Source organism: Pecten maximus, chromosome 18 (genome assembly GCF_902652985.1).
Source record: "Pecten maximus chromosome 18, xPecMax1.1, whole genome shotgun sequence".
Taxonomy (NCBI): Eukaryota; Metazoa; Mollusca; class Bivalvia; order Pectinida; family Pectinidae; genus Pecten; species Pecten maximus.
The window spans coordinates 19330361-19393294 of record NC_047032.1 but is presented as its reverse complement, the minus strand read 5'-3'; the positions used below and the strand labels follow the sequence as shown (position 1 = coordinate 19393294).

The 62934-nt window shown below is 37.9% G+C and overlaps 1 protein-coding gene across 1 annotated transcript; it reads right to left on the bottom strand.

The window, feature by feature from the left end:
- Positions 1–6314: 6314 nt before the first annotated feature.
- On the bottom strand, positions 6315–27955 carry LOC117316655 (MFS-type transporter SLC18B1-like; the record flags this gene model as incomplete). Its single annotated transcript, XM_033871357.1, is given in 4 exon segments — positions 6315–6410; positions 7846–8879; positions 11392–11445; positions 27849–27955. Coding segments are annotated over 2 exon segments (1089 nt in total), but the record flags the coding sequence as incomplete, so codon positions are not given.
- Between the last annotated feature and the right edge of the window lie 34979 nt (positions 27956–62934).

Here is a 62934-nt window from a genome sequence, read left to right as displayed (position 1 = left end):
CCTTCAAAAAAAAGGTTTAGTTTTTTTTTTTAAAAAACCCTTTCAAAAGTTTTGGGGTTAAGGCTCCCCCTTACTATAAATCTGTCGGGTTTAAGGCTCCCCCCCTTTACTATAAAGTCTGTAAAGGGCCCCTCCCCCCAAATTTTTTAGTTTTTTTTTTCCCCCCCTTATAAAAGTTTTTGGGGGGTTGGGCCTCCCCCTTCATAAAGTTTTCAGGTTAAGGTCTCCCCCCCCTTCTAAAAAATCTTTAGGGGGGGTTCCCCCCTTTCCCAAACTTTTAAAGGCCCTCCCCCTTACTTTTAAAGGCCCTCCCCCCTTACAAAATCGGGGAAAGCCCCCCCCCACTTAAAGCCCTGGGAAGGCCTCCCCCCCAAATAAAGTCTGTTTCCCCCCCCTCTTTCTTATTAAGGTCTTTTAAAAATTTTATTTTCCTTTTAAAAAACCGTAGGTTAAGGCCCCCCCTTCAAAATCTTATTTACCCTCCTCCCCAAAAAAACCCTTGGGTTTCCCCCCTCCCCTTTAAAAAATTTTGGGGGTTTCCCCCCCCTTCTATAAAGCCGTCGGGTTAAGCTCCTCCCCTTAAAATAAACCCTGTCGGAGGCCCCCCCTTCTTATAAAGTCTGTGGGTTTAAGGCCCCTCCCTTACTTTTAATTTTTTCCCCCCCTTTAAAAATTCCGGGTTTTCCCTTCCCCTTCTTAAAGGGGGTTTATCCTCCCCTTACTATAAATTTCGCATTTAAAGGCCCCCCCCTTCTATAAAGTTTTAGGTTAAGGTCTCCTCCCCTTACATAAAGCTTATTGGGCCCTCCCCTTCAAACTTGGGTTTAATCCCCCTCCCTAAAAGGTTTTAAGGCCCCTCCCCCTTACTATAAAGTCGTGGTTAAGGCCCTCCCCTTAAAATAAAGCCCGGGTTGGGTCTCCTCCCCCTTTTTAAAATTGTCAGGAAAGGCCTCCCCCCCTTTATTTAAAAATCTGGGGTTAACTCCCCCCCTTATTTAAAGGTAGGTTAAGGCCCCTCCCCACTTAAAGTCGTCGGGTTAAGGCTCCCCCCCCTTTATAACGTGGGGTTTAATTTCCCCCCCTTATAAAGTTTTGGGGGTTTAAGGCTCCTCCCCTTACTAAAAACTGTCAGGGGGGTTCCCCCCCAAAAACTCGTTTTTTTTTTTAAAAAAAATTATTTTTTCCCCCCCTTATTGGGGCAGGGGCCCCCCCTTTCTATAAAGTCGAGGGTTTATCCCCCCCCCTTATATAAATCTGTGGTTAATTCCCCCTTTTAAAAAAGGTGGTTGGGTCCCCCCTTTTTTTTTTTTAGGTTCTTTTAAATTAAACGGGGGGGGTTTCCCCCCCCCCCTTACTATAAAGTCTGTAGGGTTAAGGTCTCCTCCCCTTACTATAAAGTCTGTAGGGTTAAGGTCTCCTCCCCTTACTATAAAGTCTGTCAGGTTAAGGTCTCCTCCCCTTACTATAAAGTCTGTAGGGTTAAGGTCTCCTCCCCTTACTATAAAGTCTGTCAGGTTAAGGTCTCCTCCCCTTACTATAAAGTCTGTCAGGTTAAGGTCTCCTCCCCTTACTATAAAGTCTGTCAGGTTAAGGTCTCCTCCCCTTACTATAAAGTCTGTAGTGTTAAGGTCTCCTCCCCTTACTATAAAGTCTGTAGGGTTAAGGTCTCCTCCCCTTACTATAAAGTCTGTCAGGTTAAGGTCCTCCTCCCCTTACTATAAAGTCTGTCAGGTTAAGGTCTCCTCCCCTTACTATAAAGTCTGTCAGGTTAAGGTCTCCTCCCCTTACTATAAAGTCTGTCAGGTTAAGGTCTCCTCCCCTTACTATAAAGTCTGTCAGGTTAAGGCCTCCTCCCCTTACTATAAAGTCTGTCAGGTTAAGGTCTCCTCCCCTTACTATAAAGTCTGTAGGGTTAAGGTCTCCTCCCCTTACTATAAAGTCTGTCAGGTTAAGGTCTCCTCCCCTTACTATAAAGTCTGTCAGGTTAAGGTCTCCTCCCCTTACTATAAAGTCTGTAGTGTTAAGGTCTCCTCCCCTTACTATAAAGTCTGTCAGGTTAAGGTCTCCTCCCCTTACTATAAAGTCTGTCAGGTTAAGGTCTCCTCCCCTTACTATAAAGTCTGTCAGGTTAAGGTCTCCTCCCCTTACTATAAAGTCTGTAGGGTTAAGGTCTCCTCCCCTTACTATAAAGTCTGTCAGGTTAAGGTCTCCTCCCCTTACTATAAAGTCTGTAGGGTTAAGGTCTCCTCCCCTTACTATAAAGTCTGTCAGGTTAAGGTCTCCTCCCCTTACTATAAAGTCTGTCAGGTTAAGGTCTCCTCCCCTTACTATAAAGTCTGTCAGGTTAAGGTCTCCTCCCCTTACTATAAAGTCTGTAGGGTTAAGGTCTCCTCCCCTTACTATAAAGTCTGTAGGGTTAAGGTCTCCTCCCCTTACTATAAAGTCTGTCAGGTTAAGGTCTCCTCCCCTTACTATAAAGTCTGTCAGGTTAAGGTCTCCTCCCCTTACTATAAAGTCTGTCAGGGTTAAGGTCTCCTCCCCTTACTATAAAGTCTGTCAGGTTAAGGTCTCCTCCCCTTACTATAAAGTCTGTAGGGTTAAGGTCTCCTCCCCTTACTATAAAGTCTGTCAGGTTAAGGTCTCCTCCCCTTACTATAAAGTCTGTCAGGTTAAGGTCTCCTCCCCTTACTATAAAGTCTGTAGGGTTAAGGTCTCCTCCCCTTCCCTTTCTGATGTTTTCAAACTTTTTTGAAAATTTTGGTTTGTAAAAATTTGATTAAAATTTTGAAAATTTATTTTGGATGATGCTTTTGAAAATATTAAAAAAAATTTCCCAACCTTACGGGGTTTTGAATAACATATACTAACGTTCCCATTTTCTACCCTAAAAAAGCCCCTAGCTCCCCTGTGTAAATTTTATTACCATTTTTTTACCTCAATAAGCCCCCCCCCCCTAAAGTAGTGTAAAAATGTACCCTTAAGGGTTTGGAGAAAGCCTTTTTAAATTAAAAACCAAACTTTTAGCTTTGTTTATTTTAGAATTAAATTATTTGAAAATATGAAAAAGGGGACCTTTTTTATTGGTGATGGTTTTATTTTACAGAAAAAATTTAGTTACCATTTTGGTTTTTTTTCAGTACTGATTTTTAAAGGGCCTAAAATTAAACCCAAATTACCTAATGATGTATTTTAAAATCTTGTAAAAAAGATTCAGTTAATCAAACCATTGATAGACTATTTTACGGGGCCCATCCTCAATTAAAAAAAAAACAAAAAAAAAAAACTAAAACTTCCCAAATTTTTCCAAAGGGGGGCCCAAAAAGATAAACTGTTTCAGGGGAAAAATGCTGAAAAGACCCAAAACCAGACCCCAAAATTCAAACCTCTTTTCGGGGGCCCTGTAAGAAAATTTGCATAGATAAAAAGGAAATAGTGAAACCCCAAAACCCCCACAATACACCCGGTTTTCTCCCCAATTTATTTTCCCTTTCACTTGTTTCAGACAGCCAATGGAATTAAAAATGTAAAGAAAATATTTTTTTAAAAATTAAGGCCCAAACCCTCCCCATTAAAGGGTTTTTTTCCAAGGGTTTTAAAACAGGTGATGGTTTTAAAAATTTTTGGGGCCCCTTTGTGACATACCCCCCTAATGGGGGCCCCTCTCCCCAAATTTCCCCTTTTCCTGTGAACTCAAAATTAAACATATTATATAAAAATTTTAAAGGGTTTTTCCCTTAAACAGGGGCCCCTTTTTTCCATTTTCCCTTCCAGTGGGAGTTATTAATTTGTAAAATAGCATTTTTCGGGTTTTTTCCCTTTTTATTTAATAAGGGGCCCCTTATAGGGGGCCCCCCTTTTCTACCCCCTTTTCCCCCCTTCTCCCCCCCTTTTCCTTTTGAAGTAATTTTGGACTAGATAAACTTTCTTTCTTTTAAAAACTTTCCCTTTTGGGTAAAAACAGTCATCGTGTTTAAACATTCACTGTTTTAAATTTTCTTTGGTGAAAATTTGATAATTATAAATTTTTATAGTGAAATTAAACTTTCACCGTGTAAAAAAATTTCTTCATGTATAATTTTACTTTTTAAAATTTTCATCATGTATAACTTTCACTGTGTATAAAATTTCTTGTGTATAAAATTTCATGGGTATAAACTTTCATCATGTATAAACTTCCATGGGGTAAAAACTTTGTTTGCGTAAAAACTTTAGTACTCAAAAAATTTTTAATTAAAAACTTTCCCAAAAACCAAAAAAGAAAGTACACACATCTTTCTTTTTATACGGGACGGAGATTTTTAAACAGTGAAAATAATGGGGTTTTAATTAAAATATAACTCTTTACATTCCCCCTTTTGGGGGAAAAAAAGGGAGCATAAAGAAAAGACAGAAAATTTGGAAAAATCCGCTATGCAAAAAAACTAAAAAAATTTAAAACTTCTGTTCCTTGATAAAGCGCAAAGAGAGAAGTTTTTTCATTTTCTTTTGGGATGATAGAAAATGTCGGGAAATCTTTGTCCTGTGAGTAGCTTTGACCTTTAAACCTGGTCGGTGTTAGGTCATAAAAAATTCATATATATTAACCGAACCGCTATGGTTCAACTCTCTGTTTACCATTGATAAAAGAACTGTTTACTGGAAAGAATGGTATGAGAAAGGAATAATAACGGTTCAAGATATGATGGACAAAGATGGAGAAATATATTCATATCCCAAATTTTGTCAATTTTATCAATTTCAGCCCCCTTTCACATCATTTGAAGGTCTAAAAAAGGCATTAATTAAATCTTTTCCAAGGTTAAAAGAAAAAATCAATATGAACAATAACCCCACATTTCCATTTTTCTTAGAAAGCATCGTCTCAGACGTACCTGGAAAAAGAATAATATACAAAACATTAATTCAAAGATATGATTCATCAATTAATAACTCTTACAAGGTAAAGTGGGCCCAGGATTTGGGACTTGAAGAGGACGATGAGTACTGGTGGGAAAAAACTCACAGAAATATCTTTAAACAAACATATGATACAAAATTAAGGTGGCTACAATATCGTCTGATCCATCGAATTTTGCCAACGAATATTTTTCTATTTAGAATTAAAGTATTGGATTCTCCCCTTTGTACATTTTGCAGGGAAGAAAATGAAACATATGTACATTTGTTTTATGAATGTTCAAGGATAGTCAAACTTCGTAAGGAGTTTGAGAAATGGATTCTGGAGAAAACCTTTTTCAGCTTTAGTTTATCACCAGTATCAATACTGCTTGGTCTGAATGGTCACCACAACAATATAAGTAATTTGATGTCATTACTGTTCAAACAATATGTATATCATTGTAGAATTAAGAAAATTTATGTGTGCTTTGAAGTGTTTAAATCTCATGTATGTCAGTACTATGAGATTGAAAAGATTATGTATAAATCAAGAAATGAATATGTTAAATTCCTTACAAGATGGGGAGGATGGCATGCTTTATTTGAAAAGGAAAAATAGAATGTAATTTAAATAAATTCTAGACTCCTTATACTATTCCTTACAATTTTTCAGACCTGTATGGTTGAAATTGGTCTTGTAGATTACATGTTTGTCTACTTGTTATTTGTATACAATATCTATATAATAGCATCATAATCTTAAAAAGTCTGAATAATATAGATATTGTAATGTATGTATTGTGTATTTGTATGTATGTATAAGAAAATCAATAAAAAATTTGAAATGTAAAAAAAAAAAAGTTTGTGCTCCTTCCCTTTCTGATGTTCTTAATGTTTTGAAAATGTTGTTTGTATAATTTTGATCTAAATACTTGATAATATATGATAAAGATGCATTGAAAATATTCAGAAAATATTCCAACCTTACTGGAGTTGAATCACATATACTAACGCCTACCATATCTATCCTCAAATAAGTCCCCTAGCTCCCCTGGTGTAAAAGTTTAATACCATATTTTTCGTCAAATAAGCCCCTCCTCCCCTGAAGTAGTGTAAAAATGTAGCATTAATGTTTGGAGAAAGCTCATTTTAATTGCAACCACTTTTAGCTTTGCTAATTTTAGAATTGATGACTTTGCAAATATGAAGAAGGGGACCTTTTTTATTGGTGATGGTTAATATTTACAGATAAATTTAGTATACCACTTTTATGTATTTCATGTACTGATACTTTAAGCCTATACTTACCCTAATATACCTACATGATGTAGTTACAAATCTTGTAAAAAAGCACTTCAGTTAATCTAAACTTTGATAGACCATTCTACTGGGTCCATCCTCAAGTAAAAAGAAAACGAAAGAAAAACCACACTTGCCAATTTTCCAAAGGCCGGTGCAAAGATGAACTGAGTCAGAGGAAATGCTGCAAAGATCCAACCAGACACCAAATTACTAACATCTTTTTCACGGGCCTGTAAGAGAATGCATAAGATACAAAGCATAGTGAAACAACAAAACACCCACAGATACATCCGGATCTACCAGAGTTACTTCCCTTCACTTGATCAGACAGCCAATGGAATTAAGCCGAGAATGTCATAGATAAATATATTTTTAAATTAAGGTCCAACCTCACTCACTGGAGGTTTTTTCCAAGTGTAGAAACAGGTGATGGTATTTAAACATTTGCCCCTTGTAGACATAGCCCCCTAATGGGCCTCTCCCTTAATGCCCTCCTGTAGAACTCACAAAGGTGATCATATTATATAGAATTTGAAGGTCTTGCCCTAGTAATCATGGCCCCTTTTTCCATAATGCTCTCCGGTAGACGTTATTAAGGTGATACATAGGTTTTGCCCCTTTAGTAATCATGGCTCCTTATATATGGCCCCTTATATATGGCCCCCTCTCTCCCCTTTTCCTCTCTGAAGTATATTTTAGGACTAGCATAAATTAATTAACATTCATCATGTATAAACTTTCATCGTGTATAAACATTCATCGTGTATAAACATTCATCATGTACATGTATAAACTTTCATTGTGTATAAACTTGATCATGTATAAACTTAATCATGTATAAACTTTCATCGTGTATAAACATTCATCATGTACATGTATAAAATTTCATCGTGTATAAACTTTCATCATGTAAAAACTTTTATCGTGTATAAACTTTCATCATGTAAAAACTTTCATCATGTATAAACTTTCACTGTGTATAAAATTTCATCATTTATAAACTTTCATTGTGTATAAACTTGATCATGTATAAACTTAATCATGTATAAACTTTCATCATGTATAAACATTCATCGTGTATAAACTTTCACTGTGTATAAAATTTCATCGTGTATAAACTTTCATCGTGTATAAACATTCATCATGTACATGTATAAAATTTCATCGTGTATAAACTTTCATCATGTAAAAACTTTTATCGTGTATAAACTTTCATCATGTAAAAACTTTCATCGTGTATAAACTTTCACTGTGTATAAAATTTCATCATTTATAAACTTTCATTGTGTATAAACTTGATCATGTATAAACTTAATCATGTATAAACTTTCATCATGTATAAACATTCATCATGTATAAACTTTCATCGTGTATAAACATTCATCGTGTATAAACTTTCACTGTGTATAAAATTTCATCGTGTATAAACTTTCATCATGTATAAACTTCCATCATGTATAAAATTTCATCGTGTATAAACTTTCATCATGTATAAACTTCCATCGTGTATAAACTTTGATTGCGTAAAAACTTTAGTACTCACAAAATAATTTGAACATTCCAAACCACAAAAGAAAGTACACACTATCATTTCATGTTATACAGTACCGAGACTTTAAACAGTGCTAATAATAGTGTTAATTACTAATATAACTCATACATTACCTCTTTTGGAAAAAATGGAGCTATCAGAGAAAGACAGAGAAAGTTGGCAAATCCGACTATGCAGAAACTAAAAACAATTAACTTCTGTTTCCTTGATAAAGCGCGAAGAGAGAATGTGTTTTCATTTTCTGTTGGGATGATAGTAAGAATGTCTGGATCTAGATCTCTGTCACTGTGAGTAGCTGACCTGTCAACTTGGTCGGTAGTTAGGTTTGGTTCCTCTGAACTTTGCTTCAACCCCGGACAATCTTCTAAACTTGTATCAGACAAGTCCCCAGGTTTATGTTCGGCTCCTGTTAAGATCCTGGTATGAGGTTGATGTCCTAAAGTTGTGTTTGTGGAGTCCTGGGAGTGAGTTGTATGGACCGAATCAGTTTCTAGGAATTCCTGAGGATAATATTTATGAACAGAATCTGCCTGGTCGTCAGGCTCATGTTGTGAACTGTTATTTTGGAAGTTTTCAGAATGTGGACAATCATCTGCTGAATTCAACTGAAGTGAACTGGAATGTACTGAGTGTTCAAACTGAGATTCCTGGTCAGAATCAACATTTCTTAAATTCTGACAATAAACTTTATCCACTGGTTTGCTATCTCTGGACACACAATGACACAGAGTTGTTGCGCCAGTCTCATTGAAGTTCTGACAATTGCACCTTGGTACGGATCCAGAATTTTCTGAATTTTGAGGAAGATATTTTAGATGGTTTACATTTGAACACTTTTGACAAACATTTCCTTCGTCTTTCCTCCCACAGAAATCACAAGACAAATCTTTAGAAGTTTCGACATCAATTTTCATTCCCACCTTGATTTGTAAGGGACTTTCTGAAAGATTCAAAGGTCTATTGCCATCATGTGGTGAGAAATCTGAACTGTGAACATTAGCACCAACTGTGTGTACAGACAACTCGGACGGACAGTAAGAGGCAGGGATTACCTGCATTCCTGATACCTGAGGATTCATTTTAGTCTCTATGGAGATGGTTGCCATGGTGACTGGTATGTTTCCCTATTAACTCCTGTTCCATCAACCTGTAAACATTTGGTGTAAAATTATTATAAATTTTCTTTTTCTGACTGAAATCTTAAAATCTATTATTTGAGCAATCCCATACATATTCTTCAAAATAATTATTCAATAATCACACATTTTTGTCTTCTTTTTTTTTCAGGCATATGCTCGTTATAACAGAATAACATTAACCCCTCATCGGGAGCAAATGTGAAACCAGGGGGTATGAAATTCAGATTTGGATACAAGAGATCCCAGAGGGGTTATGGCCTCCAGTAGTAAATGATCTTTTTGTCCTGCTAAAATTAAAGATTATAAAACTACTACATAAACTGGTCCAATCCTCGAGCTCTGTTTGCTCCAAAAATGCAGAATATAAAATACCAAACAATCTGAATGGCTGTAAAATCTTGGCATACCCCTTGATAAAAGGAGGGGGCAGCCATTTATTATAAACAGAAACTTTTAACATATATATCATATTTTAGAATTAAAATGTAATTTTTTAGCAAAGGTGAGCGAGAACTATGCCATACTGGCCTTAAAGAGGCCAGGCGCCACCCGTCCTATGAAAGACTGATCTTTTCTACTTTTCCTTTATCCCTTCCCTGTCTTAATCATTTGATAACACGGGGAATAATACATATATATGAATCCTAACAAGATCTAAGAAGAACATTCTGAGATACATGGAAGAATTTTCTGAGATAACAAATTTCCACTGTCAAGATCAAATATGGCTACCTGTCAGTCATTTTGTTTTCCTGATCCGACTCAAAACTGAACGGGCAGAAAGAGGGGAACCTAGATATAAAGTTTGAGAATGTTCATTCAATACAAATTGTACTTCTCAAGAAATAGCCTGGAACATATGTAATTCGTAATCAGAGCCCCTTGGCCATGGAACATGTAATTCATAATCAGAGCCCCTTGGCCATAAAACATGTAATTCGTAATCAGAGCCCCTTGGCCATTGAACATGTAATTCGTATTCAGAGCCCCTTGGCCATAGAAAATGTAATTCGTAATCAGAGACCCTTGGCCATGGAACATGTAATTCGTAATCAGAGCCCCTTGGCCATTGAACATGTAATTCGTATTCAGAGCCCCTTGGCCATAGAACATGTAATTCATAATCAGAGCCCCTTGGCCAAAGAACATGTAATTCGTAATCAGAGCCCCTTGGCCAAAGAACATGTAATTCATAATCAGAGCCCCTTGGCCATAGAACATGTAATTCGTAATCAGAGCCCTTTGGCCATAGAACATGTAATTCATAATCAGAGCCCCTTGGCCATAGAACATGTAATTCATAATCAGAGCCCCTTGGCCATAGAACATGTAATTCATAATCAGAGCCCCTTGGCCATAGAACATGTAATTCGTAATCAGAGCCCCTTGGCCATTGAACATGTAATTCGTATTCAGAGCCCCTTGGCCATAGAACATGTAATTCATAATCAGAGCCCCTTGGCCAAAGAACATGTAATTCGTAATCAGAGCCCCTTGGCCAAAGAACATGTAATTCATAATCAGAGCCCCTTGGCCATAGAACATGTAATTCGTAATCAGAGCCCTTTGGCCATAGAACATGTAATTCATAATCAGAGCCCCTTGGCCATAGAACCTGTAATTCATAATCAGAGCCCCTTGGCCATAGAACATGTAATTCATAATCAGAGCCCCTTGGCCATAGAACATGTAATTTGTAATCAGAGCCCCTTGGCCATAGAACATGTAATTTGTAATCAAGAGCCCCTTGGCCATAGAACCTGTAATTCGTAATCAGAACCCCTTGGCCATAGAACATGTAATTCGTAATCAGAGCCCCTTGGCCATAGAACATGTAATTCGTAATCAGAGCCCCTTGGCCATGGAACATTTAATTCGTAATCAGAGCCCCTTGGCCATAGAACATGTAATTCGTAATCAGAACCCCTTGGCCATTGAACATGTAATTCGTATTCAGAGCCCCTTGGCCATAGAACATGTAATTCGTAATCAGAGCCCCTTGGCCATAGAACATGTAATTCGTAATCAAAGCCCCTTGGCCATGGAACATGTAATTCGTAATCAGAGCCCCTTGGCCATAGAACCTGTAATTTGTAATCAGAGCCCTTTGGCCATAGAACATGTAATTTGTAATCACACTCCCTAGGCCATGGAACATGTAAGTTGTAATATCTATGTATATATCTGCCTGGCTATGGAAGGTTCTTGTAAAATTGCATTGAAATTTCTTCAATGGTTTCTGAGAAAAAGTTTAAATTATAAATTGTTTTACCGACACATTTCAACTGGCAATAGGTCACATGACCTTAATCACCTCAGGTGATCATAAACTTATGGAACAAAGGATACAAGAAAATTGCATGTTGTACAATAACATTACCCTTTAACCGACAACCAATAGTTCAATTCCTCAGTCTGAATATTCAGAGTTTAAAACATTAGTATATGTATATCAACCTCTGTTAACAGCTAGAATACCTGAAGTATTAGAACTCCTAATCTATAATGTAGGTAACTTACCTAATAACTTTCACTGTGGATTTTCCTTTTGTCCAGCAGGTCCAAAGCTTCTGTCTAAAATAATATGTTCTCAAAATTAAAAATTAAAAAAAATTGCTGATATGTTGATAGGTCATATGTATGATGTGTATCACTGTGTTTATGTAATCACATGAACACCGCTGTAATAATACACCTCCGGTGTCTCTACCTATCTGATGGAGGTAACAATAAACACATACTCAAAACTGGTAATAAAACAAACAAAGAAACTCTCTCTCTCTGTCTCCATCTCTCCCTCTCTCTCTCTCTCTCCCTCTCTCTCTCTCTGTTTCTCTGTCTCTCTCTCTGTCTCCATCTCTCCCGCTCTCTCTCTCTCTCTCTCTCTCTCTCTCTCTCTGTCTCCGTCTCTCTGTCTCCGTCTCTCTCTGTCTGTCTCTCTCTGTCTCCGTCTCTCTCTCTCTCTGTCTCTCTCTGTCGCTCTCTCTCTCTCTCTCTCTCTCTCTCTTTCTCTGATTCTTGTGAATCAATCCTCTCCCTTAGTTTCCAACATACTGTATTTGAACTTTCTACATGCAGACTTCTCTAGGACATGAAATTGAAGCTTTTAGGGGCAATTAATCAGACAATGTTTCATTTCCATTCTGTGTGAATTGTTATAATATTGAATGAATTTCTCTTTGCATGGAGCAGCATATATTGTTCCACCCCTGTCATACTCTTGTTAAACCTCTCAACAGACTACATTAAATAAAGGACAGCATAATGGTTCTGTGTTGAAATCTCATTCACTTTTCCTTTTTGTAACCAGGATAAACTAATTAGCGAATTACTGACTTTGTTGTGTATACTGTAATTTTAAATATAATAACACTACACATTGGCATGTTCAAAATTTAGCTTACAACCAAATTTAAACAGATTAGTGTAGTGGTGACTTGTTATCCACAACTTTTGTTGTAGGAAATGCTATACAGAAACTTCAGTTAAAACAATCATAATTTAACTGGAATCCTTTCAGCTTGAAAAATGCTTAAATAAGATTCCTGATAAAAATATGTAATAGAAACAATTCTATAGCAAATTGAGAATCAACTGTTAATTCAAGTTTAAGATAAAGTCTAAAAATTAAAAGTATTCTTTTTTAGAGATAAAGGACTGTCAAAATCGATCTTAACTCTAGCTTGTACAACAAATGTACAATGTATGTCATATTCGTGTGTGTTTAAAAAACATGATAAAGGACTACTACATGTAATATTGAGAGAGCTCGATCACAGCATAAAATATATCAAAACAATAAACAGACAATACCCCACAGATATACATATCAGTGTATCAGTGGACAGACGACTGATCTAGATAGCGATAAGGTCACATGATTTTCATGTGAGCTGATTAAATCTTATATTTTGTATGTCATTTTTTCGTAAGTGGCTGGATGCTGAGATTCGTTATATATACACTAAAATCTTTCCTTGGTCAACCAATGGTGTCAAACGCATGTATATAACGTGTATATCTAGGTAAAACATTATTCTACTAGGGAGGCATTTCTAAGGGTCTGGTAATGGACCGTGTATTTCTAGGTAAAACATTATTCTACTAGGGAGGCATTTCTAAGGGTCTGGTAATGGACCGTCTTTCTCTTACATGTATACATTTTAATCATGTTGTAAACCTGTATACATGTTGTATTTATATAGATATATTAAACTATATATTTTTATTACATTAACATTTGTATGAACACAATGGAACATAGCCATAAATAATAAAAAGATACCGTATAATTATATATATATATATCAAATAGATGGACTTTAAATATCCCTATACATATTGTATGAAGCATGTCCTTGAAAACAAATGTAGCAGATATAGTTAAAATGTCTTCATTATCATATCTGCTGAATACTAAACAACCTCACACTAACATTCTCTCACACAATGTACTGTAATTTACCTAATAAACACCCCATGTCCCTATCAGCCTCCATCTGCTCTCAAATCAATGCTGTACTGTAAATTACCTTATAAATACCCATGTCCCTTTCAGCACACCTCAATCTGTCAATCATTCTCTCAAATCAACACTGTACTGTAATTTACCAAATGAACACATGTCACTTCAAGCACATCTTATTTCAAAGTAAGAGGATTTGTGTGCTCAATAAAACTTAAAATAAAAGGCCCTGAGGGCCTGTATCACTCACCTGGATAATGCTTTTAAACTTCAGAGGCCCAGAGGGCCTGTGTCACTCACATGGATATTGTTTAATTAAACTTAACAAGAGGCCCAGAGGGCCTGTGTCGCTCACATGGATATTGCTTAATTAGTCTTAAACAAGAGGCCCAAAGCTCCTACAATGCTCACATGGAAACAAGAGGCCTATATGGCCTGTATCACTCACATGGATAACAAGAGACCAAGAGGACCTGTGTTGCTCACATGGATATTGCTTAATGAAACTTAAACAAGAGGCTCAGAGGGCCTTTGCCACTCAAATGGATACTGCTTAATTAAACTTAAACAAGAGGCCAAGAGGACCTATGTCGCTCCCATGGATATTGCTTAATTAAACTTGAAAAATTGTTGCTCACCAATCACTGTTAACACAGTTACCAGTATGGGAGAGGGCTTGGATAGGCATAGTCTGATGTCCATTTTCTGTTAAATCCTTTCATAAAAAAATATTACTAACTCTTTGAAAAAAAAATCCAGAAGTGATATAGACACTCTATTCACGAGGCCCAATGGTCCTTCAATCACTCATCTGAATACTGCGAAGGTTTTATGGTACAAAGGATAAAGGTTGGTGTTTTCACTTATCCTGTCTGACCTAGACCACGCAGTGATAGTCTCAGTACAGGTAAAATATCACATGACCTATCGTGGTCTCCACAGTACTCAAATTGTGAACGGATTAGGAAAACATTGAGTATATGTAGTCAATATCAATACCATATGAAATCAAGTAAAATTGATGAATTGAATAGGAATTATACACTGCCTATCCATGAATGTCTCATGTCGTCGCTGCAGTTTGTTAACATTTTACTTTGAACAGATAGGGAGTAAACTGTTTATTTTACTCTTTTTTTCCCCAAGTATCAATTTTCTATCTAAACATTTCATATTGAATATAATTTTAATACTGAAAACATCTTTCAAATATGATAAAGAAAAATTAAAGGTTAGTAAGAAGCAACAAAATCAAAAACAAACCATCAAGGTGATTAAAACGAGCCTTCAGGATACTAAGCGGTGAGTCTACCATTTGAGCTAATATAAGCAAACTCGACAGGAAATGAGGTTTATATTATGATTTATAGTCAATCCAGTTAATGCTGAAATTAGAATATTTCATAAACGATATTTTTTCAATTTTTTTTGAAACCAGAGCATAGGAGGCCCACTTTTTAAAAATAGGATTTTGTTTGTCTTTTGCTACATAGTATAAAACAAGGCATTGTAAAAGTTAGTATGTCAAAAAATTGTAGGAGCCCCCCTCCCTTGATTGTTGCAACTTTTGGTCACATAATAAAATATCCACTTTTTCCACAAATAAGAACATTTATATACATGTTATACTGTAGATTTAATATTTGTATTAAAAAGCTCAGTTTATGATATTTATTTTTCTATTTTAAAACGGTCATATTAAGACCAAAACAAACCGATATGCACCATATGTATTTTCACTGTTTGATAAAGATTTATAATCATGTGTACCTGTATAGCAGATGATATGTTTCATTTACTGAAACAAAAGGCCCAATGGTCCTAGAGTCACTTATCTGAATTCCGGGAAAAGAGTATTTTTCACTGGAATTAGGAAATGGACCATAATTTTGGGTAACTTTTAATTGAACATATAGTATTTCTGTGATTTTACTCCTTTTTGTAATTTTACTCTATTTTCAGAAAAACACAAAAACATAAAAATAACAGCCCTAACTGGATTTTGGAAGTAATTATGATAAAACAGATAACCATAGCAGGGTGGTCAGGTGACACAGTGGTAACAAAGCCACACAGATAACTATATATAGCTGGGTGGTCAGGTGACACAGTGGTAACAAAGCCACAGATAACTATATATAGCTGGGAGGTCAGGTGACACAGTGGTAACAAAGCCACACTGATAACTATATATAGCTGGGTGGTCAGGTGACACAGTGGTAACAAAGCCACACACATAACTATATATAGCTGGGTGGTCAGGTGACACAGTGGTAACAAAGCCACACAGATAACTATATATAGCTGGGTGGTCAGGTGACACAGTGGTAACAAAGCCACAGATAACTATATACAGCTGGGTGGTCAGGTGACACAGTGGTAACAAAGCCACAGATAACTATATATAGCTGGGTGGTCAGGTGACACAGTGGTAACAAAGCCACACAGATAACTATATATAGCTGGGTGGTCAGGTGACACAGTGGTAACAAAGCCACACAGATAACTATATATAGCTGGGTGGTCAGGTGACACAGTGGTAACAAAGCCACACAGATAACTATATATAGCTGGGAGGTCAGGTGACACAGTGGTAACAAAGCCACATAGATAACTATATATAGCTGGGTGGTCAGGTGACACAGTGGTAACAATGCCACACTGATAACTATATATAGCTGGGTGGTCAGGTGACACAGTGGTAACAAAACTACATATAACTATATATAGCTGGGTGGTCAGGTGACACAGTGGTAACAAAGCCACACAGATAACTATATATAGCTGGGTGGTCAGGTGACACAGTGGTAACAAAGCCACAGATAACTATATATAGCTGGGTGGTCAGGTGACACAGTGGTAACAAAGCCACACAGATAACTATATATAGCTGGGTGGTCAGGTGACACAGTGGTAACAAAGCCACACAGATAACTATATATAGCTGGGTGGTCAGGTGACACAGTGGTAACAAAACCACAGATAACTATATATAGCTGGGTGGTCAGGTGACACAGTGGTAACAAAGCCACAGATAACTATATATAGCTGGGTGGTCAGGTGACACAGTGGTAACAAAGCCCACAGATAACTATATATAGCTGGGTGGTCAGGTGACACAGTGGTAACAAAGCCACACTTATAACCATATATAGCTGGGAGGTCAAGTGACACAGTGGTAACAAAGCCACAGATAACTATATATAGCTGGGAGGTCAGGTGACACAGTGGTAACAAAGCCACACAGATAACTATATATAGCTGGGTGGTCCGGTGACACAGTGGTAACAAAGCCACAGATAACTATATATAGCTGGGTGGTCAGGTGACACAGTGGTAACAACGCCACACAGATAACTATATATAGCTGGGTGGTCAGGTGACACAGTGGTAACAAAGCCACACAGATAACTATATATAGCTGGGTGGTCAGGTGACACAGTGGTAACAAAGCCACAGATAACTATATATAGCTGGGTGGTCAGGTGACACAATGGTAACAAAGTCACAGATAACTATATATAGCTGGGTGGTCAGGTGACACAGTGGTAACAAAGCCACACAGATAACTATATATAGCTGGGTGGTCAGGTGACACAGTGGTAACAAAGCCACACAGATAACTATATATAGCTGGGTGGTCAGGTGACACAGTGGTAACATAGCCACACAGATAACTATATATAGCTGGGTGGTCAGGTGACACAGTGGTAACAAAGCCACACAGATAACTATATATAGCTGGGTGGTCAGGTGACACAGTGGTAACAAAGCCACACAGATAACTATATATAGCTGGGTGGTCAGGTGACACAGTGGTAACAAAGCCACACAGATAACTATATATAGCTGGGAGGTCAGGTGACACAGTGGTAACAAAGCCACATAGATAACTATATATAGCTGGGTGGTCAGGTGACACAGTGGTAACAATGCCACACTGATAACTATATATAGCTGGGTGGTCAGGTGACACAGTGGTAACAAAGCCACACAGATAACTATATATAGCTGGGTGGTCAGGTGACACAGTGGTAACAAAGCCACACAGATAACTATATATAGATGCGTGGTCAGGTGACACAGTGGTAACAAAGCCACAGATAACTATATATAGCTGGGTGGTCAGGTGACACAGTGGTAACAAAGCCACACAGATAACTATATATAGCTGGGTGGTCAGGTGACACAGTGGTAACAAAGCCACACAGATAACTATATATAGCTGGGAGGTCAGGTGACACAGTGGTAACAAAGCCACATAGATAACTATATATAGCTGGGTGGTCAGGTGACACAGTGGTAACAAAACTACATATAACTATATATAGCTGGGTGGTCAGGTGACACAGTGGTAACAAAGCCACACAGATAACTATATATAGCTGGTCAGGTGACACAGTGGTAACAAAGCCACAGATAACTATATATAGCTGGGTGGTCAGGTGACACAGTGGTAACAAAGCCACAGATAACTATATATAGCTAGGTGGTCAGGTGACACAGTGGTAACAAAGCCACACAGATAACTATATATAGCTGGGTGGTCAGGTGACACAGTGGTAACAAAGCCACAGATAACTATTTATAGCTGGGTGGTCAGGTGACACAGTGGTAACAAAGCCACAGATAACTATATATAGCTGGGTGGTCAGGTGACACAGTGGTAACAAAGCCACACAGATAACTATATATAGCTGGGTGGTCAGGTGACACAGTGGTAACAAAGCCACACAGATAACTATATATAGCTGGGTGGTCAGGTGACACAGTGGTAACAAAGCCACATAGATAACTATATATAGCTGGGTGGTCAGGTGACACAGTGGTAACAAAGCCACACAGATAACTATATATAGCTGGGTGGTCAGGTGACACAGTGGTAACAAAACTACATATAACTATATATAGCTGGGTGGTCAGGTGACACAGTGGTAACAAAGCCACACAGATAACTATATATAGCTGGTCAGGTGACACAGTGGTAACAAAGCCACAGATAACTATATATAGCTGGGTGGTCAGGTGACACAGTGGTAACAAAGCCACAGATAACTATATATAGCTAGGTGGTCAGGTGACACAGTGGTAACAAAGCCACACAGATAACTATATATAGCTGGGTGGTCAGGTGACACAGTGGTAACAAAGCCACAGATAACTATTTATAGCTGGGTGGTCAGGTGACACAGTGGTAACAAAGCCACAGATAACTATATATAGCTGGGTGGTCAGGTGACACAGTGGTAACAAAGCCACACAGATAACTATATATAGCTGGGTGGTCAGGTGACACAGTGGTAACAAAGCCACACAGATAACTATATATAGCTGGGTGGTCAGGTGACACAGTGGTAACAAAGCCACATAGATAACTATATATAGCTGGGTGGTCAGGTGACACAGTGGTAACAAAGCCACACAGATAACTATATATAGCTGGGTGGTCAGGTGACACAGTGGTAACAAAGCCACACAGATAACTATATATAGCTGGGTGGTCAGGTGACACAGTGGTAACAAAGCCACAGATAACTATATATAGCTGGGTGGTCGGGTGACACAGTGGTAACAAAGCCACACAGATAACTATATTTAAATTTTCCTGCGTTTCGCTAGTATAAGCCGGGAAAATGTATAAACGGCTCGTGCTACTCGCTCCGTACGTGTAATAGATCACGTGATACAGGTGAAATAGGGTATTGTAGTAAGGTGAAATATCATTATCTAGCTGCCCACAGTACGGTTAACACCAAAACTTGACAAGTTTTGCAATGCACTTGTATTCGTTATATATATAATTTTTTTATTGTATACTAGTATAATTGCCGAATATTTTTTATATTTGCTGTACATCTTGGTGATTAGGGGTAAAACATTTGTTTCCATAATTTTGTCCATCCCTGATCAGTCCAAGGTTTTCCAGAGTTTTTTATATACATATTTCAAAAAGAACGATTTATTCTGAAACATACTATTGAGAAAAATATGTTTTTATCTCTGGTTTTTAGCCCAGGGCTCGATCTTTAATTTCAATTTCTACAATAAACGTCACATATAAGGATAGGAGTGGAAGCGAGGGACGGGTATATATATATACATGCGAGGTCATATTACATTTGTAATTTGCTCAAAATGCAAAATTAAAATAAACTCTGGCTACCGTACTCTATGCGGCTTTGTGTCGGTGTTGTTTATAATGGAGTAGATAGAGGAGTTTTATATATAGATGCGCGGTCAGGTGACACAGTGGTAACAAACTCACCTTTCCCCTATAGCTAGGTGTTTGATTGACTCCCACAGTAAGAACCCTTGCACACTTCCATCCTTGCCAACATGAGTGATTAATATAATATAAGTTGATATCATTTGTTTTTCAATTGATGTAAAATAAATAAAGTCTAACAATACAGCTTGGTAGACATTCTACATCTTTATAGAGTCTTTCTGTTTATCAAGACACCATTTCCGAATGAATAATACATTTGTGTACAACAAAACTTTAAATGATTCAGGTCAATATACAGGTACACAAAATCATACACCCATCACATGGTATATGTCCAGGTGATACATTAAATGTGAAACAATTTAACTTCCTAAATTATTTCTGGTAACAAACCTGTGCTGGGTTTATCACCCAATGAACAGACAGGTCATTTTAGGGATTGGGAAGTTGGCTACCTCACTGGAACACATACGAGAGGCCCATCATTTGCCATCTAAAGCAATTAGGGTAATGTGCCTTTTCCAAGGACACAACAAGGAGAGCACAAACCAGCCCTTTTCTCAGCTTCCCAAGAAACACAAACTAACACCGTATGGAGCTTGAGTGTCACACCACACCTTGGATCTTTTCACCTAAGGTCACCTGACCAGTGCTCTAACCAACTGAGCTATCGTGCCCCCCACCCCCCACCCCCAACTCCGACATAGGTAAAATACTTATTTATAAAAACACACAAAGTTATATATGCAATATGGGCTGATAAAAAATAGTATTGATTATTCACATATAGTGAGTCTGACAATGTCAAAATGATAATGATAAAATGGATTGTCACATGAAGATAGGCATGTTATACGTGACAAGGATTACATCTAATTAACTGATAACATGTCTATAAGTCGTGTAATATGCTAATTGTGTTTATGGTACATGTTCCATCATATTTCAATACCTATACAAGTTCACACTAAGACTCTATGTTCAATTTATTGGATATTTCACCAACATTACAAAATACTTACAACAGTACATGAGTACATATATTATTGTTTTGGGATCATATCTTTTGTCTTCTTTCTGAACAACATTCTTATTCCTAATGTCTCCCTTGACAATGCCTCACTTTTGGCCTAATTAGTTGAGCGTTCGCCCCTGTGAGGAAGGCTTTGGGTTCTGTCCCCTGGCTGAGACATACATGTACCAGAGTCTTTATAAATGGTAGTTTCTACTCCTGATTAGCACTCCGCATTTTGGGAGTGGGACGACTGGTTTGCCTGTTGTCAGTATAATGTGACTGGGTGGCGTGTCCTGCTGGGTCTCTTCAGCAGCATGCTTCAGTGAGGTAGCACTATAAATTGACAAAAGTTCCGGCCTATCACAAGGAGACTTAACACAAACATACTGCAGCCTCCCAAAACATGCATAAACACTCACCACATGCACAGAATGCCGTCCTTAAATGAAATGACCTTAGCTGTTGATAGGACTGTTGATAGGACATTATTTAAATAAAACCAACCAAACCAATTTTTCATTTTGCTTTTTTATGGGTTTAACGTCCTCACAACAGTCAGGGTCATATGAGGACAGGTGTCTAGAGGGACACCAACAGTCAGGGTCATATGAGGACAGGTGTCTAGAGGGACACCAACAGTCAGGGTCATATGAGGACAGGTATCTAGAGGGACACCAACAGTCAGAGTCATATGAGGACAGGTGTCTAGAGGGACACCAACAGTCAGAGTCATATGAGGACAGGTGTCTAGAGGGACACCAACAGTCAGGGTCATATGAGGACAGGTGTCTAGAGGGACACCAACAGTCAGGGTCATATGAGGACAGGTGTCTAGAGGGACACCAACAGCCAGGGTCATATGAGGACAGGTGTCCATAGGGACACCAACAGTCAGGGTCATATGAGGACAGGTGTCTAGGGGGACACCAACAGTCAGGGTTATATGAGGACAGGTGTCCATAGGGACACTAACAGTTAGGGTCATATGAGGACAGGTGTCTATAGGGACACTAACAGTCAGGGTCATATGAGGACAGGTGTCTAGAGGGACACCAACAGTCAGGGTCATACGAGGATATCACTAAGGGCAATAACTCTGTAAGTTACACTTGAATAATTCTGATTTTCGAACTCGGGATCTTATTCATATAAGACAGCTAGCATACCGAGTTTCATCAATCTCAGTTAACATTTACTCAAGTTATCGTGTTCACAAGGAAAAATTAACAAACAACGCAGGACGACAGACAAAAGACTATTGTAATAGGTCACCATGTTCAAGTGACTAAATAAAGCCTGTATACATATCTGGGCTCAAAGTGACACATCAATTTAATTCTAAACTGAGTAAACAAATCAGAATGCTGCTACTTTGAATACAGATATCACTGTAATCTGGGTCGAAACGTTCTAACTGATTTCTTTAAGGTGTGCAATTCTGTAGGAGGCACTGACTCGGCGCCGAGTGTGTGCAGGGAAAAAATGTCACTTTGAGTCCTGCATACATTTCTTTCTAATATACCTTAAATAATTCTATGACATTTTTACCAGTGAAATATTGAAAATTATTCATCCTATAAAAGTGATATTTTTCACTAGTGAAAAATTTCACTTTTTCTGAATTGACCAATCAGAACATTGCTAACAAATGACAATGGGCAAAATTAAGATTTGCAAATAGCTGTCAGTCATATTATATGACGTCATAATGCAAGATAGAATACATAACGTCACGATTTGGTGTACATTTGTGAGCCTTTGACTGGGGACCATGTTACCTGTCATAGTTGATAAGATATCTTATATGATAAAAATAATATCTGCATACATGCTTTTATGTATAAAAAAAAAACCTTTAGGTGCCGCACCATGCCAAAAGCTCACCTGGTCTTTTAGTTGATTAAAAAAGATATCTCACAACATTTATCAGATGTTTTTGAGATCTTAATTGCATAATAAATTAGATATTGAACGAGTTGGATCAACATGCATTGCTCCATTAATAAATGGCAACCTGGAATTGGCTTATATGTTTAAAATGATAAAAATGTATGTATATACGTATATCAAAATGTTCAATGCATACAAAATATTAATTTCAAACAATCATAGGTATAAGCTGAAGGTATTTCTGGCTAGCTGATTAGGTTCAATAGATCATGAGTTCAAGTTGTCACTTGTGTTGCTGAATAATATATATTATCTAATTATTGTAATATGTGTACAATTCACATCCATGTATTTTCATCTAATAGACAATTTTTCATTACAATTGGACAGACTATCACTGCACCATTGAAACATTCTTTTTTAAGAACGTGGATGTAGTGCAGTGGTTTATGCTGCAGGTATTTCTGGCTAAGCGATTTGGTTTCATAGATCACATGTTTGAGGCCAGGTCAAAGCACGAGTCATAAAATAGTCCCTCTCTGTTGTTTGTGTTACTATTTTAGAAATTGTTTACCAGCTATCATACACCATTTTATCATCAGGTGATATATATATCTGTTTAGGAGGAGTAGTAGTGCGAGTATCAGCTCAATTTATTTTATCTAAAGCATATTTATCTATATGTAAATCCTTCTAATCTGTACAGGTCATAATGTGTGCTCCAAAATTCCAGGCCAACTTGAGTTCAACTAATTTACTTAATCGTCTTTCATAATTTCTGTAAGATAAAATGAAATTTTATTCATTTTTTACGTAATGTATTTCTTACGGTGATGCAAAGATGGTTTAGCTAACTTACCCATCAATATTTAACAAGGATGGATAGTATTGCAACAGCAATACAAAGTCCCCTGCCTGAACTAGAAGTGCACCTATTCATTTCCCTTTTTTTTTTTTGAAAAATGGTTTTTTGAAAAAAACAAATGTGGGATGCACAACTACATGTTATACTGATCATGTATACCAAGTTTCGTTAAGATCGGAGTAGTACTTTAGGAGGAGTTGTCCGGACAACTATTGCGTGACGGACAGACGGACGGAGGGACGGACGGACGGACGAACGGACGGATGGACAGACGGACGGACAGACGGACGGAGGGTAAACCTATAGTCCCCCCATTTTTCAAACGGCAGGGGACTAATAATCTAAACTACAGATTTATATAAGTATCTACAGAAAACTCGTAATCCGGACGGTTTGGGCTGGGAACGAAGTGTTCGGATTATCAAGGGTCCACTGTATAGCTAATTGAAGTCAGTGCTTGAACACACCATTAGATTATTCCCCATCAACTTATGATATAATTCTCGGACAACTCTGTCAAGGCTAAAGGGTCAAACTTCAAATGTGTGTTGATTCATTATAGTTGAGTGATCTGGTTTGGTTGTGGATGAGGAAAATTCTCCATGTTTTATCAATTATTTTTCATCATCTATTATTATAATTATCATCCAGAAAAAATCTCATAACCGTTGTATACATATATATATAGCACGGCAGCCAGAGTTTCCTCTGGCACTGACACCATGTCTGGTGTAGAAGGAAACTCTGGCTAATAGCACAGGTACATGTGGACAGGATTGTTATCAAATTAAGGATTCTATGCATGGCGAATAAAGTTATGTGCAGAAAGACGTCATTATGTTAGAATTCTTTGCTTGATTTAATTCGGTAGAATTGTAAAGCAACCTCCTCTACCATATAAAGATTACATAAAGATCACATTGGATGTTTTCCGACAAACTTGACTAGTGGATCCTTACAAATATTTACCTAGAGCATCTTGATACATAAAACAATTTATTCCCTTCAAACTCAGCATGTTTAATGAAAAATCATACAATGACACCCCTGTCCACAAGTACCTGTGTCCCGTGACTGACATATACCACACTCCTGTCTACATGTACCTGTGACTGACATACACCACACTCCTCTCCACAAGTACCTGTGTCCTGTGACTGACATACATCACACTCCTCTCCACAAGTACCTGTGACTGACATACACCACACTCCTCTCCACAAGTACCTGTGTCCTGTGACTGACAAACACCACACCCCTGTCCACAAGTACCTGTGTCCCATGACTGACATACACCACACTCCTCTCCACAAGTACCTGTGTCCTGTGACACAGGTACCACACTCCTGTCCGCAAGTACCCATGTCCTGTGACTGACATACATCACACCCCTGTCTACATGTACCTGTGTCCTGTGACTGACAAACACCACACCCCTGTCCACAAGTACCTGTGTCCCATGACTGACATATACCACACTCCTCTCCACAAGTACCTGTGTCCTGTGACTGACATATATCACACTCCTGTCCACAAGTACCTGTGTCCTGTGACTGACATATACCACACTCCTCTCCACAAGTACCTGTGTCCTGTGACTGACATACACCACACTCCTGTCCACAAGTACCTGTGTCCTGTGACTGACATGTACCACACCCCTCTCCACAAGTACCTGTGTCCTGTGACTGACATACACCACACTCCTCTCCACAAGTACCTGTGTCCTGTGACTGACATATACCACACTCCTCTCTACAAGTACCTGTGTCCTGTGACTGACATATACCACACACACTCCTGTCCACAAGTACCTGTGTCCTGTGACTGACATACACCACACTCCTCTCCACAAGAACCTGTGACTGACATACACCACACTCCTCTCCACAAGTACCTGTGACTGACATGTACCACACCCCTCTCCACAAGTACCTGTGTCCTGTGACTGACATATACCACACTCCTCTCTACAAGTACCTGTGTCCTGTGACTGACATGTATCACACCCCTGTCCACAAGTACCTGTGTCCTGTGACTGACATACATCACACCCCTGTCTACAGGTACCTGTGTCCTGTGACTGACATACACCACACTCCTGTCCACAAGTACCTGTGTCCTGTGACTGACATGTACCACACCCCTCTCCACAAGTACCTGTGTCCTGTGACTGACAAACACCACACCCCTGTCCACAAGTACCTGTGTCCTGTGACTGACAAACACCACACCCCTGTCCACAAGTACCTGTGTCCTGTGACTGACATATACCACACTCCTCTCTACAAGTACCTGTGTCCTGTGACTGACATATACCACACTCCGGTCCACAAGTACCTGTGTCCTGTGACTGACATATACCACACCCCTGTCCACAAGTACCTGTGTCCTGTGACTGACATATATCACACTCCTGTCCACAAATACCTGCGTCCTGTGACTGACATGTACCACACTTCTGTCCACAAGTACCTGTGTCCTGTGACTGACATATATCACACTCCTCTCCACAAGTATCTGTGTCCTGTGACTGACATATTTCGCAATCCTCTCCACAAGTACCTGTGTCCTGTGACTGACATGTATCACACCCCTGTCCACAAGTACCTGTGTCCTGTGACTATATATCACACTCCGGTCCACAAGTACCTGTGTCCTGTTACTGACATGTATCACACCCCTGTCCACAAGCAACTGTGTCCTGTGACTGACATGTACCACACTCCGGTCCACAAGTACCTGTGTCCTGTGACTGACATGTATCACACCCCTGTCCACAAGTACCTGTGTCCTGTGACTGACATGTATCACACCCCTGTCCACAAGCACCTGTGTCCTGTGACTGACATGTACCACACTCCGGTCCACAAGTACCTCTGTCCTGTGACTGACATGTATCACACCCCTGTCCACAAGTACCTGTGTCCTGTGACTGACATATACCACACTCCGGTCCACAAGTACCTGTGTCCTGTGACTGACATGTATCACACCCCTGTCCACAAGTACCTGTGTCCTGTGACTGACATATATCACACTCCTCTCCACAAGTACCTGTGTCCTGTGACTGACATGTATCACACCCCTGTCCACAAGTACCTGTGTCCTGTGACTGACATGTATCACACCCCTGTCCACAAGTACCTGTGTCCTGTGACTGACATGTATCACACCCCTGTCCACAAGTACCTGTGTCCTGTGACTGACATGTATCGCACTCCTCTCCACAAGTACCTGTATCCTGTGACTGACATGTATCACACCCCTGTCCACAAGTACCTGTGTCATGTGACTGACATATACCACACTCCTGTCCACAAGTACCTGTGTCCTGTGACGGACATGTATCACACTCCTGTCCACAAGTACCTGTGTCCTGTGACGGACATGTACCACACTCTTCTTCACAAGTACCTGTGTCCTATGACTGACATGTACCACACTCCGGTCCACAAGTACCTGTGTCCTGTGACTGACATGTACCACACTCCTCTCCACAAATACCTGTGTCATATGACTGACATGTACCACACTCTTCTTCACAAGTACCTGTGTCCTATGACTGACATGTACCACACTCCTCTCCACAAATACCTGTGTCCTGTGACTGACATACACCACACTCCTGTCCACAAATACCTGTGTCCTGTGACTAACATATACCACACTCCTGTCCACAAGTACCTGTGTCCTGTGACGGACATGTACCACACTCCTCTCCACAAGTACCTGTGTCCTGTGACTGACATGTACCACACTCCTGTCCACAAGTACCTGTGTCCTATGACTGACATGTACCACACTCCTCTCCACAAGTACCTGTGTCCTGTGACTGACATATACCACACTCCTGTCCACAAGTACCTGTGTCCTGTGACTGACATGTACCACACTCCTCTCCACAAGTACCTGTGTCCTGTGACTGACATGTATCACACCCCTGTCCACAAGTACCTGTGTCCTGTGACTGACATGTACCACACTCCGGTCCACAAATACCTGTGTCCTGTGACTGACATATACCACACACACACCTGTCCACAAATACCTGTGTCCTGTGACTAACATGTATCACACTCCTCTCCACAAGTACCTGTGTCCTGTAACTGGCATGTACTGCACCCTAGAACGAATATCCATACCCTGCCTACACTGCTCTCCGGCGACCATCGGTCAGAAATTGTCCGTCCGTCGTCCAGAGCTACGTTACCGCAGCTTATTGCACTCCAGTTCACAAGTACCTGTGTCACTAGAAAGTCAAATTCTGCTGCAACAGTACGTTGCAAAGAAATGTATACCTTTACTCTAGTATTTATATATGCATTGAGTGGAGAGACATTGAGGACCGTATCATGTAGCATCAGTGTTATTTGTATAGCGTCGAAATCTAGCCCTATAGGAGATCAACCATGTATGACGTCCGAGGGCTACAAAACATGTACATATAAGTTATATATCTACCTGTAACTCGTTATGTTTTTGTAATTAATAATTGAAACATAGGTCATACCTGCAAATACTTTGAGTATTCCTACCGTGATCTTCTCTTAAAATCAGAAGCCCTTTGTTTATTTACATTCGGTCCAGCTGATATACCCGACACCGGCCACTTTCATTTTCCACACATCACATGATCAAACCTCTGGTCATGACCTCGGCCTCGGTACCGAATCAGGTGAAAATTACACACACCTAAAGCGCTCACGTACAATTTGGGGGAAACATGAGAGAGATTTTCTGATGATCCCCACGTGTACTATTTATTCGTATATGGAAGCCAGACAGAAGGGAATCATCTTTTTTTTTTAATCTTAAACTAATATTCACAAAGAACAAATATTCTGCGAAGTTATTTAATTCCAACTATATAAGACAAGAAATTACGGAAGAGCATTAGGGCCATGAAGCAAAAAAATTAAATTCATTTTTTCACTCGAAATTTCGAGATAATAACTCGAAATTTCGAATTACTAACTCTAAATTTCGAGATAATAACTCGAAATTTCGACTTAATAACTCGAAATTTCAAGATAATAACTCGAAATTTCGACTTACTAACTCGAAATTTCGACTTACTAACTCGAAATTTCGACTTACTACCTCGAAATTTCGAGTTAGTAAGTCGAAATTTCGAGTTATTATCTCGAAATTTCGAGTTATTAACATGAAAAAATGAATTTATTTTTTTTGCTTCATGGCCCTTAAAATTACGTCGGTTATAATATAGATCCAATCACTACCATGGTAACTTATCTGAATAATTCTGAAATTATCAATAATCAAAGTACTTAAACTAAACGCTAAAACTCTTGTGCAATTTTATCAGTTGACAATATTTTACACGTGTTTTTTTTCCTGTTGGAATTGTATCACAAACAGGATTTCCCTAGTGAGTGGGTGGCACAGTAGAATGGTGATTTGCAGTTTTGTGTGGTATTTTATATAAATTATACAAAGGCAATGCAATTACCAGTTTGTATTATTACTTTACCTTGATACGTAAGATTATGAACTATATATGATTGACTACTCAGATTCAATTTCTGTATAAAATATTTATTTGATTTTTGTTGCTATTATAGCGTGTGTTATATAGATTTACTGGGAAATACGACTTTCAACATATTTCAGTTATACAAATTACTCCATCCTACTCTTTAAGTCACCTAATACATTCACAGATATGGAAGTACATGTATCTGTGTATCTCTAACCGGCCAGTGTATTGAAAGATTTCCTGAGGCTATAACTGAACTGTCCAGGTAACCAAAGGGTGTCACACCTGTATCAGCAGGGGTGAGGAGAGGAGGGGAGGGGAGAGGGGGTGGGGGGCTCATTCCCCGAACACCAACTCGGTGGGGGTGTTCTCTGAACGCCAACAATTTTTTTAACAATAGGTAGGTGTTGTTTCAGGAAACAATGGGAGGGTAATTATATACTGCTTCATATAAGCTGTCTTTTTTTTTACCTGTACAGTCACTTGAGATTTACCTGTGTTTTACAAATCATACAGTAGAATTGTATTTGGTTTTTTTTCCCATTTTCTTAGAACACACATGTATGCATTCAACAAAATGAGCAATTAAGTAATATAGAACATATATAGTTTTAAAAAATAGCAACAAATCTATGTAATAACAACATTTGTTCATAAATATACATAGTATATATGCCACTTACAGTTCCATCATAGCACTGAATAGTTGTTGTTAACTAATTACTTGAAAAGTTTATTTCACCAATCTCAGCACTAAGAAATCTATACTTATTTATTAATATTGTACACATAAAATACATATTAATACGATAAATGAACAATGCATGTTAATATTCAAATGGAAATGATTAAATATATATAATAAAAAGCCTTACATAGAGAAAGTAAGAATATCTGAAATAAAAACTTACATGATATTACATTACATTACAAAATATGCATATAGAAAGTTGAAAATGACTGGACACACATACATGTACATGTACCTCTCAACAAAGGCAATATACAATGTAGGAAGCACCTATGGAAAACCAATCCACGTTATAATGCAAGAACAAACCCCATTCTGATAATGTCTAGCAGAATACTGATTTACATGTTGATATGGACTCTAGATCTCTGTTTTTGGAGCTTGACCGTGATATCTATCTACGGATGAATTTTAAAGTGCTATAAAGCTTCTGAAGGCATACGGCATTGACAGTCTCAATATTACAACGAAGATTTCGTAAATCAAGCCTTGCTTACTATTTTTAACAATTGTATTGGACTCGGGTGGAAATGGAGGCCTTTTACGAAATGCATTTTTGACGGAAAGAAAATAGAAATTAACTTAATCGGGTTTTCTTCCCAATTGTGTATACCCAGTATTATAATGTAATTAAGTATTGATTAAAGCTATTTAGTACTAAGAACTGCATTGAGATACTTTTTTAGTATTAAAATGTATTATTGACAATGCACGACAAGATATGTTTACATTATTTAGTAGATTATATATCACTACAACGTTATCTATATAAATATATACCAAAACGTACAATAATTGCTTTGAGTAGAATACGTTTATCAGCGCATACTCTGAATATTGAAATTCGTCGATATAAGTGAACGCCTGTGTAGAGTTTGCAGCTCTGGTGACATAGAAGATGAATATCACTCTTTGTAATTTGTCAAATTTTCAAGTCCTGTATTGAGAGGTAGTCAATAACATGCGACCAAAGTAGTAATTAGTACTTATTAAATGTGTACCTGGTTGTACAATGGAACATTCAAGTTTTGGGAAGTTATATTTTCAGGTATATTGCTGTTTGTGCAGACTTTTATGTAGCTGTATATATTATCATCAATATAGAACAAAACTTAGTAGTGAAATTAGTCTCAATTAATTCAAATTATCCATATGCCTATATGGAAATTAATGTTGCAACGAGAGAGTTAAACCATTTTATTTATCTAAATGCAAATGTATATATATTTTAAAGATGAGCATAAATGATTTTTTAAGACTTTAATAAGATAAAATAAAATCATAATTTTGAACATAAAGATAATTTTCAAGCAAAAAAATATTGTATTGTCGTTTTAAATTTGAAACTAGATATCAAATAAAATAAATATTTTTGATATACATATAAATACATGATATTTAATTATAAATCATTAATTTCACCTACAGGTAGTATCAACTGGTAATTTTTACAGGTAAATGACCTGTTGGCATTGAGACTACTTTTAGGGAAAAGACTATAATCGCTATCAAAACAAACTGCCCTACAGGTAAATTCAAAATGTTGGCGTTCAGAGATACACCCACTCGGTGGGGGGCTCATTCCCCGAACACCAACTCTGGTAAAGACAAAGGAAGGTGTTTGTGTAGGAAGCTCTTTGAAGTTTGGTTATAGTCCGTTTCAATATGGAATACCAACTCATGATCAGGTAAAAAAAAATAGGGTCAACTCAGGTATATGAATTAGATATACATGTAGTTTTCTGAATTCAAAGCACTATTATATAGATTATTTTACTAATGATAATGAAATGACAATATTATATCAATAAATATACATGTATGTATATAAAAAAAAAATCAAATTTTCTAAGCACTCTGCCTAACTATATATTTGACTATTAATAATGACAATATAAGATTAAAATATATAGATAATAAAAAGATAAAATTAGAAATTGTTTTCTAAATACAAAGCACTAATTGTAGATATCACTATTGATAATGACAATATCTTTGAACTTAACGTTGACCTGTGCGTTTGCCATTCCGTGTATGATAAGCAAAAATTATTACTACCTGATACAGATGCACACAAGAATATTATAATTGTTCTACAAGAACTGATCTATAAAGTAACTATATGATAATCTAAATACATCTGGGAAAAAGCAATATATGTATAGGTATTTGAAGAAAACCTGTACTAATTAAACCTGAAACAGATACTTTACTTTACAAGACTATTACAATAGTTCTACAGTAACTGATCTACATGTATATAGTATTATATAATAACAAATATGATAAAAATCCAATACAACATATGTAAAGCTAATCTAAGTAAGATGAAATATAAACAAAAAACATTATTACTAACTAAACCTGAAACAGATGCAACTTTTAAAGAATATTACTACAATAACTTAATTATATATACTAAATTAAAAAACGTACAAAAACTAATATACAATTGCTTTACAGTGAAAAAGTATGGAATTAAGATTCCATAATTATTCCGATTTAAATGCCAATTCAAATGTTTATAAGCAGATATTTATTACATTTTTACCAGTGAAATATCAAAAATTATTCATTCTATAAAAGTGATATTTTTCACTAGCGCACTCGTGAAAAATATCAAAATATTAGCCCCACTCGTGAAATATATTTGGTATTACTGAAGACACTGTTAGATATCCTCTATATATTTACACTATAATTGAAAAATTGCTAAAATAATATAAAAGAATGTAGATTAAATATCGTTTTAAAGTATTTTTTAAGTATTTACACTAAATCTGAAAACAATCACAAATTAAATCAATATGACACAAAATTTAGCAAAATGTTAAAATTTGATCAGTCAGGCTCTTTACAGAAAACATGGTTCAAAAGTACAAATGTTTCACAGTTGAAGATTCAGTTAGTACATATGTATTCCAAAATATTAATAATTCAAATATCAAAGTAAAATATGATGATTTTTCAAAGTGTGCTTCAGTTTTATACGCTATTTCTGAAACAGTTTGGCAATCATTAAAAGCTAATGTTGATTTACCTGTGTTCTGATTTACCTGTGTTCTGATTTACCTGTGTTCTGATTTACCTGTGTTCTTACACTGAGGATATTTCTGTAACAGACTATGACTCACTATCAACACACCTTAACCCCTATGTAAACACCCCACCCTAACCAGAGTTGGTGTTCGGGGAAGACCCCGGGTGGGGGTGGGGGTGGGGGTGGGGGTGTTAACCTATAGACCTCCATTTTTCACCTGCGAGATATACCCAGAATTTCTGAAGACTGTCTTTATAATAACTGTAACTAGATGTAAATCATCTTTGACTGAAGGTTTAAAGATACAGTATAATTTGTCGTTTTGTATCGGATTAGAAAACTCTACTGAGTTAAATCTAGTTACACTTCTTTTGCATTAAAACATATGTACTTGTGCAATTAATATGATAATTAGAATAAGACCATCAAATGTTAGATGGCTATACAAATTCAAAATTTACACGGTGCAGATATGATTAAAGGTTGTTACATTCCAATCTAAATTGATAAAGTAAATTTCGGATCAATATTAAAACGATTTCCGGTGAAGATAGACGACAGAGTTTTTACAAGAATTTATTTAATATATCTGTGTTTCTTTTAAACTCAGAACATTTTAAACATACAGTTATTACAGTCACAATATGTATATAAGTATATATACGTCTCTGTCTTTTTTGTAAAAATTCATCTTTATAAGTTTCGTTGGAAGAAAAAAAGGGAGACATTTTGCCGATTTTTGTGAGAGAATGGCTGCAGTTCAGTCCCAATATTCTTAAGTCAATTGAAATATACTGTTTTTTAGCAAATATATAGGTTGTAAATAACATAATTTCACTTCAGGCAAAGTTGTTAATTGCAGAATTCACCTGGGACCCAATTTGGCGACTGTCAGAGTGTTTCACGGTTGACTGGCTCTGGTAATTAACCCCTTGGGGTCAATTAGTGTCTCTGACCATAGCAAACCTACACTTTGGTGAGTCTGTATATAGGACAACACAAACATGCAGCACTAGTGTTAGTCAAAATTTGAAGCGTCAAATTGACGAGCGACTCAAATTATTTTCTGCGTCAATGCACTGATTTAAGCAGAGACATATATACAGATATATGTCTCTGATTTAAGATATTGAAATTATTATAAAATTATATTTGCAAATGAGCTACGAAAGGATAGTACTCAATCTACCTTTAGCCTACTGTACTACAGCTTAGCCTTACTGTTGTTTGTGTTAAAAGACCATTTACATTCCGAGCAAATATGAATTAAAACAACTATAAACACACATGCGAATATATATATCTTTTCTTAAAATATAGATAAATATAATTATAATAAATATATTTATATAAAAAAAACACACACACAAAAAAAAAAAAACAATCCGCTGCCGGGAATTGAAAAGTAGTTGGTGACTACTTCACTGAACAGCATACGGGAGGCCCACACACCACATCCCATTCAGAGCAATTAGGGTAAAGTGTATTGGGGCGATAAACCCAGCAAACAAACAAACATAAAAAAAATGATATTTATCTTTTTATTGATTTTTAATTGCTACATATACATATGTCATCAGTGGCTTCGGCAAAAGCACCTTCATAAAAAAAAATTATATTTATTTTTTCTTATGATTTTTAATTGCTACATATACATATGTCATCAGTGGCTTCGGCAATGTAAACATCCGGTTCCAACAACAACTACTTGAACTGTTACATAAACAATAAGCTGTTACACAGGTGTTTGGTAGGTTTTTCATTGATGTTGTGTTCTCCTGGAAAGAAATATATCATTAATGGCTTCATTGTTTCTTTGATTTTAATCATTCCTAAAATTAAACTTTTCTTATTACAACGCAGAGCAACATGTTTGGTTAGGTACTTATTATATTATAATTTGAGACACTGCAAATAGGGATCAAATGTTTATTGCTTTTGTAGACATTTCTTAGTATATTAGGAAGTCAAAAATTATGTGTAATCAGTAACAATATGTTCATCATGGAGAGTTTTCCTGAAATTTTTAGCTTACTTAATAATATAAAGTTTGAAAAAATAAATTATGATGTTTAACCACAGACATATAGTGCTACACTGACATTGAACCAAGGACCTTCATTTTCCACACAATTATTCTCCAAATTTCAGAGATAAAAACAACAATATATATATATATAGTTTCTGTTTTTCAAAAGTACAGATTTATATAAAGTATACCAGCTAAATTTTTAAGAAGGGGCTTCTGTCCGGGGGGGGGGGGGGGGGGGGGGGGGGGGGGGGCGCTAATGTCCGGGGGGGGGGGGGGGGCTTTCGTCCGGAGGGGCTTTTGTCCTAGGGGCTAATGTCCGGGGGGGCTTTTGTCCTACACTCGCTACCGTGTACATTAAATTTCAGTGTGATCACGCTATAAAGATGCCCCTAAGTGGTTCTCGTTATACGCGGACATTTCTTTCTTTAATCGGGGACATTTTTAGGACATAGTGAACTGGTTTACAAACTTAAAGATATCTTAATTGCTGTGTCTGTTAATTGTTTGTTTACGTGTTAATCACATTCCATCCTGTTTCATTGTCAGCTAACTATCGCTATACCATACGACGTGGGTGACACGAAGGGAAGTAACTCTGACAGAATGATACATTCATACAAACGCGTAAATAAAAGATGTACAGGTATACATTTATGCCCAGTCAGACTTATTGACTGTAAACGTCCCTGTTATTATTCACTAGAAAATTAAACAAATGGCCATTGCATAGTTGTAAACAAATAAGTTTATTAATAAATACAAAATAAGTTTATTAATTCATAAAAAATGTATACATTCGATTCTTCAATAATCCGATGGTTGTTGATGTTTTATAGGCCTTTTATAAGTTTTGGGTTCTTTTCCCTTGACGAAACATGCCCGGGTCTATACATGTATATAAGGTGACCGGGTAGGTGTCCTCCTGGTTGTCTTCTGTAGTATACTTCAGTGAGGTAGCACTATAAAGTCGACATCAACTCCGTACTGTCACAAGGAGACAATGACGAACATACTGCAGCCTCTCAAAACACATTCACCACACACATGCATCTCGCACACACGGGTGGTTGTCCTTTAAAGACCTTCGCTGATGAAAGGACGTTAAACTATACTATGTACCAGAGTTACTACCTCCACACCTGTCTACTAACGTCCTTGTTATATATACCAGAGTTACTACCTCCACACCTGTCTACTAACGTCCTTGTTATATATACCAGTTACTACCTCCACACCTGTCTACTAACGTCCTTGGTATATATACCAGTTACTACCTCCACACCTGTCTACTAACGTCCTTGTTATATATACCAGTTACTACCTCCACACCTGTCTACTAACGTCCTTGTTATATATACCAAAGTTACTACCTCCACACCTGTCTACTAACGTCCTTGTTATATATACCAGAGTTACTACCTCCACACCTGTCTACTAACGTCCTTGTTATATATACCAGTTACTACCTCCACACCTGTCTACTAACGTCCTTGTTATATATACCAGTTACTACCTCCACACCTGTCTACTAACGTCCTTGTTATATATACCAGTTACTACCTCCACACCTGTCTGCTAACGTCCTTGTTATTTACATTTGTCACAGTACGTATCTATTAGTTGGTCTGTATTTTTTACTTCATTTTTACATAGTAAACATACATCTTTTGATGTTTTGACCTCTTTATTTTCAAAATTTAATAAATGATTGCAAACGTGTTCTAAAGATTTTTAAATGACTAACGTCCTTTATATATAATTATACTCAACCTGTCACTAAGTCCTTGTTATTTTAAAGGTTATATCCACACTGTCACAAGTCCTTTTATATATACGGGAGTTCTACCTCCACACCGTCTAACTAACGTTTTGTATTAAAACAGTATTACCTCTAGCCGTCTACTAAGTTGTTAATATCCCAGTAAACTCCCACCGTCTACTAACGCCCTTTGTTATATAAAGTTATACCTCCACACTGTCTATAACGCTTTTAAATATCCCAAAGTTATACCTCCACACCTGTCTACTAAGCCGTTTATAACCAGTTACTACCTCCAACGTAACTAACGTCCTTGTTTATATACCAGTACTACCTCCACCCCTGTCTACTAACGTCCTTGTTATATATCCCAGTACTACCTCCACACCGTTCAACGTCCTTGAATTCCATTATACTCCACACCTCCATAACGCTTGGGTCATATTACACAGTTAATAACACACACACCTTGTCACTAATCTTTATATATCCAGTACGATAACGTCACTAAGTTGTTATATTACGTTATACCCCACCTTTTTAAAAGTCCTAGTTTATCCAAGTTACTCTCCAACATTTGTACTAACGTCCCTTGTTATACTCTAATATATACATTTTACTAGTTTGGTTATTTTACCAATCCCAACTGTCTACTACGTCCTTGTAATATACAGGTACTACCCAAACATGTACTCCTTTTTATAATACAGTACCTACCTCCACCTTTACAAACGCCCTTGTATATATACCAGTTACTACTCCAACTGTTTAACGCCTGGTTATATATAAGTACACCTCAACACCGTTACAAAAGCCCTTGTAATATCCCAAGTTACTACCTCCACACCGTCTACTAACGTCCTTGTTTATTAAGAGCTAACCTCACCCGTTACTAACGTCTTGTTAAATACCGTTACTACCTCCACACCTGTCTACTAACGTCCTTGTTATATATACCAGTTACTACCTCCACACCTGTCTACTAACGTCCTTGTTATATATACCAGTTACTACCTCCACACCTGTCTACTAACGTCCTTGTTATATATACCAGTTACTACCTTCACCACCTGTCTACTAACGTCCTTGTTATATATACCAGAGTTACTACCTCCACACCTGTCTACTAACGTCCTTGTTATATATACCAGTTACTACCTCCACACCTGTCTACTAACGTCCTTGTTATATATACCAGTTACTACCTCCACACCTGTCTACTACGTCCTTGTTATATATACCAGTTACTACCTCCACACCTGTCTACTAACGTCCTTGTTATATATACCAGAGTTACTACCTCCACACCTGTCTACTAACGTCCTTGTTATATATACCAGTTACTACCTCCACACCTGTCTACTAACGTCCTTGTTATATATACCAGTTACTACCTCCACACCTGTCCACTAACGTCCGTGTTATATATACCAGAGTTACTACCTCCACACCTGTCTACTAACGTCCTTGTTATATATACCAGCTACTACCTCTACGCCTGTCTACTAACGTCCTTGTTATATATACCAGTTACTACCTCCACACCTGTCTACTAACGTCCTAGTTATATATACCAGTTACTACCTCCACACCTGTCTACTAACGTCCTTGTTATATATACCAGTTACTACCTCCACACCTGTCTACTAACGTCCTTGTTATATATACCAGTTACTACCTTCACACCTGTCTACTAACGTCCTTGTTATATATACCAGAGTTACTACCTCCACACCTGTCTACTAACGTCCTTGTTATATATACCAGTTACTACCTCCACACCTGTCTACTAACGTCCTTGTTATATATACCAGTTACTACCTCCACACCTGTCTACTAACGTCCTTGTTATATATACCAGAGTTACTACCTCCACACCTGTCTACTAACGTCCTTGTTATATATACCAGTTACTACCTCCACACCTGTCTACTAACGTCCTAGTTATCTATACCAGTTACTACCTCCACACCTGTCTACTAACGTCCTTGTTATATATACCAGAGTTACTACCTCCACACCTGTCTACTAACGTCCTTGTTATATATACCAGTTACTACCTCCACACCTGTCTACTAACGTCCTTGTTATATATACCAGAGTTACTACCTCCACACCTGTCTGCTAACGTCCTTGTTATTTACATTTGTCACAGTACGTATCTATTAGTTGGTCTGTATTTTTTACTTCATTTTTACATAGTAAACATACATCTTTTGATGTTTTGATCTTATTTCTCTAAAATTAAAATAATTTGAAATAAATCAATACGATAAATGCAAATGCACTATTCTTAGAATATATTTTGATGCATAACCCTTATTTAAGGATTTTTCCTGTAAAGATTCCTGTTGTGAGCTATTAGAGGAGAATTTCAAAAAATTTACGTCTTTAAAATCCTCTAATATATGTAAAGATTCCTGTTGTGAGCTATTAGAGGAGAATTTCGGAAAATTTACGTCTTTAAAATCCTCTAATAGCAAAAAATATGTATGAGGGAATGCAACTTGCACAACAGCCATGCTTGTTAAGAAGTGTTCTTATATAATAATAACGTCCTTGTTATATATACCAGAGCTACTACCTCTACGCCTGTCTACTAACGTCCTTTTTATATATACCAGTTACTACCTCCACACCTGTCTACTAACGTCCTTGTTATATATACCAGAGTTACTACCTCCACACCTGTCTACTAACGTCCTTGTTATATATACCAGAGCTACTACCTCTACGCCTGTCTACTAACGTCCTTGTTACATATACCAGTTACTACCTCCACACCTGTCCACTAACGTCCTTGTTATATATACCAGTTACTACCTCCACACCTGTCTACTAACGTCCTTGTTATGTATACCAGTTACTACCTCCACACCTGTCTACTAACGTCCTTGTTATATATACCAGTTACTACCTCCACACCTGTCCACTAACGTCCTTGTTATATATACCAGAGTTACTACCTCCACACCTGTCTACTAACGTCCTTGGTATATATACCAGTTACTACCTCCACACCTGTCTACTAACGTCCTTGTTATATATACCAGTTACTACCTCCACACCTGTCTACTAACGTCCTTGTTATATATACCAGTTACTACCTCCACACCTGTCTACTAACGTCCTTGTTATATATACCAGTTACTACCTCCACACCTGTCTACTAACGTCCTTGTTATATATACCAGTTACTACCTCCACACCTGTCTACTAACGTCCTTGTTATATATACCAGTTACTACCTCCACACCTGTCTACTAACGTCCTTGTTATATATACCAGTTACTACCTCCACACCTGTCCTCCTAACGTCCTTGTTATATATACCAGTTACTACCTCCACACCTGTCTACTAACGTCCTTGTTATATATACCAGTTACTACCTCCACACCTGTCTACTAACGTCCTTGTTATATATACCAGTTACTACCTCCACACCTGTCTACTAACGTCCTTGTTATATATACCAGTTACTACCTCCACACCTGTCTACTAACGTCCTTGTTATATATACCAGTTACTACCTCCACACCTGTCTACTAACGTCCTTGTTATATATACCAGTTACTACCTCCACACCTGTCTACTAACGTCCTTGTTATATATACCAGAGTTACTACCTCCACACCTGTCTACTAACGTCCTTGTTATATATACCAGTTACTACCTCCACACCTGTCTACTAACGTCCTTGTTATATATACCAAGTTACTACCTCCACACCTGTCTACTAACGTCCTTGTTATATATACCAGTTACTACCTCCACACCTGTCTACTAACGTCCTTGTTATATATACCAGTTACTACCTCCACACCTGTCTACTAACGTCCTTGTTATATATACCAGAGTTACTACCTCCACACCTGTCTACTAACGTCCTTGTTATATATACCAGTTACTACCTCCACACCTGTCTACTAACGTCCTTGTTATATATACCAGTTACTACCTCCACACCTGTCTACTAACGTCCTTGTTATATATACCAGTTACTACCTCCACACCTGTCTACTAACGTCCTTGTTATATATACCAGTTACTACCTCCACACCTGTCTACTAACGTCCTTGTTATATATACCAGTTACTACCTCCACACCTGTCTACTAACGTCCTTGTTATATATACCAGGTTACTACCTCCACACCTGTCTACTAACGTCCTTGTTATATATCCCAGTTACTACCTCCACACCTGTCTACTAACGTCCTTGTTATATATACCAGTTACTACCTCCACACCTGTCTACTAACGTCCTTGTTATATATACCAGTTACTACCTCCACACCTGTCTACTAACGTCCTTGTTATATATACCAGTTACTACCTCCACACCTGTCTACTAACGTCCTTGTTATATATACCAGTTACTACCTCCACACCTGTCTACTAACGTCCTTGTTATATATACCAGTTACTACCTCCACACCTGTCTACTAACGTCCTTGTTATATATACCAGTTACTACCTCCACACCTGTCTACTAACGTCCTTGTTATATATACCAGTTACTACCTCCACACCTGTCTACTAACGTCCTTGTTATATATACCAGTTACTACCTCCACACCTGTCTACTAACGTCCTTGTTATATATACCAGTTACTACCTCCACACCTGTCTACTAACGTCCTTGTTATATATACCAGTTACTACCTCCACACCTGTCTACTAACGTCCTTGTTATATATACCAGTTACTACCTCCACACCTGTCTACTAACGTCCTTGTTATATATACCAGTTACTACCTCCACACCTGTCTACTAACGTCCTTGTTATATATACCAGTTACTACCTCCACACCTGTCTACTAACGTCCTTGTTATATATACCAGTTACTACCTCCACACCTGTCTACTAACGTCCTTGTTATATATACCAGTTACTACCTCCACACCTGTCTACTAACGTCCTTGTTATATATACCAGTTACTACCTCCACACCTGTCTACTAACGTCCTTGTTATATATACCAGTTACTACCTCCACACCTGTCTACTAACGTCCTTGTTATATATACCAGTTACTACCTCCACACCTGTCTACTAACGTCCTTGTTATATATACCAGTTACTACCTCCACACCTGTCTACTAACGTCCTTGTTATATATACCAGTTACTACCTCCACACCTGTCTACTAACGTCCTTGTTATATATACCAGTTACTACCTCCACACCTGTCTACTAACGTCCTTGTTATATATACCAGTTACTACCTCCACACCTGTCTACTAACGTCCTTGTTATATATACCAGTTACTACCTCCACACCTGTCTACTAACGTCCTTGTTATATATACCAGTTACTACCTCCACACCTGTCTACTAACGTCCTTGTTATATATACCAGTTACTACCTTCACACCTGTCTACTAACGTCCTTGTTATATATACCAGTTACTACCTCCACACCTGTCTACTAACGTCCTTGTTATATATACCAGTTACTACCTCCACACCTGTCTACTAACGTCCTTGTTATATATACCAGTTACTACCTCCACACCTGTCTACTAACGTCCTTGTTATATATACCAGTTACTACCTCCACACCTGTCTACTAACGTCCTTGTTATATATACCAGTTACTACCTCCACACCTGTCTACTAACGTCCTTGTTATATATACCAGTTACTACCTCCACACCTGTCTACTAACGTCCTTGTTATATATACCAGTTACTACCTCCACACCTGTCTACTAACGTCCTTGTTATATATACCAGTTACTACCTCCACACCTGTCTACTAACGTCCTTGTTATATATACCAGTTACTACCTCCACACCTGTCTACTAACGTCCTTGTTATATATACCAGTTACTACCTCCACACCTGTCTACTAACGTCCTTGTTATATATACCAGTTACTACCTCCACACCTGTCTACTAACGTCCTTGGTATATATACCAGTTACTACCTCCACACCTGTCTACTAACGTCCTTGTTATATATACCAGTTACTACCTCCACACCTGTCTACTAACGTCCTTGTTATATATACCAGGTATACTACCTCCACACCTGTCTACTAACGTCCTTGTTATATATACCAGTTACTACCTCCACACCTGTCTACTAACGTCCTTGTTATATATACCAGTTACTACCTCCACACCTGTCTACTAACGTCCTTGTTATATATACCAGTTACTACCTCCACACCTGTCTACTAACGTCCTTGTTATATATACCAGTTACTACCTCCACACCTGTCTACTAACGTCCTTGTTATATATACCAGTTACTACCTCCACACCTGTCTACTAACGTCCTTGTTATATATACCAGTTACTACCTCCACACCTGTCTACTAACGTCCTTGTTATATATACCAGTTACTACCTCCACACCTGTCTACTAACGTCCTTGTTATATATACCAGTTACTACCTCCACACCTGTCTACTAACGTCCTTGTTATATATACCAGTTACTACCTCCACACCTGTCTACTAACGTCCTTGTTATATATACCAGTTACTACCTCCACACCTGTCTACTAACGTCCTTGTTATATATACCAGTTACTACCTCCACACCTGTCTACTAACGTCCTTGTTATATATACCAGTTACTACCTCCACACCTGTCTACTAACGTCCTTGTTATATATACCAGTTACTACCTCCACACCTGTCTACTAACGTCCTTGTTATATATACCAGTTACTACCTCCACACCTGTCTACTAACGTCCTTGTTATATATACCAGTTACTACCTCCACACCTGTCTACTAACGTCCTTGTTATATATACCAGTTACTACCTCCACACCTGTCTACTAACGTCCTTGTTATATATACCAGTTACTACCTCCACACCTGTCTACTAACGTCCTTGTTATATATACCAGTTACTACCTCCACACCTGTCTACTAACGTCCTTGTTATATATACCAGTTACTACCTCCACACCTGTCTACTAACGTCCTTGTTATATATACCAGTTACTACCTCCACACCTGTCTACTAACGTCCTTGTTATATATACCAGTTACTACCTCCACACCTGTCTACTAACGTCCTTGTTATATATACCAGTTACTACCTCCACACCTGTCTACTAACGTCCTTGTTATATATACCAGTTACTACCTCCACACCTGTCTACTAACGTCCTTGTTATATATACCAGTTACTACCTCCACACCTGTCTACTAACGTCCTTGTTATATATACCAGTTACTACCTCCACACCTGTCTACTAACGTCCTTGTTATATATACCAGTTACTACCTCCACACCTGTCTACTAACGTCCTTGTTATATATACCAGTTACTACCTCCACACCTGTCTACTAACGTCCTTGTTATATATACCAGTTACTACCTCCACACCTGTCTACTAACGTCCTAGTTATATATACCAGTTACTACCTCCACACCTGTCTACTAACGTCCTTGTTATATATACCAGTTACTACCTCCACACCTGTCTACTAACGTCCTTGTTATATATACCAGTTACTACCTCCACACCTGTCTACTAACGTCCTTGTTATATATACCAGTTACTACCTCCACACCTGTCTACTAACGTCCTTGTTATATATACCAGTTACTACCTCCACACAGTCACTAACGTCCTTGTTATATATACCAGTTACTACCTCCACACCTGTCTACTAACGTCCTTGTTATATATACCAGTTACTACCTCCACACCTGTCTACTAACGTCCTTGTTATATATACCAGTTACTACCTCCACACCTGTCTACTAACGTCCTTGTTATATATACCAGTTACTACCTCCACACCTGTCTACTAACGTCCTTGTTATATATACCAGTTACTACCTCCACACCTGTCTACTAACGTCCTTGTTATATATACCAGTTACTACCTCCACACCTGTCTACTAACGTCCTTGTTATATATACCAGTACTACCTCCACACCTGTCTACTAACGTCCTTGTTATATATACCAGTTACTACCTCCACACCTGTCTACTAACGTCCTTGTTATATATACCAGTTACTACCTCCACACCTGTCTACTAACGTCCTTGTTATATATACCAGTTACTACCTCCACACCTGTCTACTAACGTCCTTGTTATATATACCAGTTACTACCTCCACACCTGTCTACTAACGTCCTTGTTATATATACCAGTTCTACCTCCACACCTGTTACTAACCTGTTATAAACGTTACTACCTCACACCTGTCTATAACGTCTTGTTATATATACCGTACTACCTCCACACCTGTTACTAACGCCTTGTTATACCAGTTACTACTCACACCTGTTACAACGACTTGTTATATATACCAGTACTACCTCCCACTGTTACTAACGTCCTTGTATATACAGTTATACCCACACCTTTACACCTTGTTATAATACCAGTACTACCCACACTGTACTAACGTCCTTGTTATAATACAGTACTTCTCCACACTGTACTAAGCCTTTTATTTACGTACTACTCACACCTGTCTATAAGCCTGTTATATATACCAGTACTCCTCCACACCTGTCTACAAGTCTTGTATATACCAGTACACTCCACACCGTCTAAAGTCCGTTATAATACCAGGTTATACTCCAACTGTCTACTAACGTCTGTTATATCTACCAGACTACCTCCACCCTGTCTACTACGCCTTTATATATACAGTTACACTCCAACGTCACTAGTCCTTGTATATATACCAGTTACTACTCCACACTGTCTACTAACGTCGTTATATACCAGTTATCTCCCCTGTTACTACGCCTGTTATTTACATTTACTTACCTGTCTTACGTCTGTATTGTTACTCACCTTTACATCCTGTAATACCAACCCCACACTGATAAGTCCTTGAATTCCAGTTTCCCCACACTTTACAAGTTTGAATACAGATATAACCTGCACAAACCTGTATATATACAAGTTACTACCCAGTCCTAGTCTTTATTACGTATTCCACACTGTACCGTCTGTTATATATACAGTTACTCCTCCAACGTCTACTAAGTCTGTTTATTAAGAATCCAATTCCTAAACTCTTGATATTAAGAAAACTCCCACACCGTTTTTAATAACGTCCTGTTATAATAAAGTTTACCTCCACCCGTTACTAAGTCCTTTTTATATATACCAGTTTACTCCCCCCCTGTCTACTAACGTCCTTGTTATATATACCAGTTACTACCTCCACACCTGTCTACTAACGTCCTTGTTATATATACCAGTTACTACCTCCACACCTGTCCTCTAACGTCCTTGTTATATATACCAGTTACTACCTCCACACCTGTCCACTAACGTCCTTGTTATATATACCAGTTACTACCTCCACACCTGTCTACTAACGTCCTTGTTATATATACCAGTTACTACCTCCACACCTGTCTACTAACGTCCTTGTTATATATACCAGTTACTACCTCCACACCTGTCTACTAACGTCCTTGTTATATATACCAAGTTACTACCTCCACACCTGTCTACTAACGTCCTTGTTATATATACCAGTTACTACCTCCACACCTGTCTACTAACGTCCTTGTTATATATACCAGTTACTACCTCCACACCTGTCTACTAACGTCCTTGTTATATATACCAGTTACTACCTCCACACATGTCTACTAACGTCCTTGTTATATATACCAGTTACTACCTCCACACCTGTCTACTAACGTCCTTGTTATATATACCAGTTACTACCTCCACACCTGTCTACTAACGTCCTTGTTATATATACCAGTTACTACCTCCACACCTGTCTACTAACGTCCTTGTTATATATACCAGAGTTACTACCTCCACACCTGTCTACTAACGTCCTTGTATATATACCAGTTACTACCTCCACACCTGTCTACTAACGTCCTTGTTATATATACCAGTTACTACCTCCACACCTGTCTACTAACGTCCTTGTTATATATACCACAGTTACTACCTCCACACCTGTCTACTAACGTCCTTGTTATATATACCAGTTACTACCTCCACACCTGTCTACTAACGTCCTTGTTATATATACCAGTTACTACCTCCACACCTGTCTACTAACGTCCTTGTTATATATACAAGTTACTACCCCCACACCTGTCTACTAACGTCCTTGTTATATATACCAGTTACTACCTCCACACCTGTCTACTAACGTCCTTGTTATATATACCAGTTACTACCTCCACACCTGTCTACTAACGTCCTTGTTATATATACCAGTTACTACCTCCACACCTGTCTACTAACGTCCTTGTTATATATACCAGTTACTACCTCCACACCTGTCTACTAACGTCCTTGTTATATATACCAGAGTTACACTCCACCGTCTACTAAAAGTCCCTTTTTTAATACCAAATTTTACCTCCCCTGTCTATAAAAGTCCTTTTATAATTTCCAGTTACACCCCCAACCCGTCACTAAGTCCCTTTTTAATATACCCGAGTTCTACCTCCCACCTGTCTACTAAAATCCTTGTTATATATACCAGTTATACTCCCCCACCGTTACTAACGTCCGGGATTATACCCCTTTCTACCCCCACACCTGTCCACAACGTCCTTTTTATTAACAAATTTACCTCCCCCTGTCTCTAACGTCCCTTTTTATATATACCCGTACTACCTCCCCACCTGTCTACTAAGTCCTTGTTTTATATAACCCCGAGTTACTACCTCCACACCTGTTCTAACGCCTGTTTTTTACATTTTCACATTTTCTACTTAGTTTGGTCGTTTTTTTCCATTTACAGTAAAAAAACTTTGGGTTTTTATTTATCTCAAATTTTTAAAAAAATTTTAAAAAACCCAATACTAATGCAATACTTTTTAGAATAATTTTTTTCAAACCCATTTGGTTTTCCTTTTAAGTCCCGTTTATAAGAGGAATTTTAAAAAATTGTCTTTTAAATCCTTTTATGTAAAATTCCCCGTTTGAGCCCTTTAGGGGAAATTAAAAATTTACTCTTAAAATCCTTTAATAGCAAAAATATTTTTCAACTTTCACAAGCCTGTTTTAAAAGGTTTCTTATATAATAAAGTCCCTTTTTAATTTTACCCGATTACCCCTACGCCTGTCTACTAAAAAGTCTTTTTAATATCCAAATTACTACCCCACACCGTCACTAACGTCCTGTTAAAATACCCAAATTATACCTCCCCCCGTCTACAACGCCTTGTTAATATACCAGGTATACCTTTAAACCCTGCTCTAACGTCCTTTTTAATTTCCAGTTTCTACCTCCAACCTGTCCCCAACTCCTGTTATATATAAGGGATACCTCCCCACCTGTTACTAAAAGCCCCTTTTTATTATACCAGTTTCTACCCCCACACCCGTCACTAAGTCCCTTTTTATATATACCAGTTACTACCTCCAACGCCACAACGTCCCGTTTTTAAAACCAAATTACTACCCCAACCGTTACTAACGTCCCGGTTATATACCGTTCTACCTCCACACCCGTTACTAAGTCCTGTAAAATACCGTTTAAAACCCCCACACCGTACAAAGTCCTTGTATATATACCAGTTTTACCTCCCCAAACCTGTTATAAAGTCCTTGTTTAATTTTCCCGTTCACCTCCAACGTCTTTTCTAAAGTCTTTTTATATACCCGTTACTACCCCCACACCTGTCTATAACGCCTTTTTATATAACCAGTATACCCCCACACCGTTACTAAGTCCTTGTTATATATTTTCCGTTTTACTCCCCAAAAGTCCATAAGTCCTTGTTATATATACCAAAATTACACCCCCACACCTGTCACTAAAAAAATCCTGTTATATATACCAGTTACTTCCTCCACACCTGTCCACTAACGTCCTTGTATTATACCGAGTTACTACCTCCACACCTGTCTACTAACGTCCTTGTTATATATACCAGTTTACTACCTCCACACCTGTCTACTAACGGTCCCTTGTTATATATACCAGTTCCTACCTCCACACCTGTCTACTAACGTCCTGTTATATATACCAGAGTTACTACCTCCACACCTGTCTACTAACGTCCTTGTATATATACCGAGTACTACCTCCTACACATGTCACTAACGTCCTTGTTATATATACCAGTTACTACCTCCACACCTGTCTACTAACGTCCTTGTTATATATACCAGGTACTACCTCCACACCTGTCTACTAACGTCCTTGTTATATATACCCCAGTTACTACCTCCACACCTGTCTACTAACGTCCTTGTTATATATACCAGTTACTACCTCCACACCTGTCTACTAACGTCCTTGTTATATATACCAGTTACTACCTCCACACCTGTCTACTAACGTCCTTGTTATATATACCAGTTACTACCTCCACACCTGTCTACTAACGTCCTTGTTATATATACCAGTTACTACCTCCACACCTGTCTACTAACGTCCTTGTTATATATACCAGTTACTACCTCCACACCTGTCTACTAACGTCCTTGTTATATATACCAGAGTTACTACCTCCACACCTGTCTACTAACGTCCTTGTTATATATACCAGTTACTACCTCCACACCTGTCTACTAACGTCCTTGTTATATATACCAGTTACTACCTCCACACCTGTCTACTAACGTCCTTGTTATATATACCAGTTACTACCTCCACACCTGTCTACTAACGTCCTTGTTATATATACCAGTTACTACCTCCACACCTGTCTACTAACGTCCTTGTTATATATACCACAGTTACTACCTCCACACCTGTCTACTAACGTCCTTGTTATATATACCAGTTACTACCCTCCACACCTGTCTACTAACGTCCTTGTTATATATACCAGTTACTACCTCCACACCTGTCTACTAACGTCCTTGTTATATATACCAGAGTTACTACCTCCACACCTGTCCACTAACGTCCTTGTTATATATACCAGAGTTACTACCTCCACACCTGTCTACTAACCCCTTTGGTTATATATAAAATTTTTACACCCCCACACCTATTTTAAAAACGTCCTGTAATTTATACCAGTTACTTCCCCCCAACCGTCTACAAAAGCCCTTGTTATTTACCGTTACTTCCTCCCCCCGTCCACAAAGCCTTGTTAAACCGGTTACTACCCCCAAACCCCCGTCTCTAACGCCTTTGTTATAAATACCGTTCTCCCCCCTGTCTTACTAACGCCCCTTGTTTTAATCCAGTACTCCCTTCCACACCTGTTACAACGCCTTGTTAAATACCATTACTACCCCAAACCCCTGTCTACTGACGTCCTTTTTATAATACAGTTACTCCCTCCACACTGTCCATAAGTCCTTGTTAAATACCAGAGTTACTCCCTCCACACGTCTCAACGCCCCTTGTTATTATACATTTTTACCCTCCCCCGTTATAACGCCCTTGTTTATATCCCAAGTTACTCCCTCCCACCGTCTAAAAAGTCCTGGTTTTATACCACATTCTACCCCAAAACCTGCACAAAAGTCCTTTTTAATATACCAGTTATACCCCCACACCTGTTTACAACGTCCTTTTATATACCAGTTATACTCCACACCTGTTATAACGCCCTTTTATATACCATTTTACACCCCCCTGTCTGCTAAGTATTTTTATTTACTTTTGCCAGTACGTATCTTTTTTGGGTCTGTTTTTTTTACTTTTTTTTACATGTAAACAAAATCTTTTGAGTTTTGACTATTTCTAAAAAATTAAAAAAATTTAAATAAATAAATAGAAAAATGCAAAGCCCTATTCTTAAAAATTTTTGGCAAACCCTTATTTAAGGTTTTTTCCTGTAAAGTTCCTGTTGTGAGTATTAGAGGAGTTTTTAAAAATTTAGGGTTTAAAATCCTTAATTATGAAAAGTTTTCCTGGGAGCTATTAGGGGGAAATTTCGGAAAATTACGTTTTTAAAATCCCTAATAGCAAAAATATGTATGGGGAATGCAATTTGCACAACACCCCTGTTTTTTAGAAGTTTCTTATAAAAAATAACGTCCTTGTTATAACCCCAGTTCACCCCCACACTGTCACAAAAGTCTTTAATATACCACGTATACCTCCACCCCTGTTATAACGTCTTTTTATATATCCCCATTTTACTCTCCACCCCGTTACAACTCCTTTTTTATATACCATTATCCCTCCACACCTGTTAAAACGTCCTTGTTATATATCCCCACATTTTCCCCTCCAAAAGTCTATAACCCTTTTAATTCCCAGTTACTACCCCCACACAGTCTACTAACGCCTTTGTTATATTACCGTTACTACCCCCCACACCTGTTACAAACGCCCTTTTTATTATCCCATTATACCCCCCACCCTTTCTCTACGCCGGGTTATATTACCAGTTACTACTCCACACCTGTCTACAAAAATCCTTGTTATTATACCAGTTACACTCCACGCCTGTCTACTAAGCCTGTTAATATACCATTTTACTACCTCCCCCCTGTACTAACGTCCTTGTTAGTATATACCAGTTACTACCTCCAACCCTGTTACTAACGTCCTTGTTATATATACCAGTTACTACCTCCACACCTGTCTACTAACGACCTTGTTATATATACCAGTTACTACCTCCACACCTGTCTACTAACGTCCTTGTTATTATACCAGTTACTACCTCCAACACCTGTCTACTAACGTCCTTGTTATATATACCAGTTACTACCTCCACACTGTCATCTAACGTCCTTGTTATATATACCAGTTACTACCTCCACACCTGTCTACTAACGTCCTTGTTATATATACCAGTTACTACCTCCACACCTGTCTCATAACGTCCTTGTTATATATACCAGTTACTACCTCCACACCTGTCCACTAAGTACCTTGTTATATATACCAGTTACTACCTCCACACCTGTCTACTAACGTCCTTGTTATTTACATTTGTCACAGTACGTATACTACCTCCACACCTGTCTACTACCGTCCTTGTTATATATACCAGTTACTACCTCCACACCTGTCCTACTAAACGTCCTTGTTATATATACCAGTTACTACCTCCACACCTGTCTACTAACGTCCTTGTTATATATACCAGTTACTACCTCCACACCTGTCTACTAACGTCCTTGTTATATATACCAGTTACTACCTCCACACCTGTCTACTAACGTCCCTTGTTATATATACCAGTTACTACCTCCACACCTGTCTACTAACGTCCTTGTTATATATACCAGTTACTACCTCCACACCTGTCTACTAACGTCCTTGTTATATATACCAGTTACTACCTCCACACCTGTCTACTAACGTCCTTGTTATATATACCAGAGTTACTACCTCCCACACCTGTCTACTAACGTCCTTGTTATATATACCAGTTACTACCTCCACACCTGTCTACTAACGTCCTTGTTATATATACCAGTTACTACCTCCACACCTGTCTACTAACGTCCTTGTTATATATACCAGTTACTACCTCCACACCTGTCTACTAACGTCCTTGTTATATATACCAGAGTTACTACCTCCACACCTGTCTACTAACGTCCTTGTTATATATACCAGTTACTACCTCCACACCTGTCTACTAACGTCCTTGTTATATATACCAGTTACTACCTCCACACCTGTCTACTAACGTCCTTGTTATATATACCAGTTACTACCTCCACACCTGTCTACTAACGTCCTTGTTATATATACCACAGTTACTACCTCCACACCTGTCTACTAACGTCCTTGTTATATATACCAGAGTTACTACCTCCACACCTGTCTACTAACGTCCTTGTTATATATACCAGTTACTACCTCCACACCTGTCTACTAACGTCCTTGTTATATATACCAGTTACTACCTCCACACCTGTCTACTAACGTCCTTGTTATATATACCAGTTACTACCTCCACACCTGTCTACTAACGTCCTTGTTATATATACCAGTTACTACCTCCACACCTGTCTACTAACGTCCTTGTTATATATACCAGTTACTACCTCCACACCTGTCTACTAACGTCCTTGTTATATATACCAGTTACTACCTCCACACCTGTCTACTAACGTCCTTGTTATATATACCAGTTACTACCTCCACACCTGTCTACTAACGTCCTTGTTATATATACCAGTGTTACTACCTCCACACACTGTCTACTAACGTCCTTGTTATATATACCAGTTACTACCTCCACACTGTTACTAACGTCCTTGTTATATATACCAAGTTACTACCTCCACACCTGTCTACTAACGTCCTTGTTATCTATACCAGTTACTACCTCCACACCTTGTCTACTAACGTCCTTGTTATATATCCCAGTTACTACCTCCACACCTGTCTACTAACGTCCTTGTTATATATACCAGTTACTACCTCACACCTGTCTTACTACCGTCCTTGTTATATACCAGTTACTACCTCCACACCGTCTACTAACGTCCTTGTTATATATACCAGAGTTACTACCTCCACACCTGTCTACTAACGTCCTTGTTATATATACCAGTTACTACCTCCACACCTGTCTACTAACGTCCTTGTTATATATACCAGAGTTACTACCTCCACACCTGTCTACTAACGTCCTTGTTATATATACCAGAGTTACTACCTCCACACCTGTCTACTAACGTCCTTGTTATATATACCAGAGTTACTACCTCCACACCTGTCTACTAACGTCCTTGTTATATATACCAGAGTTACTACCTCCACACCTGTCTACTAACGTCCTTGTTATATATACCACAGTTACTACCTCCACACCTGTCTACTAACGTCCTTGTTATATATACCAGTTACTACCTCCACACCTGTCTACTAACGTCCTTGTTATATATACCAGTTACTACCTCCACACCTGTCTACTAACGTCCTTGTTATATATACCACAGTTACTACCTCCACACCTGTCTACTAACGTCCTTGTTATATATACCAGTTACTACCTCCACACCTGTCTACTAACGTCCTTGTTATATATACCAGTTACTACCTCCACACCTGTCTCACTAACGTCCTTGTTATATATACCAGTTACTACCTCCACACCTGTCTACTAACGTCCTTGTTATATATACCAGAGTTACTACCTCACACATGTTCTACTAACGTCCTTGTTATATATACCAGTTACTACCTCCACACCTGTCTACTAACGTCCTTGTTATATATACCAGTTACTACCTCCACACCTGTCTACTAACGTCCTTGTTATATATACCAGTTACTACCTCCACACCTGTCTACTGACGTCCTTGTTATATATACCAGTTACTACCTCCACACCTGTCCACTAACGTCCTTGTTATATATACCAGAGTTACTACCTCCACACCTGTCTACTAACGTCCTTGTTATATATACCAGTTATTACCTCTACGCCTGTCTACTAACGTCCTTGTTATATATACCACAGTTACTACCTCCACACCTGTCTACTAACGTCCTTGTTATATATACCACAGTTACTACCTCCACACCTGTCTACTAACGTCCTTGTTAGATATACCAGTTACTACCTCCACACCTGTCTACTAACGTCCTTGTTATATATACCAGTTACTACCTCCACACCTGTCTACTAACGTCCTTGTTATATATACCAGTTACTACCTCCACACCTGTCTGCTAACGTACTTGTTATTTACATTTGTCACAGTACGTATCTATTAGTTGGTCTGTATTTTTTACTTCATTTTTACATAGTAAACATACATCTTTTGATGTTTTGATCTTATTTCTCTAAAATTAAAATAATTTGAAATAAATCAATACGATAAATGCAAATGCACTATTCTTAGAATATATTTTGATGCATAACCCTTATTTAAGGATTTTTCCTGTAAAGATTCCTGTTGTGAGCTATTAGAGGAGAATTTCGGAAAATTTACGTCTTTAAATCCTCTAATATATGTAAAGATTCCTGTTGTGAGCTATTAGAGGAGAATTTCGGAAAATTTACGTCTTTAAAATCCTCTAATAGCAAAAAATATGTATGAGGGAATGCAACTTGCACAACAGCCATGCTTGTTAAGAAGTGTTCTTATATAATAATAACGTCCTTGTTATATATCCCAGTTACTACCTCCACACCTGTCTACTAACGTCCTTGTTATATATACCACAGTTACTACCTCCCAAACCGAAAAGTTACTAAAAACAGTATGTTATTTAAAATTATACCGCACTCCGTACTAACGTCTTGTGTTGATACCATTTTCCCCCTCCACACCTGTCTAACCCAATACCCAGCCCCCCCCCACCTCTATAATCCTTGTATATTCCCAGTACACCTCCACACAGTCTACAAACCGCCTTTTTTTATACCGTTTATACCTCCAAACCTGTTACTAACGTCCATGTTAAAATATACCAGTTTCCCTTACTCTCCACCTCTAAAACCGTCCGTGTATATTACCGTTACTTCCCTCACCCCTGTACTAACGTCTTGTTATATATACCGGGTATACCCCACCCGTCTACTAACGTCTTGTTTTGATATACCATACTACCTCCACGCTTCTATAACGTCCGTTATATAACCAGTTACTACCCCCAAACCCCTGTCTACTACCGTCTTGTTAAAAACCAGTTACACCTCCACACCTGTTACTAACGTCCTTTTTATATATCCCAGTTTACTACCTCCACACCTGTCTACTAACGTCCTTGTTATATATACCAGTTACTACCTCCACACCTGTCTACTAACGTCCTTGTTATATATACCAGTTACTACCTCCACACCTGTCCTACTAACGTCCTTGTTATATATACCAGTTACTACCTCCACACCTGTCTACTAACGTCCTTGTTATATATACCAGTTACTACCTCCACACCTGTCTACTAACGTCCTTGTTATATATACCAGTTACTACCTCCACACCTGTCTACTAACGTCCTTGTTATATATACCAGTTACTACCTCCACACCTGTCTACTAACGTCCTTGTTATATATACCAGTTACTACCTCCACACCTGTCTACTAACGTCCTTGTTATATATACCAGTTACTACCTCCACACCTGTCTACTAACGTCCTTGTTATATATACCAGTTACTACCTCCACACCTGTCTACTAACGTCCTTGTTATATATACCAGTTACTACCTCCACACCTGTCCACTAACGTCCTTGTTATATATACCAGTTACTACCTCCACACCTGTCTACTAACGTCCTTGTTATATATACCAGTTACTACCTCCACACCTGTCTACTAACGTCCTTGTTATATATACCAGTTACTACCTCCACACCTGTCTACTAACGTCCTTGTTATATATACCAGTTACTACCTCCACACCTGTCTACTAACGTCCTTGTTATATATACCAGTTACTACCTCCACACCTGTCTACTAACGTCCTTGTTATATATACCAGAGTTACTACCTCCACACCTGTCTACTAACGTCCTTGTTATATATACCAGTTACTACCTCCACACCTGTCTACTAACGTCCTTGTTATATATACCAGTTACTACCTCCACACCTGTCTACTAACGTCCTTGTTATATATACCAGTTACTACCTCCACACCTGTCTACTAACGTCCTTGTTATATATACCAGTTACTACCTCCACACCTGTCTACTAACGTCCTTGTTATATATACCAGTTACTACCTCCACACCTGTCTACTAACGTCCTTGTTATATATACCAGAGTTACTACCTCCACACCTGTCTACTAACGTCCTTTTTATATATACCAGTTACTACCTCCACACCTGTCTACTAACGTCCTTGTTATATATACCAGAGTTACTACCTCCACACCTGTCTACAAGTCCTTGTTATAACAGTTCTACCTCCACACATGTCAATAACGTCGTGTATAATACCAGACTACTCACACCGTCAAACTAAGTCCGTGTAATATATACCAGTTACACTCCCCCATGTCACTAACGATTGTTAAAAAAACAGAGTACTACCTCCACACCGTCTACTAACGTCTGTATAATCCCAAAGAGTTATCCCTCCCACTGTCTATAAAGCCCGTGTTATATTACCTTTTACTACCTCCACACCGTCTACTAACGTCCTTTTTTATATACTTATTTACCTCCAAAACCTGTCTACTAAGTCCTTGTTAATACCGTTATACTCCACACCTGTCTACTAACGTCCGTGTTATCTATACCAGAGTTACTACCTCCACACCTGTCTACTAACGACCTTGTTATATATACCAGAGTTACTACCTCCACACCTGTCTACTAACGTCCTTGTTATATATACCAGTTACTACCTCCACACCTGTCTACTAACGTCCTTGTTATATATACCAGTTACTACCTCCACACCTGTCTACTAACGTCCTTGTTATATATACCAGTTACTACCTCCACACCTGTCTACTAACGTCCTTGTTATATATACCAGTTACTACCTCCACACCTGTCTACTAACGTCCTTGTTATATATACCAGAGTTACTACCTCCACACCTGTCTACTAACGTCCTTGTTATATATACCAGTTACTACCTCCACACCTGTCTACTAACGTCCTAGTTATATATACCAGTTACTACCTCCACACCTGTCTACTAACGTCCTTGTTATATATACCAGTTACTACCTCCACACCTGTCTACTAACGTCCTTGTTATATATACCAGTTACTACCTCCACACCTGTCTACTAACGTCCTTGATATATATACCAGAGTTACTACCTCCACACCTGTCCACTAACGTCCTTGTTATATATACCAGTTACTACCTCCACACCTGTCTACTAACGTCCTTGTTATATATACCAGAGTTACTACCTCCACACCTGTCTACTAACGTCCTTGTCATATATACCAGAGTTACTACCTTCACACCTGTCTACTAACGTCCTTGTTATATATACCAGTTACTACCTCCACACCTGTCTACTAACGTCCTTGATATATATACCAATTACTACCTCCACACCTGTCTACTAACGTCCTTGTTATCTATACCAGTTACTACCTCCACACCTGTCCACTAACGACCTTGTTATATATACCAGAGTTACTACCTCCACACCTGTCTACTAACGTCCTTGTTATATATACCAGTTACTACCTCCACACCTGTCTACTAACGTCCTAGTTATATATACCAGAGTTACTACCTCCACACCTGTCTACTAACGTCCTTGTCATATATACCAGAGTTACTACCTCTACGCCTGTCTACTAACGTCCTTGTTATATATACCACAGTTACTACCTCCACACCTGTCCACTAACGTCCTTGTTATATATACCAGTTACTACCTCCACACCTGTCTGCTAACGTCCTTGTTATATATACCAGTTACTACCTCCACACCTGTCTACTAACGTCCTTGTTATATATACCAGTTACTACCTCCACACCTGTCTACTAACGTCCTTGTTATATATACCAGTTACTACCTCCACACCTGTCTACTAACGTCCTTGTTATATATACCAGTTACTACCTCCACACCTGTCCACTAACGTCCTTGTTATATATACCAGTTACTACCTCCACACCTGTCTACTAACGTCCTTGTTATATATACCAGAGTTACTACCTCCACACCTGTCTACTAACGTCCTTGTTATATATACCAGTTACTACCTCCACACCTGTCTACTAACGTCCTTGTTATCTATACCAGTTACTGCCTCCACACCTGTCTACTAACGACCTAGTTATATATACCAGAGTTACTACCTCCACACCTGTCTACTGACGTCCTTGTTATATATACCAGTTACTACCTCCACACCTGTCCACTAACGTCCTTGTTATATATACCAGAGTTACTACCTCCACACCTGTCTGCTAACGTCCTTGTTATTTACATTTGTCACAGTACGTATCTATTAGTTGGTCTGTATTTTTTACTTCATTTTTACATAGTAAACATACATCTTTTGATGTTTTGATCTTATTTCTCTAAAATTAAAATAATTTGAAATAAATCAATACGATAAATGCAAATGCACTATTCTTAGAATATATTTTGATGCATAACCCTTATTTAAGGATTTTTCCTGTAAAGATTCCTGTTGTGAGCTATTAGAGGAGAATTTCGGAAAATTTACGTCTTTAAAATCCTCTAATATATGTAAAGATTCCTGTTGTGAGCTATTAGAGGAGAATTTCGGAAAATTTACGTCTTTAAAATCCTCTAATAGCAAAAAATATGTATGAGGGAATGCAACTTGCACAACAGCCATGCTTGTTAAGAAGTGTTCTTATATAATAATCAAATTGTCATTAAATAGGAGTGATTAAGGGGAGATAATCAAATATCTCATTATATGAGTTACTTCCCTTGCATCATCTTGCACCTTTAATTATTTGATTGAAATGATTATTTCCCTTGTTCCTTAAATAAAAGTAGACCATAAATTGTATACATTGGGAAAGATGACCAATGTTCGATATCCATCTCGCGTCCGCTTCATGTTTTTTTTTATCAAACATTTAACGGTATATATGGTTAACGGTATACAACAGACCGCGGTATGGTTTAATCTATGGTATACATTATACCGTGGGATGGTTTAATCTATACAATAGACCGTGGTATGGTTTAATCTATGGTATACATTGTACCGTGGTATCAGAGACATATATACAGAGAGATAAGTAACATCGCTATTTCCCCGTACACGTAGTGGCTCCCTTTATTCGTGACCACTCAAGCATATCCCTTATCGAGAGCGTCCTGTCTCCTATCAAACCAAGCGAGCGCAGGTAAATCGGGCTTTGCGCACGTGTGTATCGATGTATTGGAACTTATTCGACATGTTCTGGTTAATCCGCCATTACGTCAGACCAAAACATCGTCATTTTAAATACACACAGAAAGCACATCGTTTTATTATTTGCCACTACAAAAGTTACCACATTAACCAAAAACTATCATACTTATGGGATATAGTCTTATTGCTCATGCACATTGTTTTCATTTATCCGTATTTTCGAAAATCCATTGGGACCTATTCGACATGTCCAAGTTTGTAATTAGCCGCCATTACGTCAGACCAAAACATCGTCAATTTTAAACGCACACAAAAAACACATCGTTTTATTTTGGCCACTACAAAAGTTACCACATTAACCAAAAACTATCATACTTATGGGATATAGTCTTATTGATCATGCACATTGTTGTCATTTATCCGTATTTTCGAAAATCCATTGGGTCCTATTCGACATGTCCAAGTTTGTAATTAGCCGCCATTACGTCAGACCAAAACATCGTCAATTTTAAACGCACACAAAAAGCACATCGTTTTATCTAGGCCACTACAAAAGTTACCACATTAACCAAAAACAATCATACTTATGGAATGTGGTCTTGATTATCATGCACATTGTTGTCATTTATCCGTATTCTCGAAAACCCCATAGGGACTTTTCGAAAATTGGAGATTCCCGCCGATCTTTCCTGCGTTGTGCTTGACTTTCATACTCAAAATACAAACACTTGGACAGCAAATTGTGATATATTTCATATTGATGACACTTCTGCACTTTGATATTAATAAAATTAACGCACATAATTGGATCTTGGTGATGATTTTAAATAGAAATTATCGATAATTATTTGTCTGGTTTTCAAGTTTTCTCCAATATGGCGTCTAGCGAGGACTGAACCGAGCGACCGCAAAGGATTGTGGGAAGGTCAGGGGCCACTATGTAAACACAAGGGCAAATAGAGAGCTGCCAATCTCTCTGTATATATGTCTCTGGTGGTATGGTTTAATCTATGGTACACAATAGACGGTGGTATGATTTAATATATGGTATACAATATACCGTGGTATGGTTTAATTTATGGTATACAATAGACGGTGGTATGGTTTAATATATGGTATACAATATACCGTGGTATGGTTTAATATATGGTATACAATAGACCGTGGTATGGTTTAATATATGGTATACAATAGACCGTGGTATGGTTTAATATATACAATAAACCGTGATATGGTGTAATCTATGGTATACAATAAACCGTGATATGGTTTAATATATGGTATACAATAGACCGTGGTATGGTTTAATCTATGGTATACAATAAACCGTGATATGGTTTAATCTATGGTATACAATAGACCGTGGTATGGTTTAATATATGGTACACAATAGACCGTGGTATGGTTTAATCTATGGTATACAATAGACGGTGGTATGGTTTAATCTATGTTATACAATAGACCGTGGTATGGTTTAATATATGGTACACAATAGACCGTGGTATGGTTTAATATATGGTACACAATAGACCGTGGTATGGTTTAATATATGGTATACAATAGACCGTGGTATGGTGTAATCTATGGTATACAATAGACCGTGGTATGGTTTAATATATGGTATACAATAGACCGTGTTATGGTTTAATATATGGTATACAATATACCGTGGTATGGTTTAATATATACAATAGACCGTGGTATGGTTTAATCTATGGTATACAATAGACGGTGGTATTGTTTAATATATGGTATACAATATACCGTGGTATGGTTTAATATATGGTATACAATAGACCGTGGTATGGTTTAATATATGGTATACAATATACCGTGGTATGGTTTAATATATACAATAGACCGTGGTATGGTTTAATCTATGGTATACAATAGACGGTGGTATTGTTTAATATATGGTATACAATATACCGTGGTATGGTTTAATATATGGTATACAATAGTCCGTGGTATGGTTTAATATATGGTATACAATATACCGTGGTATGGTTTAATATATACAATAGACCGTGGTATGGTTTAATCTATGGTATACAATAGACCGTGGTATGGTTTAATCTATGGTATACAATAGACCGTGATATGGTTCAATATATACAATAGACCTTGGTATGGTTTAATCTATGGTATACAATAGACCGTGATATGGTTTAATCTATACAATAGACCGTGGTATGGTTTAATCTATGGTATACAATATACCGTGGTATGGTGTAATCTATGTTATACAATAGACCGTGATATGGTTTAATTTATGGTATACAATAGACGGTGGTATGGTTTAATATATGGTATACAATAGACCGTGATATGGTTTAATCTATACAATAGACCGTGGTATGGTTTAATATATGGTATACAATAGTCCGTGGTATGGTTTAATATATGGTATACAATAGACCTTGGTATGGTTTAATCTATGGTATACAATAGACCGTGGTATGGTTTAATATATGGTATACAATAGACCGTGGTATGGTTTAATATATGATATACAATAGACTGTGGTATGGTTTAATATATGATATACAATAGACCGTGGTATGGTTTAATATATACAATAGACCGTGGTATGGTTTAATATATGGTATACAATAGTCCGTGGTATGGTTTAATATATGATATACAATAGACCGTGGTATGGTTTAATCTATGGTATACAATAAACCGTGGTATGGTTTAATCTATGGTATACAATAGACGGTGGTATGGTTTAATCTATGTTATACAATAGACCGTGGTATGGTTTAATCTATGTTATACAATAGACCGTGGTATGGTTTAATATATGGTATACAATAGACCGTGGTATGGTTTAATATATGGTATACAATAGACCGTGGTATGGTTTAATCTATGGTATACAATAGACCGTGGTATGGTTTAATATATGGTACACAATAGACCGTGGTATGGTTTAATATATGGTACACAATAGACCGTGGTATGGTTTAATTTATGTTATACAATAGACCGTGGTATGGTTTAATATATGGTATACAATAGACCGTGGTATGGTTTAATATATGGTACACAATAGACCGTGGTATGGTTTAATATATGGTACACAATAGACCGTGGTATGGTTTAATATATGGTACACAATAGACGGTGGTATGGTTTAATATATGGTATACAATAGAGCGTGGTATGGTGTAATATATGGTATACAATGGAGCCTGGTATGGTTTAATCAAGGATAAGTCCTGTGTTAGTTTTAATTGCCATGAAAACGATATTGTCAGTATTTTACATGTATTGTTCATGAGTATTGCACTTTAAATGTTTGAAGAATATTGCAACAAGATAAAATGTTTCCGAACTTAATTTAATCGTCCCTTTAAAAACCCTTATACTCACGAGTGACATTATTCATGGTTGTCAGGCATTGTTCGTCGTCAGCAAATGAAAAAACATATTCAATGTAACACAACACCAATAGGTCAAGAACGGGTATTCCACCACTATTTACTTTTGAAATTGTAGGTGGTATTTTTTCGACCTATTTTTAGTTGCGTCCCGTCACCCCATGATATCAACACTTTAGGTCCTTAGAATGACTGAGGAGTCCTAGAAGGACGGAACAGGTTATGATGTCCCCAACACCACTGAGGAGTCCTAGAAGGACGGAACAGGTTATGATGTCCCCAACACCACTGAGGAGTCCTAGAAGGACGGAACAGCTGTATGCTATCCTTAACATCACTGATGAGTCCTAGAAGGATGAAACAGATGTATGGTGTCCCTAACATCACTGACGAGTCCTAGAAGGACCAAACAGCTGTATGGTGTCCCTAGCATCACTGACGAGTCCTAGAAGGATGAAACAGCTGTATGATGTCCCTAGCATCACTG